The sequence below is a fragment of the Phocoena phocoena genome, chromosome 6 (genome assembly GCF_963924675.1).
Source record: "Phocoena phocoena chromosome 6, mPhoPho1.1, whole genome shotgun sequence".
NCBI classification, from domain to species: Eukaryota; Metazoa; Chordata; class Mammalia; order Artiodactyla; family Phocoenidae; genus Phocoena; species Phocoena phocoena.
In genome coordinates this window covers 62,292,417-62,364,505 of record NC_089224.1, presented here as the reverse complement: position 1 = coordinate 62,364,505, position 72,089 = coordinate 62,292,417, and the positions used below count along the sequence as shown (strand labels likewise).

Here is a 72,089-nt window from a genome sequence, read left to right as displayed (position 1 = left end):
GCAATGACTTCAGTATTGTCAGGGAAGAACACTGTCCCTTTGACTTGACCATCACTGCCACCCAGCCTGAGGTTGGGGGACTTCAAGGTTTGGCAGCTGGTTTCTAGAATAAAATCTGATTTCTTTGGTTCCAAGTCTGAATGATAAGAAGGAGTCAGAACATCTCTAGAAGGACATGAAGAGTCAAGAAAGGGACATAGTCTCCTCCACTCACACCCTGATCTCACAGGGAACTGACCTAGCTCTCACCTGAAACATGCAGAGAATATATCAATGAGCCTGGGGTACAGAGTAGACCACAAAAATCCCTTTTATATATTTAAAATCAAGATGTCAGGGTGAAGCTTGCACCCAGTTATCAAGCCACAAGGAAGCTGAAAGCGAATAAGTAAAAAGGAAAGATTCTTATTAGTAAGAGTCTTTTCTGGGAGGAGGTCACTACATGATCTCATGTGTCCATGTGCAAAGGACCTGCCTGGGTTTTCCTTGGCACCCTTTTCCTGGGCACTCTGCTAGGAAGTAACGTTCTACATAGGCTCGCTTCTTTCCATGATCAATCTCTGTTCCAATCAGATGGAGCAAGAATCATGGTGACAGGCTATGTAAAGAGGATGCTCCAGTGAGCAGGTAATATGACTTAGGCTCCGAAGAAAGCTCTTTGTCATAGCTGTTTTCATGGTCCAGTACATGTTACATCTGAAAAAGAAGATGAACTGGGTGATCCTTGGTTACAAATAAACTGTTTCAGCAGTTTAGTTCAAGCCCAGAATTGTAAATACCTGTTTTTACATGATACTTCCACAGACCTAAGATGACAAGTATAGGGGCAAAATACGGACCCGTTCTATAAATTCCTACACATTTAATAGAAACAAATAGTGAACAGCTAGAAAACAACACAAAACCAATCTAAAATTCGCTTAGCTAAAAATTTGAAATAGGTAAAGCTAGTGATGATTATATGGAGGAAAAGATTAAATTTACCTTTATTTTCCCTCTTGACTCAACAGCTACCATAGCAATGACTGGATGTTTGATACATTTCTCTTTAACCTCAAACATACTTGCATTTTCTTTGCCAACCTCTAGTTGAACTCATATAAATCACATCTACTTGTGCTCAGTAAATATGTTCATCACATAGCCAATCAAAAATTTACGATGCTTCAGTGACTGATGAAAAACGCCAAAACATTTAAATTGTTTTATATACCCGTAGCTTCAAGCTCACTCTAACAAAACCAGTTAAGGCACTGGCATAACATTTGGTAGCACAGAACAAATAGATGTAACCTCAAATTACATTCATTCCCACAACTATGTCAGTCATTAAAGATGAGGGAAATTGTGTTAAATTAGAGTAATACAGATGGACTTAGAGCAAAAGAGGTTACCAATATCCTGCTTAGATATCAGCTTCCCCACCTTACCAGGACTGTAAAAGACAGAAATCCACAAGAAACAAGAGCAAAAAGGAAGCAAACAACTATTATTATGTGTGTCTGTGGGCCCAAAATCAATAGTGAAAAGCTTGGAGAAGTTGGTATAGACAATAACTTCCCATTTTTTTCTATTTGAATTAAGCCGATATAGCTTTAGACTAAAGCAAGCTGACCTACCAGCAGAGGCAGAGACATAATCAAAGAGACAATAAGAAGCAGTGACTTTCCCCAGTTCTTAGCCCCAAAACTGGCCCAAATCTGACCATTGCCCAAGGGAGAAGAGAATAAAAGGGAGATAATGAGATAGCTTGGCCTTGCCCCACGTAGGAATGGTCTTGGACTTTAAAATTCAGCTCTTATATGGAAGAAACAGGAAATAACAAGCTACGGTCAATGGCTAAACGTGATACTGACTAATATCTGTGTGAACCAGGAATGCTCTCAGCTGAGTATAACAGAAAATCCATCTAACGTTAACTCAAATAACAGCATGTTTACTTCCCAAAAAAAGTCTGGATGCAGGCAATGGTTAGTGTTGGTCCACCAGCTCAAAGATAGCAGAGCCATGTTTGCTATTCACTTGGTCTTTCTCTCGGGTCTGTTACCTCATGGTTGCAACATGGCCATCAAACTCTAGGCGTCACATCTAAATTCAAGGCGAGAAGGGAAAGGGGTTCCATTATCACTGCACTTTTATTTGGAAAATGAAACTCTTTCCCAAATCTGCCAGCAGAATTTTGTTCACATGTAATTGGACAAAACTGTATCATAGGGTCACTCTTGGCTATAAGAGAGTACTTGGGATGTGGGAAAGAGACTTCTCCTTCTTGGGTAAGAGTGAGGTGTGGCACCAGGGGCAAGATAGAAATGAGGAAATAAAAGCCTTTAAGGAGATTAAGTAATTATCTGGCATCAGAGTTTCAGGTAAGATCACTAGAAGTGCGTAGGAAACATTCCCTTCCCTATTTCTCATGCACAGGAAAATATTTCACCAAAGAGCAGACTATTTCACACCAACTTACCCTAATAGGGTGAGCGTCAAAGGTTTCCCTGGACTAACAACCAGAAGGACCCAGAACATGCCTGGAGCATCATCAAACCTGACAGGTCAAACTACTTACAGGCCTTCTTTAGTATTTCTATCAGGCTATTTATAGCCTTCTTTAGTATTCTTATCTACCAAACAACAAATAAGATGGGGAAATGCTGTTACACTGAAATACAGAAAGACTCTTGCATGGACAATGCATGGCCTGGTGCAGAAAATGCCAAAATAAATGAAATACTTGACAAACAACTGAAGAGCGATGAGAAAGCCAAGACAATTAAAATGTACTACTTCTGAAGGAGCCTCAGAGATAGGAAGTTTAGAGATGAAATCGGAAAAAGTAGAAAAGGCCCTGCAAAACTTTTCTAAAAACTAATTGGTAAGATGGTAAGGAACGGGGGGAGCTATTTTGAGGCAGAGGCGACCTTATTTTTTTCCAAGCATGTGAAAATCCACTTGGGGCAAAATATTTTGGCCAGACCCTAATTGCACAGTATGTTTGTTTTTCAAGCTAATAAGGCAAACATATACCACTTAGATTCTAATGTGCTATGATATCAAAGGGCTTTGAAGTATTTTTCATTTACTCAGTTAGCAAAGTGGTTCTGAATCCTTTCTATCCACTAGATGCATTTGGGAGCTTTTAGACTTACAGATGCCTTGGCCCTCCAACTCCCCAGAAATTCTGATTTCATTGGTTTACGGTAGAGCTCGGGCATAGGCTTGTTTTGTTTGTTTGTTTGTGTTTGTTTTTTGTTCGTTTAAAACTCTTGTACTGATTCCAAAGTGAAAGCCAGAGTTGAGAAAAACTGGATCAAAAAATAATACTCGGTGGCATTGAGGGTACAGTGAAGTCAGAACACACAGAAACACTAATGAGTGAAAATCAGTATCATCTGTCTGAAATGCAATTTAACAATATGTCAGACACCTAAACAAATTGATTCCCTTTCTAAGAATATATCCTAAAGAAATGGGCAGAAAATCAAAGATTAATACACTGAAATGTTCACTGCAACATTAGTTATTAACAATATCTAATAATGGGTACAATTAAATAGCCTGACACATCTGCGTTAAAACGTTTTCAAAGAAACACTTCAAAAGTGCTAACAATGGTCTCATAATGGGGTTACATTACTAACATTCATTTCTTTATAGTTTTATGTACTTTTTCAAATAATCTATGTACACATGTTAATTTTACAACAATCAGGAATAAAACAAAAAACATTTCTTTCCAAAGCCTTTGGTTGTAGTATTTGTGGGATCTTCTTTTGGCTGGAAAAGTCTGATTACTGCCATATTTCCTGAGTATCAGGCTTTTAGGTTTTAGTTTGAAGAAAAACTTAGGTTTTCATCATTAAATGATCAGGTCAAATAAGCTGTAGAGAAATACTCAGAATACTTTTTAGAGAAAGCTTTCATAGCTTCTTTATAAAATTAGCTCTTCTATTTCATGAAAAGTATAATTTAATCTTCAAAATATAATTTTAAAGGAATATAACTATATACAGTCATTATGTATAATGAAATTAGCCCAAATTTTCTATAGCATTGTTGCCAAAGATACTATTCCCCTAGGAGAAGTTTAACCAGAACTGTTTTTGAATATGTTAAATATACCAGATAATGCATGATACAGTAAACAACACAGAAAAGCTGTGGGTATTCATTTATAAAGGTGTTCCTCCAGAACTGGACACTTCATCTTTTTCTCTCCTTATTCCGTACTTCTCATTTTGTCCCCATGATCCTTTCCCCAAAAAAGAGAGGTAGTCTACTGTCCCTCTGAACTCAAATATTTACAATATTTACAATTGCAATATTTAGTTTTGCTTCGTGGAAACTCACAGCTGAGCCAAGCACACTGCAGCTTTGGTTTCCAATTTCACATTCCCCAGAAAAAAACAGCTAGCTTAATGTCATGGCTATTGAGTTAATTGCTGCTTTGATGACTTGGGGTAATGACTTGCACAAGCCCCTAATTTAAACCACTTCAGAAAATGTGCACAAGCTCTGTTGGGTATGGACAAGAGTCCAGTCTGAGTCACTATGTTACAGAGAAGGATGACTGTTGCCACACTGGCTGAGAAGGGAGAAAGAGAACCCCGCCATGCTGTTAGCACTATGGGTGAGAACCACGGGCTATTTGCTTAGCTGTCACGGGTAAGGAAAAGGGTTCTTTCTCAATGGTTTGGGCGAGTCAGACGTGAGCTACTGTTCAGGTCACAAGCCTCGAATTCGCTAGAGGGGAAGAACACGTAGGTTACCTCTGGACACACAGAGGAATAGTTTATTTGGACTAGGCTCAGCCAATACTGCATGGAAGAAGCCGAACTAAGAGCGGGTGTGGTTAGAGAGTCTCCATTTGCTAAAGGCAAAGACAATGGGCTGTAGACTGCAACCTAGGGAGGCCCAGCAAAGGAGATGAGTGTAAATGAGCTCAGGAAAACCTTTAAAACAGGCAGTTTGATGTGGGTACTTTCCACCAGCTCAACACTAGATGCTGAGCGGCTCCCCAGGGCCCACCCAGGTCCTGTCTTTGCTTTCACACAATTGTCAGTTAATTCCCACTAACTCGAAAACGGCAAAGGCAGAGCTGGCTGACAACATCCCAAGTGGTGACACTCATTGCGTCTATTTACATTTTAGACAGAGAGGAGAAGGGACGTACAGAAATCCAGGAAAAACTCCGGTTGCTGCCCGGCAGGACTGGCAGCTCCCCTCCTCCCAAGCCCTCAACAGCAGCTTCAGTGAAGGGATCTAAGGCAGCTCCATTTCTCTGTCATCTTCTAGGGATTGAGGGTAATGAGGACGCAGACTGTAATACAACTAAAAGGACCTTAGGGATCACTTGAGACTCACTTAAATTTAAATGAACAGATCAAGACAGCACGTCTTCTCTGAAAAGTCACTGATTATTCTTCTAAACTTCATACATATTTTACCCCATCCCCATCTCAACTCCACCAGCACCCCAGAACTTCAACAGGGATCTAAGACTGCCATCCTTGAAAGAATATTAATAATCATGTTATAATAACAACTGGTGAACATTTACTATGCTTCAGGCACTGTATTACAACGTGAACTCGAGTACGTCACCCTCATCATCTCCGCCATTATCGATTCTCAGATACAGAAACAACCTCAGAAAAGGGGAAGGTTTTATCCCAGGTGACATAGCAAGAATGCGTGGGTCCAATATCAACCCCAGGAAACCCCATGACGGAGCCTTGATCTGAAGCACTCACTATAGGAGGGGGACGAGGGGAGAGGAGAGGGAGCAGAGGTGAGTCAGCCATACCTGAGCGCTGACTGTATGCCAACCTCTTTGCTAAGCGCCTTTCACCCACTTCGGCTTATTACAACATCCTAAGATAGGCTTGTTTCATCAACTCCTATGTTACACATAAGAAAACTGAGGTTCAAAGGGGTTAGATGATTTCTCTCTGGTCCTCCCAACTGGTAAATGCTGGAACTAGCATCAGGATCCAGACAGCCAGATGCCCAAGTGTTTTTGGACCCAATATTCTTGCTGCTACCAGGAAGAGGAACTCACTGAGACGTCTGGCTGGTAATTTGAACCTTGAGCATATTCTAATCTCTAGGAGGATACGGAAAGTTTCGTTTTGTGTTGTTTGATGTTTTTTTTTATTTGCTTTGTTTTTCTTAAAAAGCATGAAAAGGAGGCAGTTAAGAGGGTCCTCCAACACTGTAACTCCACCTTAAATAGAGATGGTGCAAAAGCACAGAGAAAAAGTTGATCGATTACTCTTCCTCATGAACCGCAAGTTTAATCACTAGGGGGTTGTAAGACCAAAGAACACTAAAACTAGTATATGTAAAAGAGGGTTGTTCTTTAGTACTATTATCTTTTTATAGACTCCAAATAAAACTAATTTCCCCACAGTAAATACAATCTACAGCATGACACCTGAATCGCAGATGCCTGTTGGAGTCCATTACACACCATATTATTTCCCTGGTATCTGATGAAAGCGAGAAAGGATGATGAACATTTTGGCATGCTTTATACAAGGCTGATCAATATTTTCCATTTCTCCAGTTATGTGCTACTACAATTCACCAGCCGAGAGGACAAGTTAACGGGATACAGCAGGAGAGAGCAGGCCAAGCAGACCCATACGTCAAGGCAAAAAGAGAAGGGAAAAATTAACGGAAAGAAGCTGGAGGAAGAGGAAGGATTAGAGATGCACAACAAGCTCATCAAAAATCCTGTGAAGTGACCAGTACACATATCATGAAGGTGGCGGAGTGAGCGAGAAAGCACCCACCATCCACGTAGCACCAGCCCAGTGTTGTCAGTCTGTCTCCACATGACTGTCAGCAATTCCTGGAGCCCCGGAAAGCAGAAGCTTCAGATCCTAGACTCATCACCAAGAGGAGACCCAGAAGAGAACTTTGAAACTCTGGCCAGTTGCAGCATCAGCTCACTCCCTCTAAGATCGGTCTCGATAGGCTGAAGGCTGCCCGTTAGAGTCAGTGTTGACAGGTTAGACTTGAGGCTCCCTGACACTGCTAGGTTGGGGTGCCTTGCTTCCTGGGTCCCCATTTTCCCCAAGGACTTGAGAGTTGGCAGTAATGGAAGAAAGGTGTGCAGATCTGGGGATAAAGTCCAGTCTTAGCCAGGTGGATTACCAGCAACTACCTATCTCCTAGCATGCTCTGGTGGGTTAGCGTGAGGAGACTATATTGGAGCCCATCGTTGAGTTCCTTCAACTAAATAAAGCAGAGCTTGGGGATATATTTAAGAATATCAAAGCCAAACCATCACATGACCAGGGAATCAGGAAATGGCCACGAGGCCAGGGTTAGAAATGTGGACATTAGAACCCATCAGAAGCCAAGAGAACAATGAAGAATAAGGTCAGGAGTGATGAAGACCCAAGTCAGGTTTCCTGGGAAGAAAAGGAAAATCAGAGACAGTCACTAAGGATCCGCCTGCTCAGACAGATGGGAGACTAGGGAGATGGAACTCCAACAAGAACATCTCCTGTGGCTTCAAAGCACCTGCTGCATCTGCTCAAGTCTCCTGGACTTGATTCTTCCATGAATTTACCCCAGGGGCCACTCGATCTGCTTGTTTTTTTGTTTGTTTGTTTGTTTTGCAGTATGCAGGCCTCTCACTGTTGTGGTCTCTCCCGTTGCGGAGCACAGGCTCCGGACGCGCAGGCCCAGCAGCCATGGCTCACGGACCCAGCCGCTCCGTGGCATGTGGGATCTTCCCGGACCGGGGCACAAATCCGCGTCCCCTGCATCGGCAGGCGGACTCTCAACCACTGCGTCACCAGGGAAGCCCCAATCTGCTTGTTTAAAAGTGGATGTTTATTAAATTTGCTTCTGGGATACCCACAGCCCTCACTACACGTAATAAACTAATGACCCACAAAGCAAGAGGACAGCCTTCTGTGAAGCTCCAGTTGACATGACTGTCCAGACAAAGAAGGGCCATCAGATGAATCTTTGGCCTAATGGGATACATACTTGATAAGGGTTATCTCTAGGAAGGGCAAGGAAGAATATGGGACCAAGGCATCAAAAAGGGCTTTAATTTTACCTATAATGTTTTATCTTATTAAAAAAATTTGGAGTTTGAAATGTTAATTATAAATTTTACATGGTGGAAATAAATTGCTATATTATGCTCAGCGCTTTCCAATATTTTTTCTAATGAATCGAAATAAAGAGAAAGAAACCAAAAAAAATTATGAGAGCGAGGAAGGGAGGATTGGGGGATAGGATGGGGAGGGGGAGGGGGAAATAACAGGAAACGGGGGAGCTGGATGGGAGTGAGAGGAAAAGAGTAAACATTCATGTGGAAAGGCTCTGTGAGGCTATTAAAGAACCTAGGGCTCAACTGACACTGAAACCCAGCTCCACAGAGGTCCTTACAAGTATCTCAACTAAAGGGAGAATGAAGAAGTTTTAGAAGCCATGAACATCGAGACAAACATTCTTAGAATCCACAGATAGACCCAGAGTCCTCTTCCCAGGAACGGTGTGACCCGAGCCTCTAAAGGAGAGAAGACAATTACAGGTGAAATCCATTGATGTTCCCAGAATTTCAGGGACCCAGTAACCCTCTGAACCAATCGTCACACGTTTTCGAAGTCATTTGTCTAGTCTAGCAAGGCAGTTTCTCTGCTTTAGAATAGAAGCTCATGAGAAAAGAGGATTCACTTTGCAGTTAAATGCTGAACCAATCTGTCAGGAAATTGACATTTTCTATGACGGAGTACCTAGACTACATTTACATTTCTGAAACAGAAGTATGAGCAGTAAACATACCACCTAGGGACAGCCTACCTCTTATGCTAGAAGCACAAGAATCCATTCCCTCTTGCGACAAGAAAGAAAACTGGAGTTTTTTCTCTTATAAGACTTTAAATATCCAAAACTAGCAGCTTATAAAATTTTCAATGTTGGAGAGAAGAAAAAATCCCAAACATGTACAGACTGTTTCCTTTCATTAACTGAATACTGGTAACCGAGGAGGATTCATAACTGCAGGCAAAATACATTCTCTCATTAATCCCAGCTGCTTAATTAAACCAAATGAAAGGTTCTAATTTTATTACGTCTTTTCAGATACTTAAATTCATTTATTGGGAAAGGAAGAATTTAGAAGGTTCAAGTCACATTTGGTTAAATTTCCTCAGAAGAAATCATCTTTTAGTGCAAAAGGGATTGTCTGAGACAACCTACTGATGGATTTCCTGCCCCCCACTTTTTAAGGCTGTCAGAGAACAAAGCAACCATAACACTGTGTCTGATTTCTACAAGCCTCATATGATAGGAAGAAAAAAGCTTAGCTTCTTCACTGGAAAGTCACACTTCAGTCCCAGGAGAAGGTAAAATCTGACCATGGCATCTGGCTAGCAGAAAACTACCTCAATTTAAGAAAATGCATTTATATATCCCTTCCTGGAACAGAAGGTAATTCAAAGTCGCAGAGAAAAAAGTGACACATTTCAAAGCCATACAGTAAGGAGATAAGGAAATCTACACAAGGTCAGCAAAGAAATATCTGAACCTAGAGGTCATTCCAGACATGAGTTCAGTGCATTTGCGCTTGTATTTAAGCATCAGAAATGTTTTATTTCTGGGAGGGAGAAACACAAAATTGAAAGAAATGAGCAATAGATTATTGGGAAGTTTTGTATATGGGGACTAGTTTAAATGTAAACACCAGTGTCTAACTCTATAATCGGTAACAAATTTTTGTCCATCTCGCCCCAAAAAAAGAAAAATTCTTGACCGTGAAAAAAGGGACTCCTGGGAAAGCTACTTTAAAAGAGGAGAAGACCTGCCAAATAGTACCATTCTCATCTCTTTACTGATCACCGATCCATTTAAACAGCCTCTTTTCCTAATTTTCCCAAAGCATTGTTTTCTCACAGCATGTGGGTGTATAGCACTTCACCGAAGGCCTAAAACCATGGTAGGAATTATATCACAGCACCCTACATGCCCCAATAATAGAAAATACAATCACTGATTTTATGCAGCTTAGTTAAATGAAAAATGATATAAAATTATATGCAAATTCTAATTTTGTTAACATTACCCATGGTAGATGGCGGGCATGGGGAGGAAACATACAAAAGTGCTAATAGCAGTTACCTTAAGGTAATAAAATTATCGTTAACTTTTTTCTTCTCCTTCCTCCAAATTAACTACATCTTCTCTGATGCACCTGCCCTTCAACATGCAGGAGTAGACGGCCTCCTCTTCGCCTCCCACACCTTTGCGTTTCCTTTTTACATTTATAAAGGAATGTCATCTCTGCCCCAGCTTATCGAACCGTTTCAAGTTTGTGTCTCTGCACTTTCCCATCTACAAAGAACTGCCTTCCAGTTACTTATCCGAGATGACCGCCAACTCTTTGCTGCTCAATATTTTGCACAAGTTCATTTGAAAATACATAGTATAAATGGAGAATTGCCTGAAGGCTTTCTTTTCCTTTATAGAATCACACTTTGGCAAAATGCCAGCAATGAGGGACATTCTATAAAGCAGTCCTATAGAATTCAGTGGCAGTCACTGTGGGGCATTTGAGAAAATTGATCCTCAGAGCTCAAAATATACTCTTTATTTGTACCTGTGAGAAAAACGTAATTCTGTTCTCAGTGCCAGGGACAGTTGAGCTCCTTCTAAGAAACTTTATTTTTAAAAATCATGTAACCAAATGAGATTTTCCTCTTTGCCCTGGTTGCCAAATTTTCATCCCACAAGCACACATTTTCTACCTCCAACTTTGCCTTATTTCTCATTGTCCTTAGTCCTCGTTACATTTTACCTTTTTTTTTTTTTTTTTTTTGCGGTACGTGGGCCTCTCACTGTTGTGGCCTCTCCCGCTGCGGAGCACAGGCTCAGCGGCCATGGCTCACGGGCCCAGCCGCTCCGCGGCATGTGGGATCCTCCCGGACCGGGGCACGAACCCACGTCCCCTGCATTGGCAGGCGGACTCTCAACCACTGCGCCACCAGGGAAGCCCCTATGTTCTTATGTTTTAATTATCTTAGTCTTTATGAAACAAGATAGTTACAAGAAAAGCACTTGCCTTAATGTTATAAAGAAAATCAAGTTTGAAAAAGTGTCCATGGACTGATGGAAGCATATGATCAGAACTTCCTTTCACTCTTCAGTGAAAAAGACAGCCAGCATCTTCTTTGGCAAAACAACACTGATAAAGGAAAAGAATACTTCTCCAACCTTCAATATTTTCTCTAAGAATCCTGGGCTGTTTTCCATAAGAAAGCTGGATCTTTTTAAGAAGTTCTGAGCTAGCAAAATGTTTTCATTAAATACATCCAAACAGTTTTTCTCTGTGGTTTGTCCCAGGGAAATGTGTGCACATGAGAGGACCTGCTGGTTGCTTGTTTTGCATCAACAGAAGCACACATTATATTCGCTTTGGGGGGAAATAGCACAGATAAGGAAGACTCCCATGAACTTCTGTTCCAGGTCCTTTCCAAACAGAATAGTAATAGGTTCTAACTCTGCTTAGCTAGAGATAAGTCAGCATGACAAGGCAAACCTGCAATTCCAAAGCAGCCACTGCATATACCCCCAATTGTATAAAGGTTATTGTATGATGGTCATTATGCCATGGCTGCTCAGAGGTCCCTTGGGACTGAGGATGAAGTATTAAGAAGAAATTCCCTTAAGTATTAAGGGTCAGAGGGAAGATGTCTGCTTTCATATTTAAAACATTCCATGCAACATGATCCAGAGTTGGCTTGTTTTCCCCCTAAATTACTTTCTAGAAAAAGTCCCATCACTTTTTGCAGAAATGGAGCTGTACTTTGTCACAGCGTTGTTCTATGCAGCCTCAGTTGTGACAAATGCTCTTCCCCACAAAAATGAGTCCTCAAAGGATGACTGTTTTACCATAAGCAACGACAAAAATAAATGCAGTGAGTTCTAACCAAGTGCCTGAAACCCTGCAAAGCTTTTCACTAAAGATCTCATTACTCCTCACCACCAACCTTCCAGGTAGGCCTATGCCCATTTTCACACTGAGGCTCAGGCTGCCGAGTACCTTTTCCAGGGTCACACAGTTACCAGATGACTGAAACAGGATTCAAACCCAGATCTGTCTAACTCCCAAGTACACACTCTTAAACATGACTTGATTGGGACTCTACTTGTCCAGAAGAGCAGAAAGTCTACATTCCCTTTCCAGCACCTGCCCACCCCAAAAGATCTAAGAACTCCCCAGGCACTTCCTCATAAACAAGGGGTTTCTTCATCCCTCTTGGTTCTAGGTAGCCCCTAGAACCAGAACTCAGATGTCTCCTTTGATCCCAGAAGACCATAATAGCTCCTGACAGAAGATGGGTGCTTTAGAAAACAAAGACCAGAAACCTGGTGTTATGGACTTATTGTTTTCATCACCCCAAACTTCATACACTGAAGCCCTGGAGGTAAGGTCTTTGGGAGATAATCAGGTTTAGATGAGGTCATGAGGGTGGGGCCTCCATTATGGCATTTGTGTCCTTATAAGAAGAGGAAGACAGACCAGAGCTCTCTCTCTGCTACGTGAGGACACAGAGAGAAGGCAACACCTATAAGCCAGGAAAAGAGGAACTAAATCAGCTGACACTTGATCTTAGCCTACCCAGCTTCCAGAACTTTGAGAAATAAATTCCTGGTGTTTAGGTCACCCGGTTTGGTGTATTTTGTTATTGCAGTTCAAGCTAATATACCTGGGGTCCCATGAAGTTCAATAAGGTCTTCCATTGGCTATTAATCCCTTCACTAGAAGGCCTGGTCACTTCCAACTGTCTCCAGAGCAATGGAGGTGAGCTGGACCTCTACCCTCGTGCTTCTCAATGAGAATGGCATGACCTACAGAGGGTGTTTTAAAATTAGAAGGGCACATTTTGGTTGTCACAATGACTGAAGGTGTGTTACTGGCTTTTAGTGGGCAGAGCCAGGGGTTCTAGACATCCTGCAAAGCAGGTGGTACATCTTACTCATCAAGAACAATGACCTACATGACTCAACCATCCAAAAATACTCTACCAAGCATTAAAGTTTTATCCCCTGTTTATAATTATCTGAGCCTAGATCCTGATTCTGTTTTACATATAAGCACAAAAGATCGTGGCAAGGTTTTAACATACACTGAAATTTCCAGGAATGCAGCTACCACGTTCAGTAAAGGGAAAATTATTGGGTTATTTGTTTGGAACGTCACCAGTTGTGGCTCACCATTTCAGAAGACTGTATCACTAACAGCTAAGCTGCTTGTAATATGACAGTCTTCAACCCACTATACCTGTATCAGTTGGCCTATGTGGCCATTGTGCTCACAGAGATTCTACACGTGTAATAGCTGACTTTGTATTGTGTCTTCTGGTATAGTTGGGCCATATTGCTTTATTACAAATTGGTTTCCATTCATTTTTTCTTTATATTATACTTAGGACATTAGGTTATTTTTTGTAGATCATATAGGTGTATATGTGCTATTATCTATAACTTTCATTTCAAGATAGAAAAGGAGCATTTTAAGATATTTCTTATTAAAGGGGTAAACTGATAGCATTGGGAACCACTCTACTCCCCCACCAAACAGAGTGCCAAATCCTGTCTAGGCAACATGGATCTTCAATTAGAAAGGAGGAGGGTTCCCTACTCAGAGTTATCTCAGCTGTGGGTGTCACATGCCAAACGTGACTTGGGCTCCCCACTGCCATCTCTTTAGATTCACCCACCCAAGACATTTGCTCAAGGCCAAACCCTTTGCTTTTGGGAACAAGGCAACATCCAGCATCTCTGCTCACATCCAACACATCTTTCCACCCTGAGTGCTTTTACAGAGGCCTTTTTATACTCCTATGGTACTAGATCACTCAGCCCACCCTGAAGGTTTCTATAGCCTGAAATTACTAGGAAAGAGGGTTGAGATTTTGGTCTCTTCCTTCCCAGGAAGGTTATCAAAGTCCTTATGCAAATTTACGTACCCCTACCTACCCCTTCATATGCACTTTCTCTCTTTGGAGCCAGATGAAATGCTGTAGGAGATAAGTAGGGCAGGAACTATCTCCTTTCCCCAGTTGAAGAAAGTGAGGCCCAGGAGGAGTTCAGGAGCTTACTCAAAGACACAGAGCTCATGAGCAGCAGAGTCTAGACTCCAACCCCAGTTTTTGAATCCAAATGTCAGCACAGGTCACATCACATCAAAGTGATGAAAATGGAAAATGTTGCAAAGCCATCCCAGAGTCAAACAAGCCCCTTCTGCAACATGCTGTAAAATGTATTCACTGTTTCGTAAACAAGGTAACCAGAGTCACCCCTGCTAGACAAGTAGAGAGGATAGGACTTACAATTTGGACAGTACTGGGTCACCAACAGGAGCCAGAAATTCTTTTAACACACACACACACACAAACTCCCACCTGTTACTTACTCAGCTGCTATTAATGGAAAATGCCCAAATTGGAATTATCAAACACCACTGCGTATTATCCCCCGCGTTGCTGAACTCGAAGGTCGGCGGAGCCTGGGAAAGAGCAAGAAGTTTCAAGGATGCCTCTTTTTCGTGTGTGTTCCTCATCACAGCAGGAGAGCTAAGGCCGCTTTCTGCTCTGAAACTCCATACCGCTTGGACAGAAGTTATTCTTCCTTTCCCTTACCGAGCACGGGCACCTCACCATTTCCCTTCAGTGGGTGCCCCTGAACTCCGGGAGAGCACTCCAGGAGCTGATGGAACAGCCCTCCCACTTGCCTCTCAGAACTAACCTAGATCTGTGAGCAGAATGCAGCTCTGTGAGTGAGAAGGGCTGTGGGCTTCTGGGATCTGGAAACCAGTACTTGCTACAAGCAACGGGAGCACCTCCAGGCTGTATGCATGGGACAGATGTGCACCCCTAGTGCCCACCCATCAGAGTTCATCCCTTAAGGATGGCACTTGTTCTGCATAATCTCTATCAATGAACAAGTACCACAGATCACATTCGGTGGTTCAAATTACACACAGTGGAACCCCACTGTTAACTTCTCTCCACAAAGCAACTTTAGCACAAGGTAAATGTTTCTTGTGTCCAGTCCCCAACTTAAGCTGCCAAGTTACACAAGGATTCCGGTACAGAGTGTCACATCTATGAGAGGTCCACGTTACATGCTCCAAAGGACAGAACTTTATGAAGGCTTCAAGCATTTGGGGTCTCAGTTCTGATTCCAGTAGGAATTTCAGTAGGTTACAGAAGGTAAGTCAGTACAGGCTGGGGACAGACATTCCTCATGTGTGTATGTGCTGAAGCCTCCCAGCGTGGGCACCATGGCTGTGGTCCCAAACATTACAGGGAGGTCAACACAGTTGAAGAGATTGGACAGCCTTAAAAGGTTAAAAATAACAAAAGGAGGGCAAAGTTACACAGCAAACAAAGAGCAATGTTTTGTGATCCCCAACCTTATTGAATATGACATGTATATAATGGCCAAAATTTCATAGACCCCATCTCACATGACACTAGCAACCAAAGGCCAAAATAAGCCACGAGAAAACACGTGACCATAGCAGGGGGTTCTGGGTGGGAAGAGAGGGTGATGCACTCACAGAGACAGGTCGGGGCAGGAGGCTCCAAGTGTCCATAATAAGGGGGTTAGCCTTTGGAAGGAAAGACACTGGAAATTTCTCAGCAAGAGTAATGTGTACAGTAGGAAAAGCTGAGAAGATGAATTCGGCAGTCCATCTACACATGACCCTTGAACACATGTATATGAACTGCACGAGTCCACTTACATATGGAGCTTTTCCAATAAATACATTGGAAAAGTTTTTGGAGATCTGTGACAATTTAAAAAACATGCACGCGAACTACATGGCCTAGATATACCAAAAAAATTAAGAAAAAGCTATGTCATGAATGCATAAAATATATGTAGATACTAGTCTATCCTTACACAGGCACAAAGGTAAGTGATACTGCATGTAAAATTAATCACATATTAGTTTCCTTACTGTTTTATAACTTTGCTTTCAAACAATTACATTACCATACAACATGCCTCTCTCTGGTAATTGGAGAAACTGTATATCAGCCTATCATCACAGGTAGGTGGGTTTTGAAGTGTAACAATGTTTCCAACACAATATCCAATATGAACATCACTGTAATACTGTATGCCACAAAAATTTTATAACGATTCATTCAAAGTAGCAGGTTAGGCTACTGTGAAGCAATCGTATTGATGACACTAGGCTACCACAGGGCAATCGTATTGCTGCTTCTTTGTTAGCAACGCACGAATCATTATACCATATGTCATTATATCATCATAAATATGAATTTCTTTGTACATTATCTTTTTACTTTTGATGCTAGTGTTAGTATAACATCTACACTGTTTTATATCATATAAGACGGTACTGATGCAGGTATTAACAGACAAGGCATCTTGTAAACAAAGTAAACTTACAGTATGGATAAAAACAGTACAGTGTTGTAAATGTATTTTCCCTTGTGATTTTCTTAACATTCTCTTTTTCCTAGTTTACTTTATTGTGAGAATGCAGTATATAATACATATACAAAATATGTGTTAATCGGCTATTTATGTTATCAGTAAGGCTTCTGGTCAACAGTAGACTATTTGTAGCTAAGTTTTGGGGGAATCAAAAGTTATATGCAGGGCTTCTCTGGTGGCGCAGTGGTTGAGAGTCCGCCTGCCGATGCAGGGGACACGGGTTCCTGGCCCGGTCCGGGAAGATCCCACATGCCGCGGAGCAGTTAGGCCCGTGAGCCATGGCCACTGAGCCTGTGCGTCCGGAGCCTGTGCTCCACAACGGGAGAGGCCACAGCAGTGAGTGGCCCGCGTACCGAAAAAAAAAAAAAAAAAAAAAGTCATATGCAGATTTTTGACTGCATGGGGTTGGGGGGTTGGCACCCCTAACCCCTGAATTGTTCAAGGGTCAACTGTATAAATAAATGCCACAAACCATCACAGTCTCTTTTTCAATCCAATTCAATCAATCAAAGACTCCCACTATACCCACAAGAAGTTTTTTTGGTTTTGTTTTTTTTTTTAATTAACAAGGGAGTATTTGGGGAGAGAAACACGAAGAGCCCGCCAAAAATCCTGGTAAGCACACAATAAGGCACAGGGCTTGCTGCTGTGATTGTAAACCTAAGAAGTACAGTGTCATGTCTAGATACAGGACAAGTATTTATAGCATGATTGAAATGGCCAGCACCATTTCCTTCCAGAGATATTCTGGTGATTAAGAAAATAAAGATTCTAATGGAACAGCTACTTCATCTGACAGAGTATCACACCTGTCAGTGGAAAAAACACTGAAGCCAGTTCATCTCAGCGTCAAAGGAAATGGGAAGAGAATCTGATCTATACTGCTAAACAGTTCCTGTTTTCACCTTCAATTTCTAAATAACCCTTGTTGCAATACTTCCAGTAATTCCTCCAGTGAATCTTCCCCTGAAGTGGACCTTGATTTGAGGAAATGATTTAAGATCTACGAGGCACCCTTCCATTCCTCTTCATATCCTGTGAATTTTCTGCCATGGGCAGGACCTCCCAAGATTTCTTAAGAGAGCCAGGCAGAAGGCAGGGCAGGGACTGGGAAGTGGAATGAAGAAAAGAAAAATAAGCAAATTTATTGGATGTCATTACATTTCCCTTGCAAAGGCAGAAAAAGAAATAACTACCACATTTGTTCTTTCCTTCAAGTTAACAGAATTTCTAATTACCCTACTTTGCCACAAGATCCTATCAGAACAACAGAGGGAGGTACGACGTCTCCATTTCTCTCTTCAAGGAATCTTCTCTAAGACTCCAGGTTTTGCTGAGGTGAGTCAATTTGGTGTTGTCATGATGACACAAATACTTCTTGGTGTCTCTTGTTTTGTTCTGTCATTTTATTTTTGCCTTGCGCCAAAAAACAAACAAACAAACAAAATGGATGGAGGCTAGATTTAAGCATGGCCATTTGGGAAAAAGAGTAAGAAACAAGAAAAACATAGTGTGCCTTCTTAAAGCATGAGACATAGAATTCACCAAGAGACTGCAACGTAAACTTTATCTGGCCATGTTCAGTATTAACACCCATCTTTCTCTACGTGAGATTTAGAACTCAACCAATCTGGGACACTTGCTTAAGCTGAGTCTGGACACTGATCTCTGCTTGAGCTCCTTCCAAACTGCTGAAGAGGGATTATTCCCCTGAAAGTCTGTCCACAGTCTCCTCCCAGGGAGTAATGATGTCATGTTTGTAGAGTACTTTGAACATTCTCAGAAGAAAGGCAGTGCACAAATTCAAGACATTCTTCTCACACTATGTAAGACAGAACCATCATTTTTTGTTGTTGTTGCACATTTAGAAAACAGCCCCACCAGCCAGGCAAGTGCTATGGAATCACTATAAAAGGAAGAGAAGATCTTCCATGACCTTCAGAGATGTTCTGTTGGGTGTTCTGCATAGTGTTTGTGCCAGCCAGCCTGCCCTTTCTCCCTCATCTCTTTGTTCTTTGTTGGAGTCTCCGGCAAACGGAAGAGAGGAGTAAAGGAATGTCAAGAGAGAAACCTCAGCAGTTACCCATCTTCCTTTCAGTCACTTATTCACAGAAACATGCCTTTCTGGAGTTCACCAAGAGAACCTGATTAAAAGACCTGTTCATATATTCCAATTCAATTTCACAAACATGGCAAATATTTAAACCATAATTTTTGCTTACTACTTATATCAGGAAAGGAGTAAGTTTTGATTGCAAAGAAGAATACTGGTGATATTGGGGTGTTACGGCTAAGAAGGTGAAAGGCAAGTATTAGATTCAGTAGAAGTCTCAGCTGTGTCTCATTTCCCAAGCTCCCTCATCCCAATCCCAGTACCCTCCCAACTCCATCTCTATCTACATAAGACCTCTGATCTGTGCTTCCCAATGGCCTGTTATCTTCTTTTATTTTTCTTAAAGGTCCACATGTGTTTAATTAATTTATTTATTTTAATTTAATTTATTTTTGGCTGTGTTGGGTCTTCGTTGCTACGCATGGGCTCTCTCTAGTTGCAGCGAGCAGGGGCTACTCTTCGTTGTGGAGCACGGGCTCTAGGCACGCGGGCTTCAGTGGTTGCAGCAGTGAGCTCAGTAGCTGTGGCACGCGGGCTCTAGAGCACACGGGCTTCAGTAGTTGTGGCGCGCAGGCTTAGCTGCTCCGTGGCACGTGGGATCTTCCCGGACCAGGGATCGAACCCGTGTCCCCCGCACTGGCAGGCGGATTCTTAACCACTGCGTCACCAGGGAAGCCCATGTTATCTTCTTCCCAAGTCAAATCCAAGGAACAAGGTTTGATTTGGGTCATTAACCATCAATCGTCCTTCAGTTTGGATCAGTAACCATGAACCTTTCTTCAACTCTAGAAGGAAACCCCGCCCAAAGGGTGAAGCTTTTTTATTTCCCTCACATGTAAGAATTGTCCATCCAGAAAAACAATCAGACCCAGAAAATTACTGTGGTAAACATACTCTCTGAGAGAGTTCAATTTCCCCTGGGGTAGGGGAAATAATTGTTAAGGTCTCAAAATAGAATTTCAATTTCCACCAGGTCTTACATGTGTTCCCACCACAGTTTAGAAAACAACCACAACTTGCACGTTGTTAGCCTATGAGATGATCAGCTGAAATCACTATTCCTTAATGTTCAAAAACATACTTTGTCTCCCACACAACTTATTCAAGGGCTCCTTTAAGACTTCAGTGGGGGCTTCCCTGGTGGCGCAGCGGTAGAGAGTCCGCCTGCCGATGCAGGGGACACGGTTTCGTGCCCCTATCCGGGAAGATCCCACATGCCGCGGAGCGGCTGCGCCCGTGAGCCATGGCCGCTGAGCCTGCGCGTCCGGAGCCTGTGCTCCGGAATGGGAGAGGCCACAACAGTGAGAGGCCCGCGAACCGCAAAAAAAAAGAAAAAAAGACTTAAGTGGAAAACCCAGCTCTTGCTCAAATTGCCTCTCCTAGTACAACGGAATCCCCTTAACTCTTTCATCTGTCTATCCATTTATTCCAGACTTCTGACTCTAGGAATCATTAAGTGGTCTTTCCTCTCTTAGATGGCAAACTCTGTCATGCTTCATAATTGAGTGGGCACTCGATAAATGAATGCTACAGTGCTAGGAGGAATAATACACTTCCTATTGGCAGCAAATCCAAGAGAAACTTCCTTAGAAGGAAGGACTGTCAATTACCACTTAACAAGCCTGAATTTTGGCTCCTGTAGAAAAGGCAAACAAAACAATAACAACTCACTCCTCAGTGGCAGCCACATCGCTATCTGGTTGCTGCCCTCCAGTCACCTGGCAGGCGGCTGGGCCCCAGAAAGTGCTCAGCAAGTCCTTGCTGGGGGACTGATGTGCAAAGGCATGAGACTGGCGATACATAATCTATCACTGATGGGGAGACACCAGCTGGGTTCCTAGCAGTCTGGTTGTGCAGAGCTTCTGACTTCCCATGGTCCTTGGCTCTCTTACAGCTGACAAATCTAGCTGAATGTGGGATGCCAGGCCAGGAGCGGGACACACAGAGCGAGGACAGCGAGGCTGTTCTGGAACACAGACGGGGGATTTGCTCGTGTTTCCTCTGCAGCCGCCGCCATGGCATCCCTGTCGCCCTTGGGGTGAAGTTCATTCAAGTGTTACCACCCAGCTTTTCCTGTCTTCTCTGGGCCAGGCAGGGCATCAGGCCTGACACCAAGTGAGTCATAATTAGAATGCAAGTCACTTGGGAAGCTTAAAAATGCTCACATCTAGGCCCTGTTTCCAGACACTGTTATTGAATTGATCTTGAGTAGGACTGCAGGGTTGACAGTCTTAAAAAGCTCTCCGGGGAATTTTAATGTGCATATGGGGTCCAGTACCACTGCCTTCCAACGTTCCAATCCTGGGCCCACACCTGTAATCCCTTTGCCTCTCTTTTACACGGGAGGTAAAAGATAATAATAAAAACAACAACAAAACAATAAATGTCATTACTATTAACAAGAGTCGCTAACAATTCCTGAGCATTTATCATATGCCAGGCATATTTCTAACTGCTTTACTTGTATCAATATGAGTGCACTGAATTCTTTTTTCTTTTTATTTATTTATTTATTTATTTATTTTGCATTACGCGGGCCTCTCACTGTTGTGGCCTCTCCCGTTGCGGAGCACAGGCTCCGGACGCGCAGGCTCAGCGGCCATGGCTCACGGGCCTAACTGCTCCGCGGCATGTGGGATCTTCCCAGACCGGGGCACGAACCCGTGTCCCCTGCATCGGCAGGCGGACTCTCAACCACTGCGCCACCAGGGAAGCCCTGAATTCTTATAAGAAGTGCACATACTTGTTATCTCCATTTTTCAGGTGAAAAAACTAAGGCATATCGAGATGTTAAATAACTTGCCCAAAATTTCACAGCCAGTAAGTGATTGAGCCAAGCTTTGAACCCAGGAAGACTGGCTCCAGCACCTTCTCTCATAATTGTTAACCTACATTGCCTCCCTGCACGCACTGAAGGCACAAAGGCCTTCAGGGACCACATAGGGCGACCTCTGGATCCTATACAGCCATAATCACCTTCTCAAATAATCATATTTCTGAAGACATATATCTGATCCATCATTTCTTGATCCAAAACCTTCAATGGTTTACCAACTGCTTATGGGATACAGATCAAAACGATACACAAATAACTTCCCCAACTGTACTTGGCTACCCCTCTGGTATCTACTCCCACCTTAAGCCACTCTACCCTTCAACAGTTCAGAATTACTTGCACCTCCTTCAAACAACCATAAAAAGCAGGCTGGAAAACCCAGGCTTCCCTCCACACTCCAGACACAGTCATCAGCATTTGAACTCCTCGTAAATGTGTTTCTAAACGATTTAGAGATGCTAGGACAAAACCTTCTCAGAGAGCCAGGTTGGACAGAAGCATATCCATGTAGAAACTCAGCCCTTCAAGGAATGCAAGCAGCAATATCATATGAATTTAAACTACATACATAGCCAACTAAAACAACATTAGATATACCAACTATCCATTTCCACAAAACTCCTAAAAGTTTGAAAATGGAACTACCCTGGTGAAATGGTACATGCTTTACAGCTCACTGCGTTACTCATAACTTGCAGATTAAAATTCTTATGTTCTAATAAGCATCTATACTTAGCTAGCACGGTAGGGACCACAAAGCCCCTACTTCCAAAAACACTCCAGTTGTAAGAGTGTTCTAAATGCTACAGCACTACGTTCTAAAACCTCTTGTAAATCGCATTTATGACAAATGAAAGCAATCAAATTTGGGACAAGGATCAGAGGAATTAACTATCAGAATTAAAGCAGAAGTGGTCAAGCACTTCATCCCTGCCTTGAAAAACAAAACAAAACCCTTGCAAACTAAAGGGCACTATGAATCCACAATGCAGCCAGAATGTAGATAGCCTACACTGGTCTACCTCAATTTGAATGTAATCTACTTGTCATTTGCTTTACATCTCCCAGGTCTGTAAATCTACACATTGCCCTTTGATACTGCATTCACAGCTGTCATCCACTGGACAAAACCCAGTTTGTCCTTTCGTTGTTCAAAGGGAGAACATCCTTCTAACGGGCCATCCAAGTTCCAAATAATGTTCCCCTACCCTGTTCGAGGTAAAAAGCTCCTACATTTCAGAATCATCTGACTTTACCTAGTCTAGCCCAGGATATCTCAACTGTGGCACCATTGATACAGATAATTCTTTGCTGAGGGGGCTGTTCTGTGCACTGTAGGAGAAGCAGCAGCAGCCCTGGGCTCAACCCCCTGAACAACTACAGTAGTACCTCTCCCTGAGGCATGACAACTTAAAAATGTTCACTGGGGGCAAAACTGTTCCCAGCTGAGAATCACTGGTCCACCCTCATACTCAACCCATTTTGGAGTTTCTCTCTAAACATAACTCTATTTTTACCACATTTGGCCACACTTCTACTCTCTGAAATTCTTCAAAAGCCATCTGCAAAATAGTCTTTGGCCTTGGGATTTAAAAAAAAAAAGTGTTCTTATTAAATCGTAACCCTCAATAAAGGTTCATTTGTAATAAGCCCATATGGAGTTTTTGATTCAGGGCTGAGGTATGGTGGGAGTCGACTTGGTCAGGATGCCCAAGAGAGCAACTGTTTAAGACGGTCCTTACTGATACCTGCATTCCTCTTCAAAACCACGCCAGAAGGGGTGGGCATGTTATTTCCACCGTAAATACGTCCACAGGTGGAGTTTTGCCCGGTGCTTTATCATATAGACGCTACTTCCCTCAAGAGGACACCTCTATCAGCTAATTACTTGTTAACAATGGAAAACTCAATCCATACTGGGCTTAAGCAACACAGGGAATTTATTTGCTAAGAAAAGTGAAAGTCCTACAAATGGCAGCTTTCAGGAGAATCGCACGTGGGCTCCAGCTCCAGTTTGGGTGCTATTTCCCTGATTCTCTCAGCTTCCTCTTCTCCATGAGTCAGCTGGTCTTCAGATTGGCTTCCTTCACAGTGGCACAATGGCTACAGAAGTCCTGGCCTAAGTCCATACACCACATTGCTTATAAAAGAGTGCCTTGCCACAGAGGGAACCTACCTCAACATAATAAAGGCCGTATATGACAAACCCACAGCCAACATCGTTCTCAATGGTGAAAGGCTGAAAGCATTTCCTCTAAGATCAGGAACAAGACAAGGATGTCTACTCTTGCCACTTCTACTCAACATAGTTTTGGAAGTCCTAGCCATGGCAATCAAAGAAGAAAAAGAAATAAAGGAATACGAATTGGAAAAGAAGTAAAACTGTCACTGTTTGCAGATGACATGATACTATACATAGAAAATCCTGAAGATGCTATCAGAAAACTACTAGAGCTCATCAATGAATGCGGTAAAATTTCAGGATACAGATTAATACCCAGAAATCTGTTGCACTTCTATACACTAACAATGAAGGATCAGAAGGAGAAATTAAAGAAACAGTCCCATTTGCCATCGCATCAAAAAGAATAAAATACCTAGGGATAAACCTACCTAAGGAGACAAAAAAACCTGTACTCTGAAAACTATAAGACGCTGATGAAAAACATCAAAGCTGACACAAACAAATGGAAAGATATACCATGTTCTTGGATTGGAAGAATCAATACCATCAAAATGACTACACTATCCAAGGCAATCTACAGATTCAACGCAATCCCTATCAAATTACCAAGGGCATTTTTCACAAAACTAGAACAAAAAATCTTAAAATTTGTATAGAGATACAAAAGACCCCAAACAGCCAAAGCAATCTTGAGAAAGAAAAACAGAGCTGGAGGAATCAGACCGCCCCCTACACCCTGCCAACTTCAGACTATACTATAAAGCTACAGTCATCAAAACAGTATGGTACTGGCACAAAAACAGAAATAAAGATCAGTGGAACAGGATAGAAAGCCCAGAAATAAACCCACGCCCCTATGGTCAATTAATCTACGACAAAGGAGGCAAGACTATACAATGGATGAAAGACAGTCTCTTCAATAAATGGTGCTGGGAAACTGGACAGCTACACGTAGAAAAATGAAATTGGAACATTCTTTAACACCATACACAAAAATAAACTCAAAACAGATTAAGGACCTAAATGTAAGACGAGATACTATAAAAGCTCTTAGAAAAAAACAAAGGCAGAACACTCTTCGTTGACATAAATCACAGCAATATCTTTTTGGATCTGTCTCCTAGAGAAATGGAAGTACAAACAAAAACAAACAAATGGGACCTAATTAAGCTCAAAAACTTTTGCACAGCAAAGGAAACCACAAACAAAACGAAAAGACAACCCACAGAATGGAAGAAAATATTTGCAAACAATGCAACCGACAAGGGATTAGTCTCCAAAATTTACAAACAGCTCATATGACTCAATATCAAAAAACAAACAAACAACCCAGTCAAAAAATAGGCAGAAGACCTAAACAGACATTTCTTCAAAGAAGACATACGGATGGCCAAGAGGCACCTGAAAAGATGCTCAACATCTCTAATTATCAGAGAAATGCAAATCAAAACTACAATGAAATATCACCTCAGACCAGTCAGAATGGCCATCATCAAAAAATCTACAAACAGTAAATGCTGGAGAGGGTGTGGAGAAAAGGGAACCCTCCTACACTGTAGATGGGAATGTAAATTAGTACAGCCACTATGGAGAACAGTATGGAGGTTCCTTAAAAAACTAAAAATGGAATTACTATATGATCCAATAATCCCACTCCTGGGCATGTATCCAGAGAAAAACATGGTTCAAAAGGATACATGCACTCCAATGTTCATTGCAGCGCTGTTTACAATAGCCAAAACATGGAAGCAACCTAAATGTCCATCGACAGATGAAAGGATAAAGAAGATGTGGTACATACATTCCATGTATTTATATGTGTGTGTGTGTGTGTGTGTGTGTATATATATATATATACACACACACGCATACACACACACACACACACACACACAATGAAATATTACTCAGCCATTAAAAATAATGAAATAAGGCCATTTGCAGCAACATGGACAGACTTGGAAATTACCATACTAAGTGAAGTAAGTCAGGCATAGAAAGACAAATATCATATGATATTGCTTATATGAGGAATCTAAAAAAAAATGATAAATGAACTTATTTACAAAACAGAAACAGATTCACAGATTTAGAGATTGAACTTATGGTTACCAGGGGGAAGGGGACGGGGAGGGATAGATTAGGAGTTTGGGACTGACATGTACACACTACTATATTTAAAACAGATAACCAACAAGGACCTACTGTATAGCAGAGGGAATTCTGCTCAATATTCTGTAATAACCTAAATGGGAAACGAATTTGAAAAAGGATACATAGATATGAATAACTGAATCACTTTGCTGTACACTTGAAACTAACACAACATTGCTAATCAACTATGATCCAATATAAAATAAAATTTTTAATTAAATTAATTAAAAATAACAACACTGGAAAAAAATTAAAAATAAGAAGTCAGTGAAAAGGAAAAAAAAAGTAAAATAAAAAAAGGGTGCCTTTCTAACCAAGCAAAAATCCTGAACTTCATTATAACTGGATCGACTTGAATAATGTGCTTAGGACTGAAGTATCCAATCAGTGTGGCCAGAAGACCACAGGCTGACTGGTTGAGACCCTTGAATTGATCACAGTGGCTGAGGGGGGAAGTTATGCTGATGGATTTAGAGCGATGGTTCTCAAAATGTGTTCCCTGACCAGTTACATCAGCATCTCCTGGAAACTTGTTAGAAATGCAAATACTCTGGCTCCACCCCAGACCAGCTGAACCAGAAACTCTGGGATGGTGCCTAGCAATCCGTGTTTAACCAGTCCTCCAGGTGATTCTCATGAAAGCTAAAGTTTGTGAGCCACTGGTTTAAACCATCAGATCCTACCTGTAAAGCCTAGAGTGCGGTGAATCCCGTTTATTTCACTGGCTGCCACACGATTAGAAAATGGTGGAGCGGAGGCCTGAGAAAGTACCGTCAAAATACTGTAGAAGGAGAAGGCTCCAGAAGGGGACAGTTCATTTCACTTCTTACTTCCTATGGTAAGGCTATGAAGTAGAAAACACAGTAATGAGTGCTTCAGCCTAGCAACATGGTTTGAAGATGACTTCTGCTGCCCATATTTATTAGTTTCCAGGGCTTGAAGAAAAAGAAATGACCAACATTGACCTTCCCGTTCTCTGTGGGCCCTAACCCACTTTCCCTGGGGAAATTGGACAAATATATACATACAGGTTTTAGAGAAGTAAAGCTACTTAGCAGTTAAAACTGCATTGAAGAAGACATTCTCTAGGAAGGTTTCTTAATCACGGCTAATCCTAAGAGTCGCCTGGAGTAAGGTTACAGTCCTCTTGGGCTGGACTAGACCTAAGAGTCAGGATCTCCAAGGGAGGGACCTGGGAATCTGTGTTTTTAACACACATTTCCAGGAATTCTTTTTTTGTTGTTGTTGGTATGCGGGCCTCTCACTATTGTGGCCTCTCCCGTTGCGGGGCACAGGCTCCGGACGCGCAGGCTCCACGGCATGTGGGATCTTCCCAGACCGGGGCACGAACCCGTGTCCCCTGCATCAGCAGGTGGACTCTCAACCACTGTGCCACCAGGGAAGCCCGAAGGATTTTTTTTTTTAAATAAATTTATTTATTTTTGGCTGCATTGGGTCTTTGTTGCTGGGCAGGGGCTTTCTCTAGGTGCAGAGAGCGGGGGCTACTCTTCGTTGTGGTGCTTGGGCCTCTCATTGCGGTGGTTTCTCTTGTTGCAGTGCGTGGGTTCCAGGCACGCGGGCTTCAGCAGTTGTGGCTCACAGGCTTAGTTGCTCCGCGGCATGTGGGATCTTCCTGGACCAGGGCTCGAGCCCGTGTCCCCCACATTGGCAGGCAGATTCTTAACCACGGCGCCACCAGGGAAGTCCCCAGGGATTCTTATGGATTGACCATGGTTGGAAAACACTGTTCTAAAAGCTGTATGCAGGGCTTCCCTGGTGGCGTAGTGGTAGACAGTCCGCCTGCCCATGCAGCGGACATGGGTTCGTGCCCCGATCCGGGCAGATCGCGCATGCCGTGGAGCGGCTGGGCACGTGAGCCATGGCCGCTGAGCCTGCGCATCCGGAGCCTGTGCTCCGCAACGGGAGAGGCCACAACAGTGAGAGGCCCGCGTACCGCAAAATAAATAACTTACTTACTTAATTAATTAAAGCTATATGCAGAGGACTGGGGAGAAAAATCTCATGAAAGAATTACGTGAATATTTCTGACTGCAAATAATAGCTTCTTCCTGTCCTTTCTTGGTGCCTTCCGTCACTACCAGGGCCTCTAACTATTCTTCCTCTAGTCTCATCCTACACTGCTTCCCAAAGAAGTCACCCTACAGACCACTTCACGTCAGAGTTCTAAAACACACTGCATGTCAGGCCTCTGATCACAATCTATCACGGTAGAAATCCATCACAAGTCCTCACCATGGCCAACAGCATCAAGTCCGAAGTGTTGGCATGAAAGGGGGGGGGGGATAAATTAGGAGTCTGGGGTTAACAGATATGCAATGCTATATATAAAATAAATGAACGACAAGGACCTACTATACAGCACAGGGAACTATATTCAATATCTTGTAATAACCTATAATGGAAAAGAATCTGACAAAGAATATATACATATTCTCACATATATGTATATGTATAACTGAATCACTTTGCTATACACCTGAAACTAACACAACATTGTAAATCAACTATACTTTAAAACAAATTTTTTTTAATGCAAAAAAAAAAGTGTTGGCATTTCATACACAGTTCCATATAATCCAGGCCCTTTCTTCCTTAGCCTTACCTCCTGCCGTCAGCCCAATGCAACCCCATTATGGAACCATCCTGAAGCCCCTGCATTTCCTCAACACTTGATGTTCTCTTTGCCTTTGTTCCCTCTGTTCACCGAGGTCTTCCTTCCCCCTTCACCCAGAGTATCAGTCAAGTTAACGAACGAGAGGTCATGCTGCGGTAACAAAAGCTCAGTAGATAAAGACAGCAAAGGGTTATTTTTCACTCTATGTCAGGAGGTGGTAAGTTTTTTCTCTAAAGACCCAGATGGTAAATATTACACACTTGGTGAGCAACATACAATTTCTGTTGCCTTTTCTTCTTCTTCACTTTTTTGCATAACTCTTTTAAAAATGTAAAAACCACTCTTTTTCATAGGTCATATAGAAACAGGTCACTGGCCATCTGCTGACCTCTACGCTACATGATCATTGCCAGAGACATGGAGACAGCAGAGTACTACTCAGTCTAGTCATTCAGACCAGGCTAATGGAGCAGCCATCTCTTGAGCATCTCTAGTCACCATGCAGACCAAAAGAGAGGGTCTCATGCAAGTCCCACTAAATGCCCCAGTCCAGAAGTGACACCCTAGAACTTCTGCTCACAAATAATTGGCCAAAATTGGTCTTTCAGCCCCACCTAACTATAATGGAGCCAGGAAGTGCAATCCTACCATGTGTCCAGCAGTAAAGAGAATTGGAATTGCTTGGTAAAAGTCATGACTTCAGCTCAGAGAAAAGTGCTCTGGAAAGCCTTTTCTGACACTCTGGTCCCCCAGTCAGATTAGCTACTCTTTGCCTATAACCTTACAGCACCTTGAAGCCTAAGCATGTACTGTGCATAGGGTACCACAATCGCCAACTTCTCTGCCTCCCCCACCAGATCCTGAGCTTCCTTAGACAAGCATCTCCGTATACCTACCGCCTAGCACAGCGCCTGCTGCCCAGGGATGCTCAGTGTGTGTTGCTTCAACAACTGAACGAATGTGGTAGATTGTGGGAGTGGGGTTGCCTATGCATTTACCTGAAGGCTCTGTATGCAGCAGTGTCAGCCTCTCTGAGCCTAGTTCAACCACACCCATCTCCACTCATGATAAATTTATCATTTTGGTTATTCGGTTACTTTCTATATTAATCAAATTCACTCTTCCTTACAACCTTTCCTTCTAATAATCAACACTGTGCAGAGAGCTGGTCCTTGAGGCCACAGAGCACTTTGACTTTATGTGAACGGCTTTGTGTCCAGTTTGTAGGTCAGAAGGCAGGCACAGAGAGGCACTGAGATTTTCCCGAGTTACACAGCCAATGAGAGGTAGAGCCAAAAGTTATGCTTCCTTTTGATCCAACAAGAGAGCTACAGGGTTGAACACAGAGCCGCAGCTAAGTGCACCAACAGGTTACGTATATCCTTTGGAGAGATAGAAAGCATAACATGTATGTCAAAGGTAAATCTTATTATACCATATCAGTGTTCAGCTTATAGTATACATATTTATCTCTGAGTAAAATATTAGAAACAAACCACACGACTATATTAATGTGCTCTTTCAGAACCCCGAGAATATTGAAAATGCCACACACCTGTTTTACCACCATCCCTTAATGCCTGCTAGGTGAGCAACACCTTCACTAATGGCATAAAGCAGAGCTCAACTCAGTTTCACACGCAACACATGTGCGTCTGCTGCAGTTTGTATCAAACGTGTAACCACAGAGCGAGCAAAACAGAGTTCAAAATGAACTGTAGTGCAAGTCTCCACCAATACATATTGACAGAGTTAAGCCCCTTCGTGTAGACCATTCACAATCTGGGTGTCCTCTGACCCCACCCCAAAGTGTATCCTGACCTGGAATTTTCCTCTCCTCTCCATCTCCTGGATCCAGCAAGTTCCTAATAAACATTCAATCTGATGGTTAGCCTTGACAAATGCCCTGGAGCACCAAGACAAGAGGAATATAGCTAGCCAGGAGCCCTCTACTTCTCACATCATCGACAGAATAGCGTCAGAGCTGGTCCTATTGAAATCGGTGGAGTTTGAGTCATTCGAGATCGAAACTACTTTTTAAAAATATACAAACCCTTTATTTAAGAAGGTGAAATAGCCCGGTGTGTCCTCCCCATCTGGTTAAACGGGGACAACCAGGGAAATTGTGCAAGAAAACTGAAGTATACAAAAGCAAATTACAGGCTCAGTATTGCCACACACAAAACAGGAATCAATCCTTTACAGGAGTCTTGCCTTTGCTTCCTTCTTTCTTTCCTTGAGCCTTGTAATTGAATGTTGCAAACTATATCAAGAAGAATAAACCGGGTTTCCCCTCCCCCAAGCAAGAAAAGGTTAAGCTTCTAATTACAGGCCCTCTGACTGTCATTTGTGCAATTAGCAATTAACTATAATCGTTGATGAGAGAATGCAGAGCTGAGCTAGCGATATCCCCCTCCTCCTCAGCCCAGACTGGGTTACTTTCGTCCCATTCTGTTACAGAGGACCAACCACAACCGCGCGCACTCTCCTTACACACACGCTCTCACTTAAAGACACATTTAATTTTTAGCAAAAATGGCATCTTAGCGTTTGACTGAGACAGGCATCCCCAACCCCACACCAAAGTAGCCCAAACGTTTAGATCCACTCCTCTTCATCACTTTTAAGTGGAGAGAGGAGGCCCAAGAAAGAAGCTACCTACCAGCCTCACAGGACCAGCCTCCTTTGAGGCGCAGGAGAAGGTGGTAGAGAGACGCTTGTTGCCCCTGGAAACTGCAAGTCCCCCCCCCCCCCTCCGGACTGTAAGCCGCGTTAGTGGGAAGGCGGTGGCAATAGCCTCAGTAGTTGCATCAGTGCTAACTGCTGCTGCTGCTGCTGCTGCTGCATTTACGGTTGGCGGCTGCCGGGAAGGTACAGTAATGACTGTAGGGAGCGCACAGCTGCTGCGGCGGCAGGTTCCCTGGATCAGGAAATTAGGGCAGGCACCGGGGATTGGAGGCGAGGGCGGCGCGCGAGCCAACCAGCGGCCGCCCCGGGCCCCCGTGAGCCCCGGGCGGACGCGCGGAGCAGCCGGGCCCCGGGAGCACTCCGGGTGGCAGCGGCGGCCACGGCCACGGCCACGGCCACTCACGCTCACACTCGAACGCACACTCACACAACCCCGACGCAGGAACCTGGCTGCCCCGAGCTTATAAGAGGAGCGCGTCGAGGGTGGGGAGGGAGGGCTGAAGCCGCCGCGCCCGCCCCCACCCCCCGCTGACCACTCCCCCTCCTGCCCCCTCCTCGCTCCTCACCCCGCGCTCCAGCGGCCGCCAGGGTGGGTGCTCCGCGGCCGGCTCCTCTCTCTTCTGTCTTCTCCGCTCTCGGCTCCCCACCCCCTCTCCCTTTCTCCCCTCCTCTTCCCTCCCCTCCTCTGCAGCGCCTGCATTATTTTCTGCCCGCGGGCTCGGCTTGCACTACCGCTGCAGCCCGGGGAGGTAGGTGGGTGGGTGGGTTGGCTGGTGGGGGGTAGATTGTGCGAGTTGTAGGGGAGGGGGTGCGCCTCTTCTTCCCTGCTCCCTTTACCCCCCTTCGAACTCCTTCCCCTCCTCCCCTTCCCCCTCCTCCCTCCCCGCCCCCACCTCCTTCCTCCTTTCCGAAGGGCTGGTAACTTGTTGTGCGGAGCGAGCGGCGGCGGCGGCGGCACCATCCAGACGGGCACCATGGGCACGTCCGCGCGCTGGGCGCTCTGGCTGCTGCTCGCGCTGTGCTGGGCGCCCCGGGAGAGCGGCACCACCGGAGCGGGTGAGTGAGGACGCGCCCCTCCGCGGCCTGCCCGGACCCAGCCGGGGCGCCAGGGGGCCCCGAGGCGCGGGTCCTTTTGCCCACCCCCCTCCTAGGAGGCGCCTCTTCACTCTCGTCGCCTTCTCTCCCTCCCCACCCTGGTGGCGCCTCTGAGCTGTCAGCACCGCGGCTCCCGGGAGCCAGGCTGGGGGTATAGTGGGATTTGGGGTGTCCTAAAGCCTTGCCCGAACTAGTCTTCATTCCCTTACACTGCCTCCCCTAAAACCTGTGCTTTGCCTCGTTTTTCACTCCGCTTGGCCGGGGTTGGGGAATATGGGCTTCTGAGCCGTTGAACAATGGTTGTGTCTCTTCTGCCAGGCGGAGTGTTAGGAAGGAGGCAGGGGGCCCGGTGGGCCGGGACGTGCGCGGCAGCCCCCGGAGCGCCCCTCGGACTTCACGGAGGGTGGGAGCGGGCGGTGGGTGAGGAAGGGCGCCTCCGGCGATGCGGGGCGCCGGGTGCCGACCGGGAGTGGGGTTCCCCGCGGCGGTGAGGAACCCGCACGTTCGGTGGGCTGCCGCCGGGAGTCTCCGCCGAGCGGCTAGAAGTGCGCAGCGTGCGCACCCGGACTGCGACTCCCCGGGCGCCGGGCAGTCTCTGTGTAGTGCGGGTTAGAGGAAGAGTGAGGCTTGAATCAAATAGGACTCACCTCTAGATGTTTCTCCGCTCTCCGGGGAGCGTTTGTAAACCTCTCGGGTCTCCAGGATAGCTGAACGGGGGAGGGGAGTGGAACGAAGACTTAATCAGGTTAGTTTGCTGAGCCTCGTTCCCGGTGAGATTTCCTCGAGAGGAATTGGGTCCTTATCTGCTGACTGTAATTAGCCTTCATTCTAACCAGTAGATCAAAGGGAGTAGCACGAGAGCTGGGAGAGCTGGTGTGTGACTGTGGCTTGTTGGGGAGGGCGGTGGGGACAACTGTCGGGTCCCCAGGGTGTGCCGCACTGGGCCTGGGAGCCCTGTCCTCAGCCATTCTCTCATTTGGGGCCGCAAAACTTTCTCAGGCAGGCGACAAGAAGCCCTTCTAGGAGGATTCGGTGAGAATCCTGGCAGGTCCCTGAAGTGATCTCGACATGACACCAAGGGGCTGGCTCGCCAGCTCTGGGGAAATGGGACGGAAAACTGCCCCCGTCCTAAGTACCCACTCCAGAGTCCCTAGCTCCTGTCGCCCGGTGGCTTGGGAGACCCGCCTGCCCGCAGTCACGAGTCTCCTGAAGTGAGAGCGAACTTTAATGTATGGTCAAGCAGCCCCTCAAGCAATACTTGTGGGGGTTGAGTCTCCGAATGCCCCCTGCCCTTAGGTTCTGACTGTCCGGAGCGTGAGAAGCTGGGACGGGCTTTTCTGCGCTCTGCGATTGGCTGGCCGCCCGATCACGTTTAGGTTGGTCACGTGGCTCCGCGGGCTCGTAATTTAGCAGCCTGAGAAATGTTATCTTTAAGGGAACGTGAAAAACTGACAGGCTCCAATGGACTGTTCTCTCAAATGCTTTCCCCTGCCTGGACTCCTTGAAAAACGGCGAGTGTCTAGTGAAGATGACCCCTGATGTGTAACCAAACTAAGAGATTGGAAAAGCCCTGAAATGTTTTCAGACTCTAACATTAATCATTAATGGTTGAGCAATACTAACTTATTAAACGATTTCTCAGAGTAGTGCCATGGCTTACATTACACCTTTCATATCATTTCAAAAGACTCCGATATACCAGAAACCACTGATGACTGTCCAGAAAGGTGGGACAGAAGATTCGTTTTTGCTGCGTTCTTTTCATATTCTTTTAATTTAATGTATAATAACTTTCCACTGGAGGTTAACTTTATCCTCTAGAACGCTATGAATGCACCTACATTGTCGAAATGAGTTAGTTGAAGCCATATGTTCACCTTGTATCAGGTAGGTGAGCCTCCCTTTTGCTCCCCTAGGCCACATGTGAAATATGTGACATGCCGTGAACAGCGGAAAATAGAAGCCCACGTAAGACTTAAATTCTTCGAAGGAAAGGAGACACGTCCTTTCTGAGCTGGAGGAAATTTGGGGTTGGCCGAGGCAGGGATTGACCCTAAGCTAACCCAGGCTGGCTCCTGTCTGAAGTTCAAAGCCCCAGGGCATATGGACTGACTTTCTGGCCCTGGTCTTCTACACTCTGCCCATACACACGCATGATGCTGGTCTAAAATACTCTAGGACAGGGCACGTGTGCTTTAAGACTCTGCCAAGGAACTTAAGTCAGGCTAACAAGAGAAATTAAAATTGAGTAATGGAGCATACCTGATGGAAAAAAATTCCTCGGAGTTCCAGGACATTTTCCTCCAGCCTAGGTAGTCAAGATTAGGATCTGGGGTACGATATATTCATTAAGGCCAGAGCCTAGAAGAACCAGGGTTTTGTGAGAGCTATTCAGATATGGCTAACCACCAACAAAAGAGTCAACGGAACTTCTCCTCTTGTGGGGAGTGGGTTGGTGAAATTGGCAGTACCTGGAGGGACAGGAGACCGGAGGGCAGAGGGAAAATAAACCTGACTTATCCAGATAGCACCAAGAGGAGATACGACAATAATCGTAATCCTCATCTAGATCAAAGAATGAGCATGTGAGCAGGGACTCTTTAAAGGAGGGTCACCAGTCAGGCCTTCATTGGCAATGACGGCTGCCCGTGGTCTGGAGCAGCATTGTTCCCCAGATCACCCCTTTGCCCAATTCACGTTACATTTAGCTATGTACCTGCCCTGGCTCATTTTGGTTCTTTGCTCGAATTGTTTGGAGTCCCTAGATACCTAAAGCACGTATAAAGGCCAAGTTCAGTAGGGCTGCCAAATGTTAGGACTTCAATATAACCATACTGTGTATTTTAATTATAGCAGCCTCCGTGCTCAAAAGAAGTGCTTCTGCCTTTTATAAAATTGGATACCCATAAACCCAATCTCACTTGAGTAGTTTTGTTACAGTTCTAGGAGAGGTGAAAAATAGTCACAAGCCCCTTCTGTTCCAGGAGGAATGTCAGACTGATCAGACTTAGCAAGAACTCCTAGAGTAGAGCACAACCAGAAGATCAAGGGAACAGCCCCCAGCCGTAGGGTTTTGGTCCAGAGACCAGAAGACCTGGGGCACCACATAGAAATGTAGATATTAGCTATTTAGACCATTTTCTAGTTCTTACAGAATGTGAATAAAGTTGTCCCTCTCTAGAGGGAATAGTGATCAAATTTAGGTGGTCATCTATACAATTTCGAGTCATAATTGAATTTACTTTGGATACTGACCTTTCTTTGGAAAGCCACCTTCACATTACTAGGCTATAAAAAATTAAATCCCTCAAAGGACTATGATAAGCTCTATAATGAAGCTTATGATAAAAGTTCCTGCCTTAGAAGCATTTCCCAGGGTGGGCTAATACGGCTGCTCTCCAGGTGGTTATGGGATAGACTCAAAATTGCTTCGTTTGTTCCCGTCTGTGCTTAAGCCACAGCACGGAGACTGCTTTCAAGAGAAAGAGTCCAAGAATACCTTGGGCAGGGATGGATGAGATGTACCTGTTGAGAAGTCAGTGGTCCAGGGGCAGTTTTTTGGCCCACCTAAAGAGTTGTTGGCTAGGAAATCTGAAGACTGGTAGCTTTTCGTAGGACTTAAAGACAGAGGAATGACTTAGCTCTAGGACAATCTGGCTTTGTAAATGACAATTACCTCAGTTTCACTCTGCATTTTTTCAGTCCGAATCGGTGTCTCTGCTAAGCTTTTCTGTTGGTTTTCAATAAAAATTCTAAACATTGTTAACACTGCCTAGTTAGATACACTAGATGCACTGCAGGGACTAAATGAGATGGCAGGTGATACCGTACACTTAGCACACGTTTCCCTTCATGCGAAGTTTCCTAGAAAAGTTTGGGCCTGATGGCTATATGGTGGCTCTAAATTAACAAGAGAACGCCTGCCAGGTGCTGGGAGAATAAATACAGCGATTCTGCTAGAAGTGGCTTAATATCTGCTTAGAGATCCTTTGCCCACTTTGTATTTTAAAGATGCTGCATGGGTGGGCGGAGCAGGGAAAGGGCATTCATGCCCCTGTATTTAAGAGAGAACTTTGGGGGCAGAACCTATAAGATAGGACCATGGTTGTGGGAGAGGGAGGGGTGGGCTATCGGGTCGGGCTTGTAATTTGCCAAACAAGGGAGGCGATAAAACCCTTGGTGATAGACAACATTTCCAAGTTACATCGTGTGTTATAATTCTTCCCCCAGATACTATGAGTAAATAAGGTTCTTTTATAGACTGCCTCTAATCTTTAGTTTTCTTAAGATACCTTTCCAAGGTCTGAGCTACTGACTGATCTGTAGGTTCCCTAAGTAGGTGGTAGCTTGATGCCAGCATCCTTTGTACCTCTGCTCAAAAGCACTTGACTTCCATTTACTGAGTGCCCACCACATGCCATATAGCACCAGGCATAGGCGACACAGCGACCAAGAAGTTGGGCTCTTCCTTCATGACATTTAGTGTAGTGGGAAGGTCAAACAGGAAATCAGTGATCAAAAGACAGCCTGGAATAGAAGCTCTGGATGGGAGCGAGCAGACCCAGTGGTCAAGACTTAATCATAAAAGAGGCAGGTAGCAGCTGAAGATTGCTGGAAGTCCCACACACCACGTGGGTTACAGCTTATGAAGATTTCTCAAAACTCACCGAGAGCTTAGACTCTCATGTGACAAAGCCAGGAATTAGTCCATCTCTGCAGATGATCCTACAAAGGTGATAGCACTCAATCAACAATAGATGGCTGCCAACGTTACCGAAGAACGCTACAATCCATCAGAGGTAAAAGCCCTGAAATTTCTAACTTTACCAGTGAGCCCTGCGTGCCGGCACCTCTCTCCTCACGTGGAAACGAGGCTAACGGACCCACACTGACACACTCATTCTGATATATAAGTGCAGGAAAGTGCTCTGTTTTTAAATGATAAAGTTTCTGAAGATGAGGTGAAAGTAGCCTCGTAGGCATTGAGAACTGTGGCCTTTGTAACCTAAGAGTCTTTCAAAGTATGCTAACTAGTGAAACAACTGCTCATACTTGGTTTCAAGTCAAGAAAACCTGGGAAGAATGCTTTGGGAAAAAAATCTGTAGTTCAGACCAACGTTATTAGTGAACTAACAAGTCAACGGATGCATTGGGGACTACTCGCTAGTGCCTAAAAAATTTTTAGACGTCAGGCACCCGGTCCCAACTTACAAAGACACGTTCCAGGCCCTGCCATAGGGGATCTCCGCTTGTAGAGATGGAAACACGTAGGTGAGCACATCTCAGTATGTGACGGCTCTGTGACAGGCACAGGAGATGGTGAGAAAGCAGCCTGACCACACCTAATTGGTCAAGAAAGCAATTGAGGGGCTCGTTCAAGGATGACATTTGAACGGGTGGTAAGCGATAGGAAGAAGCGGCGGAAATGGGTAGGAAACTAGACTCAATCCTAGAGCCCGTGAGAAGCCTGCAAGTGATCCCATCCCTGGCACTCTGGGCCATTCTTGGCTGCCTGATTCACCACGTTGATGTGGACAGAGAACATGGCAGCCTGGAGGCAGAGGAACAAGAGACAAATTTAGATCAAGTGAGAGATGAGTGCTTGGACATGCCCAGGACTTGATGGCAAAATGTCAGGGGAGAAGAATCTAGGCTCACGGTTGGACTACTGATTTAGAGTGAGTGGTGGGTCAGTCAAAGATCAGGCACATGGGGATGGGAAGACAGATTTTAGAAGAACCTCTTTACCGTGTACGCCTATTAAGATATCCAAGTAGATTTTACCTGATGGCACAAAGGTCGTCATCATAATCTCTGTTGTTCGATTGGCAGTTGTCACCTATGTCCATCCAGTGATGCACACGACTTATGGGGTGAGTACTATAGAGTCCAACCCTGAGAATGAAGTAGTCACCCGCATTGTGGGTAGAATCTTAGCCTCCTAACCTTCCCCCAGTGGTTTCAGAGTGTGGTCAGGGACCAGCAAGGTCAACAGCCTCTGGGAACTCAATAGAAATGCAAACTTGGGCCCCATGCTAGACCTACAAAGTCAGAATGTCTGGTGAGGGGGCAGCATTGTGTTTTAGTAAGTCCTTCAGGGGCTTCTGATACAAACTTGATCTTGAGAACCACTGACTTTTACCACCCACAAAACGAATAACTTCCCAAATATATCAGGAGGGCCTTAGCTCTTTCTAGACAAGAAAACCAAGCATTATAGTCCTTCTAGGAAAAGACCTGCTAGGGATACTGAGGCAGCATTTTTTAAAATTCAGAATGGGGATGGGAGGGTGGGCTCTATCTCAACAATAAGGCTGTGTTAGGACAGTGACATCCTGACAAGTGATAGTACCTAATTCTGGATTAATTTAAACTGACACTACTACCCACGTCACAAGTCAGCAGAATATTCTGGAAGGAGGTGGTCCTGAGTCAGGTGCTCTAGTTGGTATGCGTGCTCAATGACATGGTATCTGGAGCCAGACTGCCTGAGTTCAAATTCTAGTTCTGCCCAAGGTGATCTTGGGCAAATACTGTCCTCCCTTCCCCAAACAGGTTCCCTGGTATGTAAAAGGGGAACAGTAGCGCTGACTGTGTAGGATTGAGAATTAAATCAATTAAGAGACTGAGGTCTTAGAACAGTGTTTGGCTAAGAATAAAAATTAAGTTATTTATCCATGATTCTCAAGATCATCTCAATCTGATGTAAATGGGAAAACTGACGATTGAACTGTAGGACTGAGTGAATCAGGATAAACCCAAGTATTTCACAGTTTTTAGTTGGCCCCCGCCTGGTTCTCACAAGGCTTGAGAGGCTGTCTGTAAGGCCAGAATACAGCTCAGTCCCTCATCCTCACTTCCTCTTACTAACCTTCTTCCCTTGTAGGAAAACTTCTTTGCTGACTTGAAAAGCTGCTTGTCCTAAAAGGAGTTTTAGCCTATGAATAGAAAGATTGGCGTTCAAGTGGCAAGCAGTAGGAATGAGCTGGACTAAAAATAAATGCCCTTGGCAGCCCCAGAAGTGCCAAAACAAATGGACTGAAGAAAATTCCAGGAGATGATAACACCCGTACACTCAAGCAAATGGGAGGGCTGTGAAAGATGTGAACACTTGGCCTTGCTAGTCCCAGCAGTGTGGCAGCCGCAGCCCCTCCGTGCAGGCTGAAGTTCATGTCTGAGCCTGACACGCAGAAACATCTTACTGTGGGCATCCCTTCTGGAGCACTCCTGCAAAGGTGCCACTCGGAGCCCTACAGGGAACTTCGTAGCCCACTTGGAAGGCTTGGTATTTACCGTAAGATCTACGCAGTTTTTTGTTGTTTTTTTTTAACCAAAGCTTACGTACTGTTCTTCCATGTTAACCGTTGCAGGGACAATTAGACAACAACGGCAGGCTGACTTCTAAATGCATTAAAACCCCTGAGTTGCTTGGAGCCAGTGAACTGCCAACATGTCTGGGTAGCAACGTTAACTATTTAGGTAAGCAAGGCTCCTGGGACATGGGCGCCTTGAAGTAAGTTTGCAGAGTCTGATATCAACTGTGTAAGCGCAGAATTAGTGAGGAAATCTTCAACCCTTTTGGGCCTTCAGTCATTCATTACAAGTGTAAACAGCCATGTAGACGACTAGGTACAAGTGACTTCCAACCCCCTGGCCCAAAGGGGTAGGGGTATTCATCCTAAGTATTAGAGCTGAAAGGAAACCCAGATCTAGTCCAACCGTTTGATTTCTTAAAAGTTATGGAACGCTTTTCAAATCCTTACACAAAACTCCAATGTTGAAAAGAGACGCTGGTTGAAACAGAGGCTGAATACCCAGGTTCCCTGCTGTCATAGCCTTTGCCCTGACTGCAGCCACCCCGATGCTGCCAAGACATTCCTGTGAACCCCGTGACTTTGAGGAACCTGCTAAAAATCACATTGACTCTGACTTTTCACCCTTCTGAGCAGATAGACCCTGGGTTGTAGGATGCCGAGCGCTTCTACTTGTAATTTATTTTTTGAGGCATCATTGGCTTTAGCTTAACCTAAGCATTGAAAGGACCCTGGGTGTCGATCATTTCAAGCTTACCCTGTTCTCTCTATGAAAGTATAATGCTGAACTTGAGACTGAACTGTCACGGATGGAAATAGACTACAGGCCCACAATCCTGTAATCCCCCAAAGCTTTGCAAACCGAAAGCTTAATTCTTTTGGTGTTTTCGATTCTTTTGGAGCTCTGTACGGCAGCATTCCCAGGTAGGCACCACAGGTGTAAAGGGAGAAGCTTCCTGAAACTTGGGCAGAAAACCCACCATGCTGCAGTCAGGTGGCTGAGCTCTCCCCGCTCTGCACGATACAGGGAATTAAACAGAACTAGGGAGTCCTTTCTACCCAGGAGCAGTCTTTCAAAACAAGGTGCTTAGGAAACTTAAGAAACCGAGGCGCGGCCATAGAGCTTAGGGTCTTTCTTCTCTTCTCTTTAAAGAAAGAGCCCTTTATAAAGCCAGCTAGCTTTACCCACCCCCACTCCCACCACTCTCCTCTTTTAAAGAAGCAGGGATGGTTGGTCAGCAGCGTACTCCACTCCTAACGCCATTGTTCTCCTTTCTTAACGGAGAGCCGTGTGTGTCATGGTAAAACACAGCTTTATGACCATCGGGCAGAAGCTTGGGTGAAGTGGAAACGTCTGAGATAAGAGGTAGAAATTAAACTCCTTTTTGTCTTGAGATATTGGAATAAACACTAAGGAAATGCCCGTGTCTGTCCTGAGCCCGCTCAACAGCGACTCTTAAAGCAGCATTGCTGGCATTTTAACCCAGCATTTATTACTGTTGATTGCCTGTATGTTACAGTTACATTCAGAGAGCTTCCTTAAGGTGACAGTGGACTAAACACCAGCCTTACGCTATTGTGCGCCCATATTTAATCCCAGGCCAGCTTGAGTGTCTATAAAATCTGTAGTTACAGTCAAGGCTCATTGTTAAAGAGATCTGCCAGGTACCTAACCCCAAGTGGAAAACCATCATCTGACGCCTACTTTTAAGTCCCTGTCCAAGTCGGATTATATGGTTACCTTTCTGACAGCATAGATGTCAACATCGATGTTTTTGTCTCATTTTGACCAAACAACTAAAACCTTTGGTAACTAACACCTTTTAAAAAGGTATTCTAATTGCAACCTGACTTTTCTTTCCAAGTATATGTATATTTCTGTTCTCTGACTATCATAAATTGTTCTTTTTTTACTTTCCAAGTAAAGTACTCTAAGTAGATTCTTACCACTCCCACAACAGTCAGAGGTCGTGGGGATAAAGAACTACAGCCAGTGGGCCCTGGAACAGATAACCCCAGCATTGAGAATATTAAGACTATATCGAGACTCCAGTGATAAAAGGGGGAGGGTGAGAGGCAACCAGGCACTTCATACTTGGTTTTGCGGTATAAAAACTAGCGTGCGATGCTTCCTGACAGCCTCTACCCTCTCCTTGTTCCCCCTTCTTGTGCCCAATAAAATATTTGTGGAGGGCTTCCCTGGTGGTGCAGTGGTTGGGAGTCCGCCTGCCGATGCAGGGGACGCGGGTTCGTGCCCTGGTCCAGGAAGATCCCACATGCCGCGGAGCGGCTGGGCCCGTGAGCCATGGCCGCTGAGCCTGCGCGTCCGGAGCCTGTGCTCCGCGACAGGAGAGGCCACAGCAGTGAGAGATCCGTGTACGGGAAAAAAAAAAAAAAAATTGTGGATTGAATGAATAGTATGAAATACAGGTAGGAAGAGGAGTTCTCTGGTGGCCTAGTGGTTAGGATTCCAGGCTTTCATTGCCATGGCCCGGGTTCAATCCCTGGTTGGGGAACATCCCTCAAGCCACGCAGCACGACCAAATAAATAAATAAATAAAAATGGTTAACATGGTAAATTTTAAGAAATGCCGGGGGTGGGGGGGTGCACAGGGTGGATTTCCTGGTGGTCCAATGGTTAGGACTCAGCACTTTCACTGCTGGAGGCTGGGTTCAGTCCCTGGTCAGGGAACTAAGATCCTGCAAGCCACGTGGTGTGGCCAAAAAGCTAATAATAATTATTAAAAGATAAAATAAAAAACGAACTACAGATAGGAAGTGCCATTGATTCATCCTGCTTTGTATCTGGGTCCTAGCTTAACTACACGCTTGTGGGCAGAGTGGTACATATAGTTTTTAGACGAGTACCTTTAGTACCTAAGTAACCACACACCCGTATGGTAAACTAGGACCAAATTTTAATCTCCCTGGGAATGAGCCACAAAGTATAGAATGTTCCCAGACAGTAGGGAGTAGCTGATGGTATGGATGCCAACTAGAGCATTGTGTACATGACACAAGAGTTCCAGTCTGTGCTTGTCACTGTAGCATCTGTTCTTATACCCACATGCCACAGCTGCAGACGCTGAAAGGTACAGGAAGTCGCAAGGCTTTCTGCCGGGAAGACCTCCCTAAGGAATCTGCATGAACTAGATGGCTCCACTGTTTTTCTCGAATATTTGCAGTGTATTTGCTGTAAGCAACCAGATCTTTGCCTTTTATCTCGAAGAAATTACATCCTCCAGAAGGATAGACCTGCTAATGATAGGAAACACCTGAATATCAGCTGTCCCCTTCCAGGCAAAAAAAACTAAGTGTTTTCGTTCATGCCATTATGTGAATTATATTCATACACTGAGCATAGGAAAACTGAGTTTCAGAAAAATAGAATCCAGGTCTGTGGCTCCCACCTTGCTTTGCTTTTCTCACATCACTAAGTTAAAAATGATCTCCCTTTGGGTGTGGAGAAAAGCGAACCCTCCTACACCGTTGGTGGGAATGTAAATTGGCGCAGCCGCTATGGAGAACAGTACGGCGATTCCTTAAAAAACTAAAACTAGATCTACCATATGACCCAGCAATCCCACTCCTGGGCACATACCGGAGAAAACCATAATTCAAAAAGATACATGCACCCCGATGTTCACTGCAGCACTGTTTACAATAGCCAGGACATGGAAGCAACCTAAATGTCCATCGACAGAGGAATGGATAAAAAAGATGTGGTACATATATATATATACAATGGAATATTACTCAGCCATAAAATGAATGAAATAATGTCATTTGCGGCGACATGGATGGACCTAGAGATGATCATACTAAGTGAAGTAAGCCAGACAAAGACAAATATCATATGATGTCACTTACATGTGGAACCTAAAAAAGTGACACAAATGAACTTACGTACAAAACAGAAACAGACTCACAGACTTCAAAAATAAACGTACGGTTACCAAAGGGGAAAGGTGCAGGGGGGGAGGGATAAATTAGGAGTTAGGGATTAACAGATACACACTACTAGGTATAAAATAGATAACCAACAAGGACCCACTGTATAGCACAGGGAACTCTACTCAATATTCTGTAATAACCTATGTGGGAAAAGAATCGGGAAAAGAATCTGAAAAAGAATGGAGACATATATATGTATAGCTGTATCACTTTGCTATACACCCGAAACTAACACACTGTAACTCAACTATAATATAAAATAAAAATTAAATTTAAAAAAATGATCTCCCTTCACCTCTTAACTGTACCTTCTTCATGCTTTTTATCTTATCTTGGAGTTATTTTGTAAACATGTCTTTTTCCAATTAGACCTCCAATTCGGAGATGAGGAAGCATGGATTAAACCTCACGCCTTTTCTAAATATCCTTTACTTTGCTCGTAATAGAAGCATCATTGATGAGTAACAGCATAGAATGTGGACAAGAAATGCCATTAAAAGATTAGGATTTGGCTGCATGATTATAATGACACAAATGAGTTAAAGGAATGGGAGAAATGAGTCCACAGGTGAATCCCCTGCCCTGCCACCTGCAGTCTCTGGGCAATCTACGTTCCTTCTATCTTGGTCTGGCTCCCTTGACCCAAGATTACTATTCCAGCCACCATGCCTAGTTTTCAGGAACCAGAAAGGAATAAAATTAAGGAAACTGGATCCCCTGTGCCTTTGAGGATATTTCCCAGAAGTTGTATATACCCCTTCTGCTTACATTCCATTAGCCGGAACTTAGTCCCATGGCTATGCCTCCTGCAAGAGAGGCTGGGGAATCTAGTCTTATCCAGATGGTGTGTGCCCAGCTGAGAACTCAGTTACTGGCAGTCACTGCCCCAAGGCCCATCCAGCTCTGGCCCCTACAGTGTTATGGCCTCTGAGTCTGCAGCTGTCCCTCCAAGAGGACTCCTATCCATGGGTTTCAGGTAACGAGCACCTCTAACTTACCATCCTTGTGTCCCAGCTTAGCCAAGTGTTCCTTCCTGATTTTAGGAAGAAAAGCCAAATGTGAACCCTCCCAATTCCAGTGCACAAATGGCCGCTGTATTACCCTGCTGTGGAAATGCGATGGGGACGAAGACTGTGCTGATGGCAGTGACGAAAAGAACTGTGGTGAGTAAAGAGCTGGACAGTCTCACTTGCCACCTCACTAGGACGTACGCATTGTATTGAAAGATGATGATATTATATCTTAGTGTCTACAAATGTATCGAGATTCTGAAAAATAGAATCCACTCCTAAGAACTGCTTTGAACTCGAGTCCAAAGATTCTATACTTCCTGGTCTGGAGGGATATGATTGTTTGATGTGAAGTTAGCGACTTGAGTATGGAATTTTGAAGATATAGTGGAGTTCTTTTCAAATGATAGATGCGGTTGATCTTAGATCAGACAAAATTTTGGTATAGGAGGCTAGAGGAAGGAAGGGGGGGAGGACCAGAAATAGAGACAGACAGAAAACTGCTTTGAACAGACTTTCTTTTTTTTTTTTTTTTTGCGGTACGCGGGCCTCTCACTGTTGTGGCCTCTCCAGTTGCGGAGCACAGGCTCCAGACGCACAGGCTCAGCGGCCATGGCTCACGGGCCCAGCCTCTCCGTGGCATGTGGGATCTTCCCGGACCGGGGCACAAACCCGCGTCCCCTGCATCGGCAGGCGGACTCTCAACCACTGCGCCACCAGGGAAGCCCCAGACTTTCTTTTTTTAATTCTCAAATGGTTCCGATCCCCAAAAAGCAAGCCGTGGACAGTAAGAAATCCCCTGCAGTTTCAGGAATTAATTAACTCCTGGTATAGAAACTATAAGCCAGCCCAGATCAAAGATCAGATAAGGATTCTTTTTTTAATTCCCTGTCTACAGAGATGCTGATTTTAAAGCACTAGGTAAGATGGAAGACATTCTCTCCCCCAAGAAAATAGGGATACGCCATCATACCCATTGATCAGCATCTATTAAAAGATCATTATGAGGGCTTCCCTGGTGGTGCAGTGGTTAAGAATCCGCCTGCCAATGCAGGGGACACGGGTTTGAGCCCTGGTCCGGGAAGATCCCACATGCCACGGAGCAATTAAGTCCGTGCGCCACAACTACTGAGGCTGCGCTCTAGAGCCCGCGAGCCACAACTACTGAAGCCTGAGCACCTAGAGCCCGTGGTCCACAATGAGAGAAGCCACTGCAATGAGAAGCCTGCGCACCACCACGAAGAGTAGCTCCCGCTCACCGCAACTAGAGAAAGCCCGCACACAGCAACAAAGACCCAACACAGCCAAAAATAAATAAATTTATATATAAAAAAAAAGATTATGAGAAATGCCGGTCTTTGCAACCTATATAACCTCTCATTAAGCCAGGACAGCTGAGAACTACATGTCAAGATGGCATTTAGGTACCTTGAGTACATGCTGAAGTTTGCTTTATGATCCCTTTGTTCTCTGTTGTAAAACTCTTGAAATAAGGTTGTTCATGAATGTCGGTGATAACATTGCCATTTGCCTTTTAAAAGACGTTACATAATAAGGTAGATCGCTAGTGGGAAGCAGCCGCATAGCACAGGGAGCATAGCACAGGGAGATCAGCTCGGTGCTTTGTGACCGCCTGGAGGGGTGAGATAGGGAGGGTGGGAGGGAGGGAGACGCAAGAGGGAAGAGATATGGGAACATACGTATATATATAACTGATTCATTTTGTTGTAAAGCAGGAACTAACACACCATTGTAAAGCAATTATACTCCAATAAAGATGTAAAAAAAAAAAAAATCAAAAAAATAAATAAAAGACGTTACATAAAGATGTCCACTATACAAACTAAAAATCCAGAAGAAAAATAGAAGCTAAATGTAGATTTCACCAACTGCCATCTTGTTATGCCCTTACCTCCTTCTTCATGCATCATTACTAAACTGCTATAGTATAAACATACTGGCAGACAGTCCTGTGCTTGAGCTCTCAGAGCAGCATCATGGGTGTCTGCATGCCAATATGTAAATTAGCAGCTCATTTGGAAGCAGAGTAAACCCATGCTGCAGTATCAGAAAAGAAGCTTATCTCCAGTCTCAGGACCAAGAATAGTTCTCCAATGTGACACATTTATATCATTTGCATCCTAACACTAAGATTTTAATCTATTCTACAAGATATCGAGTTCCATGCTCTTTCTGGGTTACCGGGGTGATATAATTCTCTCACTAATTTTCTCACTAAAGGACCTCACTCTTGTCCACTGTTCTCTTGGTGTGAGTAGCCATTCTTCTTCTGTGCTAAACTATATTTGGCAAAACCCATTTGTTTTTGTTTTAAGAGAGTAATTATTCTCTCCATGGTGTGAAGTCTTACTTTACCGTTTGACTACCTCAGTAGAAACTAACCTGAGTCATTGTAGGGGTCATCGCTGGCTTTTCCTAAAATAGTCTCTGCATAAATCGATTCTAGCCACGTAACAGGAAGGTTTGGAAGAGGCAAGGAGGTAGATGTACCTACAATCAAGATCATGCAAAGTGGGAAAAAGTAAATATATTCTTGGCCAGAATTTGTCTCTGCCTCTCAGATATGAAGGTAGAGAAGGAAAGTGGGAGCTTTGCTCGGGGAAGCTCTGAATGCTTATTTTGAGATGTTCCTCCATGGAAGGGAAAAACTACACAATTACTTAAAACTTCCAAAGCCAATTCCTGTTTTTCCTGTCCAACCTCTTGATGTTGAACTTGCTTACAATTTCAGCAGGGCCTTTTCTTTCAAGCATGTCAACTAGCATATTTAGTCAACTTCAGCTTGGATTCTGCAAGCCATGTTCCATCAGTCCTAGTAACTCACTCTTCTACAAGTGTTAGGCTGAACTGATACATCAGTGACTCGGATACCCCAAGAATGGAACTGGTAGTTCTCTTCCCCGGTGGCCCATCTAAATTTCTATCCACCTCTCAAGGCCCAGTTCAAACAGCCTATCTTTACCCTCCCAGTCTGTGCTCAGAATGGAGAGAGAGGAACCCTAGCAATCTATCTGACCCTGTGTATCTTGTTCACTTTGTAGTATAACCAGTCTTTTCTATCCCTGTAACATCTTATACTTCTTAAATTCATGAGGTCTCTTTACAACCATTCCGTACTCTCTCTTTTGCAACTTCTGAAGAGTATCACAGGGTGAATTACAATAACTGACTCTGAGACCCTCTGGCACCTTCCTACATGCTCAGGAGAAGATGGGCCTTGGATATCACTTAAACTGTTAACACTGGCGTTTTGAGTACTTCAGTGATTTTAGAAGCAGGTATGAATCTAGAAAGTAATATGGCCTTTCATGTTCCCTTGGCTACACAATTTTAGGAGGTAAATAATCCTTTTCAGGTCATCATAATTGATCATCCCATCTTGAGTTCTAGAAATTGACTATAATCACTGTCTCCCCATTAACAGTATCTGAGGCTAACCCAGAGCGGCTGTCTGGTTTACTACACTCTGAACTCTGAGTGCTGTACCTGGCTTAAACCCCTGACCTGAGGTGGTCCCTTTCATCTTTTTAGCAAATTGTTGGCTTTTAGCTGATTTCCGATTACAGAATATTCGTTAGAGAAGAATGTTTAAACTGGAAATTCAAGTAGAAAGTATAGGCACACGGGCAAAGAAGAATATAATCTGAGGATGACCCTAGAATACGCGATGTGGCTCCTTGTCAAGCCCCTTCTTACTCCCTCACTTCCTCACAGGTAGGATGACCAAGCTGCCTGCTTTGTTTAGCACAGTCCTGGTCAACGCTCATCTTCCTGGGAAAATGAACACTGTCCCCCTTCTACTGAGATTGTGTCAGTTTGGACAACAGAGCGCGTGGTCTCCCTAATTGAGGAGAAAAGGCTGCCCTAGTAAGAATTAGTAGCAGAACTGATACCTTGTCTTAGGCTATTTAAGTCTGGTAGTCAGTTACGGGTGCCGGCAGCCTCCATAGCAGGCTCAGTGACTTTTAGCTGGTTGATGTGAGCCCGCCCTTCGGATGCTAAATACAACCTCTCTTATACTCAGGTTTGCGCTTTCTCTATTTCTTACCCAGTGGGTTCCTCTGCCCCAATAGACCTGTAGGGGTGACAGTATTCAGTACTGGAGCTGGGTCTTCTGCCTCTGCACTAAACCCATGTGTTGTTACGAGATGCCGCTAGAACAGTTATACTATGATCCAGTCATTTGACTGTTAAACTTGAATGACTTGGAAGAAATGCGTGAAAAGAACAAAATTATTACTTAATCTCAACATCATCAAGCAGGGAAGAAGTTCATTATAAGGGATCCCTTCACCTCAGTGTCCTCTAAGTCTCTCAAATGATCACCTTCCTCCTCTGAGGAAAAAGAGGAAAAAAATAAAAAATTTTTTTCTCTAAGATTCTCCGGGATATTGGCAGTTGAGTGCTAACTGACTCAGATTTATTTTTTAGAGTAAAACACATCAAAATGCAGTTGTACCCCCAGTGGGAATGTAGGGCTCTTGGGTGAGTGACTTCAATTTTAACCCTGCAAATCAACTTTCGTAGTGAAGAAGACGTGCACCGAGTCTGACTTTGTGTGCAACAATGGTCAGTGTGTTCCCAACCGATGGCAGTGTGATGGGGATCCCGACTGCGAAGATGGTTCTGATGAAAGCCCAGAGCAGTGCCGTGAGTGTGACTTGCTTTGGACTTGAACTTTTCCAAGCTGTTCCGTGTCTCATAGCTCTAAGTATTGTATAATCTAAAACTTGATTAGTTTTCCTTGGCCTCCCTTAAAGTTAGGCCAGTTGACTCCAAGGTCAGTCAAATCACTAACAGCCAATCTTGAAAAACATAAAGAATGTTCTTCCTAGTCTAACAAGACTGACGTTCTCTTGGGTAGCTTCACTATTGAACATTTAAGACTGAAGCCAGATTTCAAGAACTCCTTGACTAGGTGCATAGATTTCAAATGTTTGATGATAATGACTCAGAGTGGATGGCACTCTGGTCCTGGAAGCTAAGTCAAGATGTGAGGGTCCCCCCGTGGGCCAAGTGTAAGCTCTTAGATGCACAGCTTCTCACGTTGTGAAAAAAAATCTGTTACTGAAGGGGTAAGGTGACTAGAAATAGGATGATAGAGCAATTCTTAAGAAACATGTAACGTAAAGTTATTAAAGTAGGGAGCTTACAGCTTGTTCTTAAATAAGAGAAACTTCATAGGTATGCAAAATACGTATGTATCCTCAGCTGATATTCAGGAAAAAGTCTATGAGATCATAGAGGAAGATGATTTGGGACAGTTAAATCAGAATCATTTGCATGTCCTGGTGAAGAAAGTCTCCGTGTTCCTTTTAAGGCAGTAGAGGCCTGTTAAAGCACTAAAAGTGGAAGTCTAACATGAACAAAGTTTAGGTCTGGAATCAAGCAGAAAGGAAGGGATGTGTGTTAATTTCGGTTTTCCAGGCAAGAAGTAAGGGAAGTTATATGAGCATTGGCCAAGGGAGGTGAGTTACCATAGGTGAAGACAGGTTCCGTGAAGATTCAGCCCAAGTTTTAGCAGGGGATGACCCCATAAAGTCAAGAATTAGGGGGTGTCCCTACTTTGCAAGATGTCCGTGGAAAAGAGGTTGTGAAGGAGGCCTGTGAAGGAATCCAGGCAGAGGAAGACTTCATAGGTGATAGAGCATCTGGCTTTTAATGAAGTTGGGATTAGGTTGCCAGTATCCGGGCCTGTCACTTGATACCCAGCAGATCAATAATGGTCAAGGAGCAGGCCAGCCAATGAACATAACCACGCCAAGTAAAACAAAAGCCAGGACTGCGCACACCGCGGAACCTTGACGGAGTAGCACGGTCAAGGCTCTCCGGTGGACTGCCAGGTAGCCTAGGTTGGCATGGCTTCCGAGACATGGAGCTGTCGAAGGATCTGCCCAGGCTTCAGCTAGTAAGTCGAATTTCCCCCGTGTGCCCGGCCACTGAGTTACAGATGCCACCACTTCCAGACAGCACAGGGGCAGCAGCTTTGCACTCACGAGTTTGGAGGCTCTTTTGAGACTGTATATCATCAACAGATATGAGAACATGCCGCATAAGTGAAATCAGCTGTGGTGCCCGTTCCACTCAGTGTATCCCAGTGTCCTGGAGATGTGATGGTGAAAATGATTGTGACAGTGGAGAAGATGAAGAAAACTGTGGTAAGAAGATCAGTGTTGAGTGGCTTATCCCAAAGACCCTTTTGCTCAAAGAAGGGTGGGCATGAAGGTGCAGTTGACTTGCCTTTTAATGACCTCACTCTCTGCTCTACTACTTGTCCTTCTTAAATGCCCTCAAACTCTGAGAGAAGTTCGCATGGTAACTGACCATTGCTTGCTTGGGTGTTTCTTCTAGGCAAATAGAAATAAGAAGGTAAGTCATCCGAGGCACTTCCATGTAGAAGTAGCTCAGTGAAGCCGCAATTTTGTGGACTCTCGTCTCAGCCAGGACAGTAACTCGTGGGCCTTCCTCACTTGGGCTCAATCAAGCTAGAAGGGGACTAGGGCCCCCGAACACATCCCTAGGTCGAAAATTGGATCTTCTTAGTGGAATGAACTACTGGAGTCTCACACAAGCATTTCTCAGTCCCCAAACTAGTTTTTCTTTTAACCTTTCCAAAAGTTAAACTGGCACAGAAGTAGAAATTAACATCTTGCTGGCAGATACCCAAAGATAACTCTACCCAACCGGTGGTACCTCTGTCTCCTATCACACAGTTCCTGCCTGTAAAAGCTAACTCTGTTTCCTAGCCTTTCATGTTTCTGCTCTTGGAAAATATGTAATAAAATGCTCAATGTTAAAGGTGAGGCCCTGGGAAAATCTCTAGGTTAAACAAACATTGCATTGAATGTTCTTTCAAGCTACCGCCCTTTTTATAGGGCCTCCTGAGACTGACAAGCACAGGCCTCTTGATGCAGTAAGTATACAATGAGCCGAGGGTACTTGTAGTTGAAACACCAGTCTTGCGCGTAGAAGTCACCTCCTGAGGTCATTACCACTGCACCTAGTCCAATGAGTTTTGGCATTTAATCCTAGAACTGAGCTTTATGGATTGGTAAGCTGTGGCGCTGCCACATGTTTCCCTCTGAAATCCAGACTTTGCTTCCCAAGAGAGTCGTGGTCTCCACCCCAATTACCACCAATTATCGACCTTAATTAATTTGGCAGGAATTTGAGTCAAAGTACAAACTGGCTAGTCTGACTAGCTTATCGTTATTATTGCACCTGGCTGCTAGATTGCGGTTCTAGCCCCAGAAGTGACTTTCTAAAACTTGAAAGTATTGAAGACCTGTTATTCCTGAGCCTGGTTGGAAGGACCAAAAGAGAAGGAACCGTGTATGGTGTTATAATACATGGGGGCTACTTTTTGGTGATGGTGTCATAATGCTTATTATGAGTGAATGTTTGCTTATATACCTGATGCATAATAATCTCGTCTCATGATATGTGGCCTGGCCCGATGAGCAGTATATCCATTTAAAGATAACTCACGTCTGCCTTCCCCAATGAAGTCTCTTGTGACAGTTTGTTAATCACTGTCCCTTTAAGATGCATCTCATCTCAAATTAACTTCTAGTCTTCAACTCTTCTCTCTGTCCTACATTTCTCTTCTTATTCAAATGTCCTAGCATCTCTTACATGGTAAGACTGTTTCCTAGTATTCTGGGAACTGCCTATTGATATAATCTGACTTTAGCTTTTAAGTTAGGCAAGAAAGCTTGGATTCATGATCCATGATCTGCATGTCAGAGTTTGGGACAAGATGCTTGCAAGGACAGGTCTGGATGCATTTTCAGTGGGGCGTCCTCTCTCTCAATAGGCAATGTAACGTGCAGCCCTGATGAGTTCACTTGCTCCAGTGGCCGCTGCATCTCCAGGAATTTCGTGTGCAACGGCCAGGATGACTGTAGCGACGGCAGCGACGAGCTTGACTGCACCCCACCCACCTGCGGGGCCCACGAGTTCCAGTGCAGCACCTCCTCCTGCATCCCCATCAGCTGGGTGTGCGATGACGACGCAGACTGCTCGGACCAGTCGGATGAGTCCCTCGAGCAGTGCGGCCGCCAGCCAGTGATCCACACCAAGTGCCCAGCCAGCGAGATCCAGTGCGGCTCTGGCGAGTGCATCCACAAGAAGTGGCGATGTGACGGGGATCCTGATTGCAAGGATGGCAGCGATGAGGTCAACTGTCGTAAGTAGCTTTCCTATCAGTGTGGCACGTTCGGTTCTCTCCCACGTGTCAACCAGGGACTCTTTGGCTGGCTTCATCCCCTGCCGTTCCCTCCCGCTGTAGCTTCCCGAACCTGCCAGCCTGACCAGTTTGAGTGCGAGGATGGTAGCTGCATCCACAGAAGCAGGCAGTGCAACGGCATCCGAGACTGTGTGGACGGTTCTGATGAAGTCAACTGCAAAAATGGTAAAGGGTCCCTAGGTGTGGGGTGTTAGTCAAAGGACTGCTCTGATCAGACCCACGAATGGAATGTCTCTTCTGTGTTTCTCTTTGTAGTCAATCAGTGCTTGGGCCCCGGGAAATTCAAGTGCAGAAGCGGGGAATGCATAGATATCAGTAAAGTGTGTAACCAGGAGCAGGACTGCAGGGACTGGAGTGATGAGCCCCTGAAAGAATGTCGTAAGTGAAGGGGTTGCTTGAGGACAGATTTGGGAAGGTTAATTAGACCCGGCAGAGCTAATGCGGTTTGGAGAGCCTGCCTAATGCCTGGGTAAACTACTTGGATGAACTAGGTTCAGTTGTTGGGCTTCAAAGTGAAATTTTATGACTTAGAAGTAGTGACAAAGTAGTTCCTAGTTTCACCCCCTTCAAGGTAACCCATCAGCAGTAGAGAAACTTGACTAAATACTGCTTAACTAACTGGTACCGTGCCAAGGAGGTTGGGTTTACTCTTCCCCCAAAACACGCTGAGATGCGTATGTGTAAGACGGATTATTAGATCTTAGAAAAATCATGGGCTTGACCAGACTCTCTAGACAAACAGCCTGGATTTTAAATGTTAATAGGACAAATATCAATTTGAGTGTTGAGTTACTCTACTACCTTTTGATTTCAGATGTCAATGAATGCTTGGTTAATAATGGCGGATGCTCCCATATCTGCAAAGACCTAGTTATAGGCTACGAATGTGACTGTGCAGCCGGGTTTGAACTGATAGATAGGAAAACCTGTGGAGGTGAGTCGAAGGACAGAGCCCAAGCCCCGGGGGTGATGGGAAAGGTCTGTAGATCTCCATAGGTTATCTAGGAACAGCAAGACTAACTCTAATTTCCCTCCTAGATATTGACGAATGCCAAAATCCGGGGATCTGCAGTCAAATTTGTATCAACTTAAAAGGCGGCTACAAGTGTGAATGTAGTCGTGGCTATCAAATGGATCTTGCCACTGGCGTGTGCAAGGCAGTAGGTAAATGGACTTGGACTGGTGTGGCTCTGGTACCTTTCTGAGTACGTGATTATGAAAGGTACAGCCAGTGACTACAACAGTCAAACGAAATATAAGATCTAAAAAGTACTTGAGAGCCACGGTACTGAACTCACAGCGCAATATCATAGGTTAAATAGCAAATTGTTGCCCCAGACCCCTGCCTTGGTCAGTTTCTTTTGCACATGGTACCTTGAATATCTACTTACTCTCTGCTTCCAGAACTTGAGTGCAATTCAAGTAATTCAAATAAGTAACTTATCATCAGCCGCCCTCTTACTGAATGCTGTGACTCCAGGGCTGTCTTCTTAAACCGTGGGAAGTGCTGAGGTGCTTGCAGGTCCCAGGGCATGGACTTCAGCAAGAGTACTCCTGAGGTGTTCAGCAGTGCCCTCACTTTTTAAGTGCTCCTCTGTTGGGAGGAGGGGACTTGGAAGGACGTTGCCTTCTTACAGCGAAACTAAATTAACCTGACTCCTGTCTTGCAGGCAAAGAGCCAAGTCTGATCTTCACTAATAGACGAGACATCAGGAAGATTGGCTTGGAGAGGAAAGAATATATCCAACTAGTTGAACAGCTGAGAAACACTGTGGCTCTCGATGCTGACATTGCTGCTCAGAAACTATTCTGGGCTGATCTAAGCCAAAAGGCCATCTTCAGGTAACTTTCCGTTCTTGGTGTCTTCGCCTAAGTCATTGTCACTGGCCTTTGGGAAGGTTTGGAGGAATTTCTCTTGTGTCTTGCTCCAATCTAGCATCTAACTAGTTGGGAATAATAATTCTAAACACTGATTCTTTATTAAATTACTGTCGGTTCCTCATTAGAAACTAACGATCGCCTATAAAATAAAATATGGCTACAACTGTAAGATTATAACAGACAACAGCTTAATTTTTCCAATTTTTCCCCCCTTTCTCTCCAGTTAGTTGAGAACTGTGCATAGTTGCCACAAATAGAAATGGTAGTGATAGCTTTTTCTTAACGGCAACTATAGAAACTCGGATGATGGTTACTGAAACAAATAGCTTCACTTAGAAGTGTGGTGTTCTTGCATGTAGAGTACAGACCAACAACGAGATAACCTGCAGTATTGTTTAGGATCAGTAAGCAAAATGGTTACATAATTTGAGTGGTGAGCTGAGCTATGGGGTTTGCTAGAGTTCTTTCCGAACAAAGTTGTTGACCATTTTGTGAGCAGAAAGTCCATTCTCCAGGCTCCGATGGTGTCAAACTCTTAAATTTCTTGTGACCTATTCTGTTTCAGTGCCTCAGTTGATGACAAGGTTGGTAGACATGTTAAAATGATCGACAATGTCTATAATCCTGCAGCCATTGCTGTTGATTGGGTGTACAAGACCATCTACTGGACTGATGCGGCTTCTAAGACTATTTCAGTAGCTACCCTAGATGGAACCAAGAGGAAGTTCCTGTTTAACTCTGACTTGCGAGAGCCTGCCTCCATAGCTGTGGACCCGTTGTCTGGGTTTGTATTCTGTGTTTTTCGTCACGTAGCCTTTCGGATGCTATCTGCATAGGTCAGGAGCTTTCCTCATGCCTAAAGCAGTACTTAAATCCCAAGACTTAGCAGCTCCCCACAACAAAGAATCATCCAGTCCAAGATGTCAGCGGGGCCACGGTTGAGCAACCCGGGAATGGCCTCATCTATACGACAGGCCCTCCCTGAGCAGATAACTGCTGGTTCACATTAGTGAAACAACATTTCTGATTTGAGGTACACCAAAAGCTGTATCTAAACCCTTATGCCCACCCAGCTTCCATGCAAGTGATTTTTTTTGATTGAAGTATAGTTGGTTTACAGTGTTGTGTTAATTTCTGCTGTACAGTACAGTGATTCGGTTATACACATATACATTCTTTTTCATATTCTTTTCCATTATGGTTTATCACAGGATATTGAATATAGCTCCCTATGCTATACAGTAGGACCTTGTTGTTTATCCATTCTGTGTGTAATAGTTTGCATCTGATAACCCCAAACTCCCAATCTATCCTTCCCTCACCCCCGCTTCTCCTTGGCAACCACAAGTCTGTTCTCTGTGTCTGTGAGTCTGTTTCTCTTTCATATATAAGTTTGTGTCGCTATGCAAATGATTTTTAATTTCTGTCTGAACACTTTATCAGGTCAGCTCTGGATGATCCAACCTAAGTAGTAGCATGAGTTGTAAGGATTTTGGTAACCACATTACCTCTAGGCTTTCATCTAAATGTGCAAGTTGTCTGAAAGTCCAGTGGAAATAAACAGACCTCTCTAGAAACATTTCACTGAGGACTTCCCCCAAACTGCCCCTAAATAATATAGAAAAGCAGCTGTTAGGAATTTGACTATAAAGAATATGTGGTACATATATACAATGGAATATTACTCAGCCATAAAAAGGAATGAAATAGTGACATTTGCAGAGAAGTGGATGGACCTAGAGACTGTCATACAGAGTGAAGCAAGCCAGGAAGAGAAAAACAAATATCATATAATATCGCTTATATGTGGAATCTAGAAAAATGGTACAGATGAACTATTTGCAAAGCAGAAATAGACACACAGACGTGGAGAACAAACATATGGATACCAAGGGGGGATGAACTGGGAGATTGGGATTGACATATATACACTACTATGTATAAAATAGATAACTAAGGAGAACCTACTGAATAGCACAGGGAACTCTGCTCAGTGCTCTGTGGTGACCTAAATGGGAAGGAAATCCAAAAAAGAGGGGATGTGTGTGTACACGTAGCTGACCCGCTTTGCGTTATAGCAGAAACTAACCCAACATTGTAAGGCAACTATACTCCAATAAAAATTAATAATTAAAAAAAAAGGAATTTGACTAAGGCTGTAGTAATCACAGTTGGCCCCCATGAAGCTTCACTAGGACACAGTCAGCCCGCCCCTACGGTAAAACTTAACAGATATTCATCTTTTACTCCACTGAAAGAATTGGCCTTTTATACAGGAAATATATAACCTGTGACTTTGGGCTGAAATTTAAATATCAGACTTATATAGTTTAATATAGTTAATAATGAGCTTGTAGATTCAGTGTTAACTTCTGTTTACCCAGAACATAATTTAGACCCTTAAGTGGCACAATTTGTACCCTAGAGTTTTCTGCTCACTCTTTGAAAATGTCTGTCTCAAGCTGCAACTTTATTCCTTCTAAACCACCAAGGCTTATTTCTAATTTAATTCTTCCCAGCTTTGTTTACTGGTCAGACTGGGGTGAACCAGCTAAAATCGAAAAAGCCGGAATGAATGGATTTGACAGACGGGCGCTGGTGACAGCGGACATTCAGTGGCCTAACGGAATTACACTTGGTATGTATGTTCTTCCTTCCTCGACCACGATTCGACTGTCTGCAGAGTTTTAACTCATCTCCACAGTTAATTCTGGACTACAGCAGACAACTCTCATGGTGCCTTCTTTAGCAGGGACTTAGGATGAGAGGAACCGAACAGTACAAGTGGAATGGTGGACTTAACAGATGACATGCTCCATAATTACTAGCTTCTCTATCCATTTGGAGCTAACATGTGACCTGCGTTAGGTGAATCTTGGGCCTTGTGAACTCTCATCCTACATACTCCTGGCCTAGGTGTCGCAGCATTTCCTGAATTGCAGGCTCATAACGGTTTTCTTCTGGCTCCTAAGGGGAGAGCAACAAAATGCTCACCTCTTTTAATACTTCTATAACGTCACTAATACTTCTTAAGTCAGTTACTTTGACAATCTCAGGTACCCCTTGAGCCCCCCCAAATGAATGTGGGTACAGATTCTGCATGCTGCTTCACAAGGTTGGTGGGACCCTGTTAACAGCCCCTGCTGGAGAAGGAACCGTGAAAGTAGAGTACTGGATTCCTTAGCTATTTTAAATGGAAGCAGGGCAGTACTGACTTCTTATACAGTGACCATTCTTCTCCCACCCAGACCTCATAAAGGGCCGCCTCTATTGGCTGGATTCCAAATTGCACATGTTATCCAGTGTGGACCTGAACGGCCAAGATCGCAGGGTGGTCCTAAAGTCTCTGGAATTCCTAGCTCATCCCCTCGCGCTCACAATATTTGAGGTAAGACGTGTGTCTCACATCTAAGTGTATACCTCTGAGTTACTGTAGCACCTTGGGGAGAAGGAACCGGGGAAGGAGGGAAGGACAGAGGGGCATGACTTGAGAAACTGCGTTCACCTAAAACCTGGGACAAATGACGTACCGATTCCTCACAGCATTTTAAGAAACCTGAACTCATGCTTCCCTCAGAGTTTTACATCCGATGTCCCAGACCAGCTTTAAATAAACTTGGTCCATTAAATTGCCAGTAAATAATAATGACCTCAGAGACTGACGCGTGTTAATCCTACACGTACATACTAATATGGGGGTTCTGTTTTAGGATCGTGTCTACTGGATAGATGGGGAAAATGAAGCCGTCTACGGCGCCAATAAATTCACTGGATCGGAGCTGGCCACTCTAGTTAACAACCTTAACGATGCCCAAGACATCATCGTCTATCATGCACTTGTACAGCCATCAGGTACCGTGGGGAAGCAGAGCCCCTCGTGGCTACTTTCAGGGTAGCAGCATGACACAGTGCCCCTGGGTATCTGTAGCTCCCTAGCAACTCAGCTTGCTCTACACTGGAACTTTCCCCTCCTGGACCCTCCCTCAAACCTGGTGCTCGGTTTATTTTATTCTGACTTCCAAGTCGAAGAGCTTGAGGACTTCATCTCTTAGCTGCCCTCCCAACCATCAGTGTTCTGTCTTTTATTTCAGTCCCTTCCATATCTCCTTGGCATTCATTCCTTCTTGCTAGGACTGTTGCACTAGCCTCCAAAGTCGCTTTTATGCCACAGCCTTTTCCTCCCTCCCCACTATGGCACGTCGTATATGGAATTGTGTGCTTCCTCAAACACTGTGGTCTCCTGCTCAGAATACTTGACTGGTTCTACCCAAATGAAACCCTTAAACCTCCCCATAGCTGGGTTCCTTCTGTGTTGTGGGAGTGAGGCAAAGCCGCAGAGCATGCTTCTCTCCTTCCTCTGAGCCTCAGACTAGCCAGTTTGTAAGCTTTGGACCAATAGTGAGGCCAGGTCCGGTCACCCATCTCCTTTCCCCACCTCTTCCCTCACCACCCAACTGTTTACGGCATAACTCTTGTCCTACTTCCAAGAAGTTTCTGTGGCACTTTGCTGTCCTTAGAGCGTGCTGCCTGTACCCTTACATTTATCCTTCACTGGTATTGGTTTAACTTTAGGGTTTGACAGAGTATACGAGTTTAGGCTCCTTGGAGACAAGGAGTCATGTCTTCAGCATCTAGAACCAAAGTTTATGTACAGCAGGCACTGGAAGACCCATTTTAAAGGACTTTTCTTTCTGAACAGGTAAAAACTGGTGCAAAGAAGACATGGAGAATGGAGGATGTGAATACCTCTGCCTGCCAGCCCCACAGATTAATGACCACTCTCCAAAATATACCTGTTCCTGTCCCAATGGCTACAGTCTAGAGGACAATGGCCGAGAATGCCAAAGTAAGGCTTTTTACTTTTCAAACACAAGCAGGACATGCAACAGGCATTAGACTAAAACACTAGCTACAGAAACTAGCCTGGGTTTTAAGAATTCTGTTTTAACTCACTCTTGGAATAGATTGGAGAACATATCTGCTACTGTTGCATGCCAGGAGTTCACATCACTACTTCAGGACTAACTCATTTCAACATTAGATGAGTCTACAGGTGACTATGCTGATTTATACCAATTACAGCACTGAGCCAGCCAACTTGCAGATAATTAAACAAAGTCTTAACATTTTCCTCCAAAGAGAGAGGCCTGAAATTAGTCTTAAAAAAGGCCTTGGGGGACTTCCCTGGTGGCTCAGTGGTTAAGAATCCGCCTGCCAATGCAGGGGTCATGGGTTCGATCCCTGGTCCGGGAAGATCCCACATGCCACGGAGCAACTAAGCCCGTGTGCCACAACTACTGAGCCTGGGCTCTAGAGCCCACGAGCCACAAGTACTGAGCCCGCATGCCACAACTACTGAAGCCTGCACGCCTAGAGCCCGTGCTCCGCAATAAGAGAAGCCACCGCAGTAAGAAGCCCGCACACCGCAATGAAGAGCGGCCCCCACTCACCGCAACTAGAGAGCAGGAAGACCCATCGCAGCCAAAAAAAAAAAAGGCCGTGGTTACAGGAAACCTTCTGGCCCCCGTGGGTGACATTATCTTAAACTCCTACTTAAACGAAACGTGCATTTTAGTCTCCTGTTCTTAGCTTTTGATTAACCGGCAAATTAAACCCGCGGGTTGTGAGCGAGGATCTCATATTGTGAGGTTTTTATTAGCGTGATACTGAGTCCCTACGGGGACTAGCTCTGTTTACTGAGAAAGCAGTTATCAGACAATTAGGCAGGAAGACTGGTATGCCTGGTGGTCTGGTTTTGAGAGCATTTCTTGCAGCTTCCAGGAGCCTGGGACTTTGCTTAGAGGGGTCCTTAAGTGAGGCCGTCGGTCCTTTTGAATTGTCTAACTCCAGATGCTTGCGATTCTGCCCGAAGACCCCAGTGTCTCTCTGGTTTTGCTGCTGTTTCCCTTGGTTATGGCACACCCACCCTGCAGTTTGGTTTGGCAGTGGTTTGTCAATTTCCCGCAGCGTTCAAATAACCCATCGCATGGCTTGTCTGGGCTAAACGGCTATAGCCACTCTGGAACCTTGGCATTGACCTGGTTCTTGGTTTTATAATTCAGGTACTGCAACTACTGTGACTTACAGTGAGACAAAAGATACCAACACGACAGAAATGTCACCAACTAGTGGACTAGCTCCTGGAGGTATTGGGTTCCGTTCTGCAAACTGTTCATCTCAGCTAACAGCCACACTCTTTGTACCTACCTGTTCCTTAAATCATTAATGCAGCCTTTAACTACTCGTTCTGCCCCTAATTGGTAACCTATATTTAAACTGCAAAGACTTAGAACCTGCAACCCTTAGCCTGACCTGACCCATTAAGATTTCTCTGAGACAGCTGTTAGTGAAACGGCTATTATAGCATGAGACTCACAAATACTTCTAGACCGGTTATTCTTGGTACACGACTGTAACAGATATTGAACATCAGTGGTGGATGCAAAAGGGCATGAGGCTTTCTCTACCAGGTGGTTGAATTTCTAAGTCTGAATTCAGATCCTTCTAAACTGATTCCTTTTATTCCCCTGTAGAGATCAATGTGACCACAGCAGTATCGGAGGTCAGTGTTCCCCCAAAAGGGACTTCTGCTGCCTGGGCCATCCTTCCCCTCCGTAAGTAGATTCCCCACATATCTGGATCCAAGGAACTTCTTAAATACCCGATGGGTATTTCTAGTTCATCTAGAGATGCCCTTCCCATGGCCCCTTGTACTGTCATAGCACTCGTGACACTGAATTACCCTTGCTCCCCTCACCAGCCCGGCGCACTGATTTCAGAGTCCACAGCCTTCTGTACAGTGGTATCCTTAGCACAGCAACCGGCAGTGATGAATGGGGCTTACTGCTTTCTACTTCAGAGCTGTTCGTCTGGCTTTATCCCCTTTCATAATAAGTCCTTTCCAGTGAAGAACGCTGTTCTGTTCCCCTTCGAAATATGTATAACACTTCATACAGAGGAGCTACACAAATGCTAAAAAGATTTCTTGAGGAGTCATAGAACTTGTAGAGGGTAAATTAAAAACAGTTAAGAATTTTCAAACGCTCTAAAGCTATTCTAGGGCGTGTGAATTCTAAAGCACTATGCCAAATGGCCTCTTTATCCTAAATTGTGGGATTCCAAGCTTGGCTAACAAACCAGGAGGACCACTTGAGGAGCCCTCCAGAAGCTTCCGCCGTTCGAATTCAGTCAGCCTGGGGAGGGGCCCAGGACTCCACATTTGCCCAGATGGATGTGCTGAGCTAAGTACCAGAGTCTATAGAATAACACAACCTCTGGTCTGAACTTGTTTTAAGCTCCCAGCCCATTTATAGTCTAACTTCTAGTCATCCCAGATTCCTAAAACGTGAAGCTTTTATTAATTAAAAGCTCGGATTATCATGGATTCTTTAGCATGATCTTTTTCGTATGTTTTGAAACTAGACCTTGTTTAGTCACCTTCTAACTTTTCTTCAGTGCTCTTAGCAATGGCAGCAGTAGGTGGCTACTTGATGTGGCGGAACTGGCAACACAAGAACATGAAAAGCATGAACTTTGACAATCCTGTGTACTTGAAGACCACTGAAGAGGACCTGTCAATAGACATTGGTAGACACAGTGCTTCTGTCGGACACACGTACCCAGCAGTAAGTCAGCTTTGTGTCTTTATGTACCATGACTCACAGTAGGACTTTTCGGAAAGGAGACCACAACTCAAGCTATGGCTGTCTGGGCTAGAAAGAGCCATTAGAATCATGGAGCCACCAAATACTTCATCTGCTACCTGGAGATTAGACAGTCTAGGCTGTTAGAACTTAAGTAAGTCAGTTGACAAGTGTCTGCCCCAAACAGAATGACAAGTCAATTAAGGACATCGCTATACAATTTGAGATATTCTGGGTTATAGAAACTACATGTAAGCATCAGCGTGTATCTAGGAGCCAAGTATCTCCTTTCTGAACTGTTCCATCAGTCGCCTGCTGGATACTTAAAAGTAAATTAGCATATCATAGATTGGGGGGTTGACTTAAAGTCAGTGTATTGAGGGAGATTCATTTAGCCAAAATGACCAGATACCTGAAAATGACCTCTCACACCTCGTGGAGCTAGCTTCCCTTTCAACAGTAGTCAGTCACTTGTTCTTCAGTTGAAACTCACGTGCCTTCACTTACAGAACTCTGAACAGAACAAGTGCTGAGCACTTCCTCAAGCTCTGGTGAAACAAGAGTGTGGTCAGTTCACGGCACACGTGTGTCTTTTCACATTTTTCTCCAGGTTCTAAAATCATTAAGTAGAACAGGCAGAATTAGTCACACTGTTTTCTCTCTCTGCCAAGTAGCTGGAGTTGAATTCAAGTTAAAATGCATTAGTGATGCAACTCAGTACTGTCTGGGATCTGGCTTCCCTTCTGTGCACCTTTGGTCTCTGGATGACCAACGCAAAAGCAAGGTTCATTTTAGAGACTGAAGTTGCTACCTTCAGTGAGGGAATCACCAGACACATTCCGTGCTTTTTCTCTTCCACAGATATCCGTTGTAAGCACAGACGATGATCTAGCTTGACTTCTGAGACAAGTTGTGACCTCTGAGGTCTAAACCAGTAATAACCCACTTCGGAATGGTAACCGAGCCAGCAGCTGAAGCCTCTTTCTTCCTCCAGTTGGGAAGAACATCGAAATATCTTTGCGTGGATCAAGCTTGTATACTTAACCATTTTTATATTACTTTTGTAAATATTCCTGTCCACATTCTACTTCAGCTTTGGATGTGGTTACCAAAAGTATCTGTAACCCTTGAATTTCTAGACAGTATTGCCACCTCTGGCCAAATATGCACTTTCCCTAGAAAGCCATATTCCAGCAATGAAACTTGTGCTATAGCGTACACCACCTGTACATACATTGTATAGGCCATCTGTAAATATCCCAGAGAACAATCACTATTCTTAAGCACTTTGAAAATATTTCTATGTAAATTATTGTAAACTTTTTCAATGGTTGGGACAATGGCAATAGGATAAAACGGGTTACTAAGATGAAATCGCCAAAAAATTTGTGAACTAATTTTGTACGTATGAATGAAATCTTTGACCTCAGTGGAGGTTTGCAAAGACTAAGTATTCAAACTACTGTACGTTTTTTTTCCAAGCGCTAAAAAAATTAAACCAAGCAGCTTAACCGTGGTTTGTGCCTATTCCTCTAGGATGAACGTCTATAAACAAGCTGAGTATCAGGTATTCTAACTAAATATTTGAGCTATGGATCTTGATATCGTATTATATAAGGAAGCCTACAATTTGGCTTGTTTCTCTTACAATCAAGTGCTAAAAGGATGAGGTACCACTTGATACTTGCCTCCCGAAATATTTATTTTGTAAAAGAAGCTAGCTTAACCTGCACCTGGAATTCTCCTTCTTTGAGGAAAGTTCCTATTCTCTTTCATTTGTTGCCTGAGCCAGAAACACATGCCAAGATTTCTGTCAATTCTGCTTCTCTGTACTTAAGTCTCTGTTTTACATGTCCTATCATTATATAGTGTTCAAGGGCAAGTGCCTTGCAAAGCATGGGTAAGGACTTCCTCCTTTTACACGCCTAGACAGTCAACCCTGAGGAGAGCTAGGGAGGTAACAAGCAGAAATGCCATTCCTGAACAGTCTAAAGCAGTGGTTCTCAGCGGACTTAAGGTTAGCATCTGCATCACCTGGGAACGTGTTAAACATGCACATTCTCAGGCCCCACCCCAGACCTGCTGAATCAGAAACTCTGAGGGTAAAGTCCAGGGATATGTGTTTTCAGAAGCCCTTCAGGTGATTCTGATGTGAACTAAAATTTGAAAACCACTGTTCTAAAGTGACTTCGTGGAGAATCTGTAAGATGATCTAATTTGTCAGGCTGGCTGGCATAGGATGGACTCCTTCTGTGGACAATTTTTGAAACGTGTAATATGAAGAGTAGATAAGAACTTTGGGTAGAAGAAAAAGTAGCACAGAGCTTGCGTAAGTTTTTCATCAGACTGGCCATTTCTTTCTCTAAAGCCACAGGAAGCCAACAAGCAAGGGAAGATACAACGCTTTAACCGTGGGAAGATGCTCTAGGTGAGAGTCCACTGCAGAAGGTCCAGCAGTCTTCATGAATTGAATGATCAGTGCAGTAGCCAAAGGATGAAGAGAAGATGTTTTGAGTAGCTAAATGGATCAGTGGATGAGTCAGAGTACACCTTCATATGGAATATAAATAAGACAGTGGACCTGTGGCCTGTGGCTCAGGCAAAGAGATCAATAATCCTGGATGAAGAAGGTGCTTCTGTCATCTTGTTTAATAGATACCCTCTTGAGATTTTGGTCAAATGGATGAAAGTGAAAGAAAGAATAGGCGTGAACCTTTTTTCTGGGAGATGTGGAGGTCAAACATGTAGAGCAAAAGGACGTAGTTATGAAGGTAGGACTCTTCTGGCCACCTGTTGCTCCATCTTCAGGTAGTCATAACACTAAACAGGATGTGGCCTGCTGATGTCAGGTGTCTGGAGTGCCTATTTGATAAGTAGGTGAGCATTCATCTTATGTAAACTCTAAAGGCCATTTGGTTGATTGGGACTTTGACCCTGCTCTGGTACAAAACCCACTGATTGGTTTATTCATTTGCAGCAATAGAGAATTCCCTCCTAGGAAGCTTAAAGACACCAGTGTTCTCCGCCATTACAAGGATTATACAGTATTAATCAACTCTTAACACTCAAAGTCATAGTTGCTAAGAAGAAAATCAAGCAGATTCTCCATCATCTCTTGGATTCCAGTCCCTAGTGTGTTCCTCCAGGTTCTGGGTCCCAATTTCCAACCTTCCAAGAGTCTAAAGCATCTCATTCTTTTAGCCAAGGACAGAAACGCTAACTTAAAAGGTACAAACTCACTTGAAGAAGTGACGTAACTAGATATTTCTGTGGAAATTAGAATAGTTACATTGCTAGCCAATTCAGCATGAATTAAGAGATCATGGGAGGCCAGAGCCTGTGCATCAGTACCCACACAAGAACTTTAAGAATCCTATGTGAAACCTTTTGCTGTAAGTTTGCTGTGTCTCTACAGTTTAATGTGGGAAATGAGAATGAATTAAGAGATAAAATATGAAGCTTAGCAAATGCTTAAAGGAGACTGTTTGAAGTTAAATGAGCCTGTCATACAAGTCACAGAAAGGAAGTCCTCCAGAGGCTTTACCAACTGCTAGAAAGACTGATACTGATAGATGAATAAACAGGTTTGTGGCCTCTGGTAAGGAAATCCAGTCAAGTCTTTGAGTCCAAATTTTTAAATGGCCTTTACAAGCTATCTACTTGGCAAGAAACAGTCCCAGTTGATCAGCCAGCTCTCTTAAAACATTCTTATAGCTATTTTAAAGCCTTGGTATCATTTCCGAACCTATGGTGTTCAATTCTTGATGAACACAAGGCAAAAAGATGGAGACTTCGACTTTGACACTTGCTTCTGTTCCTTATATCTTTGGAAGTCTGATAGCCCTTCTCAAAAAATGAGAAGACAGGCTTTCGATAGCAAAACTATAGGGCATTTAAAGGACTAACTCTTCAGTTAACACTTAGAAACGGGAGACCTAAATAGAAGTTGTTTTTTTTTTAAACCTCTTTATTGGAGTATAATTGCTTTATAATGGTGTGTTAGTTTCTGCTGTATATCAAAGTGAATCAGCTATACACATACATATATCCCCACATCCCCTCCCTCTTGCGTCTCCCTCCCACAGAAGTTTGCCTTTTAAGTATCCTCACACCCTCACACCAGAAGATTCTGATGGGGTGTACTCCCGTGTCATGCAGCCCAACGAGTAATTTCCTAGAGTTCTTACCTTGGGAAGCAGTTTATTATTTTGAACCCAGTAGAAGCTTGACTCCTTGCTTTAATGCTGGGGAAACTTTCAAAAAGCATCTACACTTTTGCTGCGACAACTTGGGTCTGAGAATGAAGAATACAACCTGCTAGTTTTTATCGTTGATTTTTGGGCTCTCAGTTTCATAATCAAGTGTTCAGCCTGGCTCTGGGAAAATTGAGAATTGTATGTCCATGTTTCAGCCATAGTGTGGACCTAAACTGTGGAAGTTCAGGAATACATAAAAGTCGAAAAAGCCTTCAAAGGTATCTTCCAAATGCAGCAGGAACAAATTTGAAGATTAAACAATGGCATTTTTTGGACTTCTTTCTCTCAAATCAAGCATAGAAGCTTTCCAGCTCAAAATAAATTCATGGGAAGGGTGATCAGCCTTCTTTTTACATGAAAAGCTGAATGCGAGATAGTGGTGAGGCCCTATATGTGAAATGTCGGGGTCCAGGGATAAGCTACTAAGAAACAGCCCACAGGAGTGGCCCATCTCTCTGTCCTGTCCCCCAGATGCGTTCAGTGTTTCTGAGCCCGGCTCATCTGAGACACAGGAACGAAGCGGGACCACCAACCAACAGCCCCACCGTCGGTCTCCTTCCAACCACAGTCACTGAGGCAGAAGGAAGGCAGGCTGAGGGTGGAGGTACAGGCTCTGCGGGCGACCCTATGGCACATCAGAAACAGTTTTCTTCTTCACTGTGCTCAAGGGCAAAGTCAGATTGGCAGCAAGGAGGTTAAGGGCGCTGGATGCTGCGTCAGCCTTGCATGTGGTACCTTTGGGCAAGTCACTAAGCCACTCTGTACACAGAGGTGCTGGGGACTGTCTTGCTATGACACGGTAAGGATTCAGTGAGAAAGCACACGAAAGCTCATCCCTGCATCTGGCATTTAGAGGGTGCAAGGCACACGTCACTGCTCTATGTCACTCTCAAAGGTATGCCTCTACTTGTATTTATGGTGGCACGGTCTAGAAACTAGTAAGCGACCTGCCCAGTGAGAATTACAGGTAACTTAACTCATTGAGTGTAACACGCATTCGACCTTGTCCCAACTGTTTTCCACTATACCTATCTGATGAGATCGAAGTCTGAAATTCAGGTAGAAAGAGTACCTTTTATATAGATAAAAAGGCTTAAAGGATTACATGCTTTGAACCCTAGAAACAGAGCAGGTGTGTTTCTGCCTCAACCTTTTGACTTCACTGCCTAAGACGTGGAAATAAATATTTGGGGGCCTGCACAGGCTTTGGATAGCAGCCAAAGCACTTTGAATCTCCCTTAACTTCTCATCATACGTTTAATAATGTGCTAAATAAATGCTCTCATGTATTTGATCTTCACAACAAACTCAATAGGTAAGTATTACCTCCATTTTATAGATGTGAAAACTGAGGCTACAAATAACAAATGATTCCAAACCCTATGTGCTTACTGGCATCTCCTCTCAGGAAAGGAGGCAGTGCTGTGTAAATGTTAAGGTGAATGTCACGTTGTATGTTTGCTGAGTTCCCTTTACTAATGACCTTAGACTGCTTCCACAGTTTCTCAGACGCCCACAATGGCTGACTTCCAATATGGCGGCACAAAGGGGTGGAACGCTAGCACCTCCACATCAGGTTGGCACAGAATAAGTGTACTAGCTCTGTGCCGTGCCTACAAGATGCTAGAAGTTCTGGAATTATTTTCCTTGGCCATCACAGAAGCAGGAGTAGATTATCGGACTGCAAAGTGAAAGATAAAGAGTCCCTAAAGGAATTTATAGACATGCAACATCATTCCTGTGTATGAAGACACCGAGGAGAACAAGCTGTAACACAACAAATCTTAAATGTTACGGTTATTATAAGGAGACACGTGCCCAAGAAGACAGAAAGAACTGGAACTTGAGTCCACGGAGTGATGACGCTGTAACTCTAAGACTGGATCTTAGGTATTCTGGAATCTACCCCTGAGACCTGGGCATTGCTCACATTTCACACATACGCAAGGAGGGGGAAGAATTCTTTGAACGAAATGACTGGCTTTGACAAAACTCTCTTGCCCTTTTAAAAATGTCACCTGATACCAAGATGTGATTTAAGAGCATGTAAGGCCTCAGGAGTCCAGAGCGTACCACCAGTTATCACGCTCAGAATCTTCAGAATTCTAGAGGCGCATGTTGGGACACATCCCATCCTGCTGACCTGTAGATAAACATTGTTTTATTAATGAACTGTACGTTTAACCTAAATAAAGTTTATTTTTGAGAGAATTATTGTGAGCCTTTCCTTTTTCTAGAGAACTTTTCCAAAAGTTTTTACCCAAATCTTTCTTCTTTTCTCAACTGAATATGGCTCAGTCACCCCTTTCTGGGAAGCAACCAGGGCCACCAGATCTGGGCCCATCAAGTTGAAAGAATGAGAGATGTCCCTTTTCTTGCCATCTTTAGAAGTATAGTTAGTGCCTCACCATAGACAGCCAACGTGCCACCCTCTCAAACTCCCCCTTTCCACCCCTCCCAGGAGAGAAATGAAAATCAAAGCCACTATTACCAAAGAATGTTAGGCCAGAGCTTCCTCCCTGTGGATGACGGAGAACAGGCCCTAAAGGTAGGAAGCCCCAGGGTGACAGGACAAGACAGGCCTTGACAAGCAAGAAAAATCATTTTGATACTTTCCCCTCATCAGCTCTTAAGTGGTCTGTGTTGAAATTCATTTATGATAAGGCTAAATTTTTGTGAGCCTTTAGACACAGATATTCCATCCGAAACTTTTTCCAAGCAAGGGCTCCCAAATGTCTGAGTGATATTGGGTGCTCAACCTTAGAAATGGCTCAGGGAGTAGTGGGAAGAAAATAAGGAAATTGAGGGAAAGATAAACTGTCAAAAAAAAAAAAAATCTTTAAAAGCTCAACAGAGAGTCCGTAATGAATTTAAGATTCACTTAATGAGTGAAATGTTGAGTGAATACCAGCTTTGCAGTGACAGGAATGTAAGTTTGTTCCCTCCTCCACCTGACTAGCTGTGGCCACGGGCAGGTTGCTTATCATCCAAACTTCTGTCCTCTGAAAATCATAACACCTACTTGCATAGGGTCCTCCTAAGACAGAGAGGCAACACTTATAAAGTGCTTTACTCAAGTAACAGCTGCTGTTCTCCAGTGCCAAAAAAAAATCATTCATTTTTTTAAAAAGTTAAAACTCTTGACTTGTGTCCATTTGGAGATCTGATTTTGGTCTGCACTCATACTCAATCCCATTTGCAAGTGTTCCCTCTTAGGTCTCCCCTCGAAATGCTAGCATTTGGAGATCTTTCTTCACTCCAAGAAATCAAAATTAATCGTGCTGTACCTAAGAGCTCTGCAGAAATCCTTGTATGTGTGACCCTCTGCTGATTAAAGCGCACAGGTGACTGGTTTAAGTTCACCGGTTATGCAGAGAGGTCTGTTTAATCAGTGGGGGGGGAAAGATGTTAAACTTTGTACCACTCCAGGAGGTGAAGTTAGCACGATCTTTGGATTTATCACGCTCAGCAAATGTGATGGGCCCGTAACCTAAGAGATGTGGAAGAATGATAAATATTGGGTCTGAACATTTAACTAATGCTCTAGGCTCTTATTTAGAGGTATTTCTTGCCTGCTGGTTGATTAAGGGCATAGAGTATGGCTTAAACCTATAGTCATGTATTTTTTCTTAAATTTGTCCATTTACATGTGATATTTGCCGAGGACTACTTCTCTAAAGCTAAAAGCAAATTTGCATTTTTACCTGACCCCAAACAAATAGCCCTGTGATTTCCTGAGAAGGGCTTATAAATGCTGGAGGATGATTTTAGATAACTAGATAAGCACTGGCATTCCTTCTCTGGTGTCAGGGTACTTGCAGTGAGAGTTTCTGGAAGGTTCTAGGACAGTTTTATAATTGGCATATCCTAAATTGATCATCAGTTAGGAGGGAACTCAAAAAGCTCTTGAACTTTTAATGAAATTGAGGAAAGATATATATGCACCAACCCCTTCAAAAGGTACCGCCTCTACACACACACACACACACACACACACACTTCATTTGTCCTTATTTCATGCATTTGTTCAATACCACCTATGTGCCATACTTTGTTCTGGATTCTGGGGAACCAGTGGAGGACAAAACAGGCCAAAGCCCCATCCTTCATGGTGCTCATTCTAGCTGGGAGTCAGGAATGGAACAGACATTTAATATGTCAGGGAGTGGTAAAAACTCCAAAGAAAAACAACCAGAGTAGAGGGCAGAGAATGATAGAATGAGCTATTTTAGAAACAGCCACCAAGGAAGCCCTCCAAGGAGGTGACTTGGGCAGAGAACCTGGTAGAATTGTGGAAGTGGACTACTGAGGACAGAGCAGAAGCAGAAGTCCTGAGGCAGGAGCGTGCTTGTTTCACCTATGACAAAGCAAGGTGGCCATGTAGGTGGAGGTGACCAAGGCAGAGAGGGAGGGGAGAAGGGAGCAGCAAAGACCAAGTGATGTAGACTTCTAGGGATGTGGTTGGGGTTTGGGATTTTAAGTGATGGGACCACTTAAGAGGGTTTGGGGGCAGTAGAGGGACATCTCATTTTAAAAGGATCGTGCTGATTGCTTTGTTGAGAATAGGCTGCAGGGAAACAGGGGTGGAAACAGGGAGGTAAGTTAGGAGACTATGGCAGTAGGGCAGGTAGATGGCCATGGCTTGGGCTGGGGGGGATGGAAGAAAGCTCTACTCCACATGCAGCGGCCATGGGGATGGTGAGGGCACAGTACGTGTACAAGCCGTGTCTCTGGAGTGGAGAATGCGTCATGATAGTTGGTCCCCTCCTCCAGGGAAAGCTAGCTGGTTTCCATCCCAGCTGTGCTCTCTACCTGCGGGTATCGGTTTGGCTGCCCCCCTGACTGGGCAGGGGTGACAGGCATGACTGCGGCATCAGTGGAGAAACTCAATGAGGCTGCATGGTAGCCGGAGGGAAAGTCATGCTTCTCCTCCCTAACAAAGGAAGTCTGCATCTAGAAGAAGGTACGAGCCTGGAGCATAAATCCCAGTCCACAGAAGCACAAGCTTTTCACCCATTCAAAGGGTGTCCTCCTATCTGGCAGGGTCCTTTTTGTACAGAGTTCTGTGCTAGCTCTTGAGCAATGTCCTCTACAGGCATGTTTTCTATAGGTCGCACAATGTTTTTTTCAATGTAATGGCTTTAGACAGGATCCAGCATTTTCCATCTATCCAACTGCTATGTATTGATATGTTTCCTGTTACCCACCTGGTCTTTAAAGGCGTTGGCAGATTATCAGAACTATTTCCGCCAACAAATTTCAGAATCCTGGTATTTCTCAGTTGAAAGGGATCCCAAGGTCACTGAGTCAGGTACTTGTCTGATACCGTTGGTAACAGGTCCCAGCTGGGGAAGCAGAAAATGTCTGCCTATATCTACCCAGCAAGGAGACCCCATTCATCAGACAACGACCCACAGAGTAACAGTTACTACCCAAAATCTGAGGAAAGGAATTTTTTTTTTGTCCTCTTTTCGAGGAAAGGCTCTTTAAGTGAGGTGAGTCTCTGAAGGGCACCCATGCATGTCACAGAACAGAAGCCAAATATTAACAAACAGCTTAG

The 72,089-nt window shown here is 44.2% G+C and overlaps 1 protein-coding gene across 3 annotated transcripts; it reads left to right on the top strand.

Moving 5' to 3' along the window:
- The first annotated feature begins 31,747 nt into the window (after nucleotides 1-31,747).
- VLDLR (very low density lipoprotein receptor) lies at nucleotides 31,748-63,789 on the top strand. 3 transcript variants are annotated; one of them, XM_065879364.1, is made up of 20 exons: nucleotides 31,748-31,767; nucleotides 31,947-32,164; nucleotides 44,514-44,633; nucleotides 49,029-49,151; nucleotides 50,537-50,659; nucleotides 52,318-52,689; nucleotides 52,792-52,914; nucleotides 53,005-53,127; nucleotides 53,564-53,683; nucleotides 53,788-53,913; nucleotides 54,420-54,591; nucleotides 55,196-55,414; nucleotides 57,150-57,268; nucleotides 57,879-58,018; nucleotides 58,341-58,482; nucleotides 59,330-59,476; nucleotides 60,693-60,776; nucleotides 61,164-61,244; nucleotides 62,086-62,255; nucleotides 63,135-63,170. In XM_065879364.1, exons 2-20 carry the CDS (start codon nucleotides 32,083-32,085, stop codon nucleotides 63,168-63,170), a joined length of 2,622 nt encoding a protein of 873 aa, XP_065735436.1. In that variant the 5' UTR covers nucleotides 31,748-31,767; nucleotides 31,947-32,082. The 3 variants fall into 3 exon arrangements, with proteins under 3 accessions (XP_065735436.1, XP_065735435.1, XP_065735433.1); XM_065879361.1 differs by lacking the exon at nucleotides 31,748-31,767 and having other exon boundaries at nucleotides 32,083-32,164; XM_065879363.1 differs by lacking the exons at nucleotides 31,748-31,767; nucleotides 60,693-60,776 and having other exon boundaries at nucleotides 32,035-32,164; nucleotides 63,135-63,789.
- Nucleotides 63,790-72,089: the final 8,300 nt, after the last annotated feature.

Excerpts from the sequence above, each read along its gene's own strand:
- VLDLR (XM_065879364.1), top strand. The coding sequence starts at position 32,083 with ATGGGCACGTCCGCGCGCTGGGCGCTCTGGCTGCTGCTCGCGCTGTGC. Across the intron at positions 32,165-44,513 it reads GAGCGGCACCACCGGAGCGG|GAAGAAAAGCCAAATGTGAA; the intron begins GTGAGTGAGGAC and ends TCCTGATTTTAG. Across the intron at positions 59,477-60,692 it reads CAATGGCCGAGAATGCCAAA|GTACTGCAACTACTGTGACT; the intron begins GTAAGGCTTTTT and ends TTTATAATTCAG.